The following is a 72,089-nucleotide window of genomic DNA, read 5'->3' as shown; positions in this document are numbered from 1 at the left end:
AGCACACTTTTCCTTATCCGTGGTATTGTTCCAATTTTATTCACACCTTTTTTGTACCCGTCTCTTTGGATCACAATGGAATTAGCCACTTTATTACCTACTTTAAATTTAAAAGATCAAGTTAACTAACCCAGTTTGCATTCTAAATTTGTCAGCATTGTTCTAGTTTTCTTTTCAAAAATTGTTGCATTTTCCAAAAAAAAAAAAAAAAAAAAAAAAAAAAAAAACTTTATACATAATTTTTAAAACCATTACAATAAATGTGGCTGTAGACTGAGTTCTCCATTAACTGCTTGTGTTGGTTTATGATGGGAGGGAGGGCCTTGTCTACTCATTTGAAGCTCACTTCCTGTATATGAGCAAGGGGTGTGCCAGGTCTGGGAATGAATCAGCTCACAACCCACAGACAGGGTACATAAAGACAGAAGGAGACAGAGGTGCAGTGCATACCCTTTATTCTTATTTAATTTGCTCTCCTCAGTTTGGCTGCTAAGACCCTGACAGTTCTTTAGCATATTTATATGTGCTACAACAGTTGTATAAAGCCTCTAAGACTAAAGCTCTCTCTCACAATAATGCAACAGTATCATATAGAATTGGTTCTGTATTATGTAATGTGTTTTTTGCTTCCATTTCTTCACTTTAACATAATATGGTGGTTAAGTAATCTTTCACAGCTTAGAACATGTAACGCCTAGTCACCTTATAGTGGAACCCAAACAAGGGTTAAAACAAGTAAGCACTGTATTGTCATTACACTACTGACCTTCTTAACAGATGCGTTTGACTTCTGTACCACTGGGTATTTTTCTGAAGCATCTGAGTTAAGAACCATTCTCAAGGATAATAGCAAGGGACCATCTGGCCACTTCCCTGACCACTGTGGTATGCTACCCATCATACAATTGGCGATGATGCCTGTACTTGACTCATGTTATCACGTTCTTGGTCATTTTCTACTATTGTGTGCAATGTAATATATGTGTCTTCATCCCTTCCCAAGCTGTTACTGTTCCCAGATTTTTTTCCTTGGTTAAACCTCAGGAGAAGTACTGCTGTCTACTAAGTGTTATTGTTGCCATAAAAGCCTGGTGCTCAATGGATAAACCACATCAATTTGCACAATAGAAAAAGTAAGACATTTCTCTATTTTCCTATCATAAGAGCATTATTGAATAAATCAAAGGACAGTCCTCAAGGCCAATGGTACATTTACTTTATTATTTTTTTAATCACACAGCTAAGGAAAAAGATGAAATGATTCAGAATGAAGAACCAAGACGTGTGTCTCCTCTGGTGTATCAGATATTGTGGGGGTGGAATGAATTGATTAGTGCTGAATGTAATTACTGAGGACCGGGCAAATGGCTTTGTGATGGAGCTGCTGCTGCAGTGGTCAGTAAATGTACTCATCATCTCGACCCCTGTGCTAGCTGCTGGTTTTAAAACCATTTCCACTGCAATCATCTGATGCTACGGGCCAGTGCGTGGGAAAATGGGGAATAGTACACAAATACAGTTGTAGCTGCCAGAACCTAAGCCTTTCAGACATTAGGAAAAAGGTTTATAGTTCACAAACATTTAGGACATATTTGTAACATATAATTCATCAAGATATGCTAAATAAAAATATATTGTTTGATACTACTGCCCTATATGATGTTACATGCATTCGCATGTTTCAAGTGCAACTTTGAGTATTTAATATTTATGCAATATAACATTTATCAGTTTATGGAATGACGTTGAAAACAAAAGGAATGAAAATTAAGGTGAGTAAAACTTTTGTCTGTTTCTCAAATGTCTTGTCTTGAAGAATGAATGCTGGATGTATGAAAACAGATGCTATCAGAGCTCACCCTGCAACAAACCTGCAAAGTCTGCTTCCTTCCTGAAGATTTAACAGAGAGGTGTAAACAACTGAGTTTGTGGAGAACATATTGATGGCTTTCTGATACTAAAGCTACAGCTGGAATGAATTATTTGTCAGAGGGACCATTATTCCTCTTCATTGCTGGGAACCAATGTGAGATGCAGAGAAGCACTTTGGCAGCTCCTAAAGGCCCTGCGAGTCACCTTCTTCTTAAACACTGCACTGTAAAATAATTGTTCCTGCCAGCCTGGGAGACTCCACACTACTCTGAATAAGTGCAGTACTGCAAATCCTAGGTTTGTCTCAGCACGCTCCTGGGAGAATTGTCTTCATTTTCCACACAGGTTTTGGACACAAGGAGTAAAAGGAATGCATGATCATGTAAGCAATCAAGAACCTAAAATACAGTATTTCCCCCAAGTGGAGCAGCACCCAGGTCGGTCTCTTTTCATCAGGTCAATGCAAGACAGAGAGAGTTTTAATGCTAGACAAATAAGAGTCATTCAATCCAGGGGCATTGTGTTTTGAAATGCTTTTCTACATTATCGCAGAATGCTCACTTTTCAGTCTGTGAAAGCGCTTCCCACCAGGAGCAGGAAGTTGAGTCGAGATCTTAGATTGGGTTTCCAAGTGTTTATCATCCTCTAAACCAAAGCTGGCTTTATTTCCCGGGACATACATTGAATTATTCCGAGAAAGGCAAAAAGCATTAAAACTGCATTGCTGGTGGTTATATATCTTTAGGGAATGGATTTAGTTGTTAGGTGGATGCTACATATCTTTGCAAACATCTTTGCATCAAGAGTTAAATAAGGTCGAGAGAGAGAGAGAGAGAGAGCGAGAGTGAGGGGGAGAGAGAGAAAAAAATATTTAAGTCAGAAGAAAATAAAATATGCCTGCATTAAACCATGACTGGATTATCTTGGGTAATAAAGGGTGGACAGAGGAAGGTCTTGCAATCATTTATAGACATTCAGCACTGCAGTCAGTGTTTAAACCAAGTCAACACCCTTACCAAGTGAGAAAACTTTAAAGCTGGTTTCTTCTTTGTCTTCGGCTAGGTAACAGCTGAATGTGCTTCCCTTCAAAATAAACAAACAAAAGTGGCCAGCAAAGAGGCATATCCCTACATCCGATACCCTTGGCCATCCCCACAGCTCCAGAGAGGGTAGTGTGCCGGGAATTATGATTTGCTGAGGTAGATTGTGAAACATGGCACCCTACGCTTTGATAGACTATACACAACGTTACTTATTGCAAGAGCAGTTTTATAATGTAAGGCACAATTGTGGAGAGGCAAATTAGGATGTTTTTTTTTTTACATAAATGCCACTGGCACTCTTTAATAAACATTGATATGAGTAACAAATGTATTAAGGGCCTGATTTATGAATTTGTATTATTTGTCATGTGGTAAATAGAGTTTGCACTTCCTGTGCCAAGGGAACTAAAATACATTTGCAATACAACTGCAATTAACATACAAATAGGGACAATGCATGGTACACAATGACATAAATTGAATATATTTGTTTTCTGAGGAAATGGAAAAAGACAAACATGTGCAAGCGACCGTGTGTGTCAATCAATAACCACATACAAGTTATAATTGTTATCTTTTCTTGATGAAATAATTTCCACTATGTGCTTAAGAAGGCCAATTTCCCTGTTCTAATTGTATTAGTTTTCTTCCCCTTCTTAAATTCTTATTCAGCCACTTAAATATTTCACTGAGGCAAAACCACAGCTATGGTTGTAACCTACAGATGTCATTCACCAAATGCATACTTTATAGTTTTTAAGGCCTGCCTGACTTCCAGATGTTTTCCTACTGCATACCCACAAACAGATTTGAAAGAGAATTCAAGAATTAGAATTCACATTGCTGTAAGGATTAAAATATCCAAATAGCTTTACTGGGTGAAATTTATACAGATCAACAGAGAACTACAACTATTTTTGAACCATTTCTCTCAAAGGACCTTAAGGTGCATTTTCATGCAGAAACAGACACCAAAACTGTTCAAGCTGTAAAAATGAAAATATGAAGTCAGTGTTTATGTTGCTAGGGTTACATTCTCAGATTGTTGTTGGTGTGTGTGTGTGTGTGTGCGTGCATGTGTTTTTAGCACAGATGTCTAAAGTGAGGCTTCCCACTGCGAGATTCCACCAATATTCATGTTGCTAGCTGTTTCAGTACAATGTACAGTGTAATATTTCACACAGAATGCACATCATTCTACATTTTTCATGTTTCACTTCTACGAGCGGGTGAAAAAAAAAATCGATGAAAATCTCTTTAACACCATTTTATTTTCAGCAGTTAATTGAGAGAAAGTTAGGAAATTAGCATTGATTTCAGAGAATCTGCAGACCCACAGAGGCAGCACTCTGGGGCTGTTGCCCTTGACCGGGAATGTGTCTGACAAACAAATTAGCGTCTCCTGGGAGACATTAGACTGCAATCTTATCCCTTTTGACCTGGTGAACGCAGGTAAAGAGATACATATCAAAACCATCGATTTTGCAAACAGTATGTGGAATATGGAAGAATTCAGTAAGCTCTGCAGCACTTTAAAAATAACCTGCAGTACACATTATAAAAGAAAGTATAACTTTCTTCATTTCATTATATAGCAGTATGAGCAGGGATAATGAACATTAAACAATTAAAGGCTGAAAAATGACCTAATAGTTGATTTATGTTATATTGATTCTGTTAGCTAAAATAAATCAGACAAGAACTCAGACTTCTAACTTATCAAAAATGTAGTATCAAAAATGATGTATAAAAAATATAGAACCATAAAGGGATAAAAATAAACACACCAACAATACTGGCTCATGTTTATATTTGCTACCCATTTGCATGGAGCAGCATTTTATAGCAGTCCCAAGTAAAAAATAAATACAATTTTAAACAATAATTTTTTTTTTTTTCAAATGTGGTATCTAGGACAGGTTCTCTTTTTCCACATTTAGATCTGGTACCCAAGTGAGTAATAAAAACAAGCAATGGAGTTACAAAAAAAGAGATATTCACTTGGATAGATTACTTAAAATTGAGGACGAACTGCATTGTGCTTTGAGTGAATCTGGGCCTAGGAAAAGCTATTCTTAAGCTGTGAGCACAACAATCACATCTGTGGTTTCTTTCTCATTTGAGATGGTTACCGTGGATGTGTTTGTCGTAACAATTCACTGTACAAACTACTCTGTCATCATGCCTAATCAGTCAGTAAATTACATAGAAGACATAAGCCCTTCAGACTGTTAAATACAAATTGCGCACATAATATTCAGCCCAAAAAAAAAAAAAAGTGTTGAGATGAACACTTTATTTTCATTTAAGATGTGAGCCACTCACAAAGCAATGAGTCTCTTTTGTATTCTGAGAACTGATGCATTACAATGAGTGTTCCTCTCAGCTGCTGAACACTCCTGTGATTGGTCAGGGACTCAGTGATTCAACTCGATACAGGACCGTAATGGGTCTGAGACCTCTGTGTAGACTCCATAAGGCAACCACACCTCTCCCTAGTCATTTCCACGTTAACAAATCCAATAATGAAAAATGTATATGTATATATTAAACCCACATTAATTTTGTGTCTGCTTTATATTCTGTGGACTTGAGGAAGACCAGCTCTTGAGAGAATAAATCACATAAACACTGCCTAGGTTGAATAAAAAACTATCATTTGTATTATGGATGGACTGAAGCTCAGGAGACATGTCAGAGTCTGTAGCTCGGTTGTAGAGTGTATATGATTACAAATCAAGAATTAACTCTTAGGCTCAAGAGAAACCTTTCAGAGATACGGCACTGATTTGCTGAGCTGAAATATTGATCATTTTCCCTTTGGCTCTGTAATACTCTATCAGAGACCTGTTACAGTATATGTATGTCGACAGGCTGACGGTGCATAATGCTCTTTCTGCCTTCGTTATTGAACATCGGCGGCAAATGCATTATGACGGCAAATTCGATGAGTGAGCAGCAGTAGGTGAGCTACTCAGCTTTGATAATGTAAGCCTAGTAATAGTGTATGTGGCTATACTGCAGAAATTTTTAAGTTTATATCTCAGAGTTTGTCATTGGTTGTGGGCTTGTATTTTATAAGTTACCGTTTGGGGCTGTGGAAGGGCAGCAAAGTGAAATCTGAAATCTTAGAGACAATTAAACATCATTCAACCATTTTTATTCAGTGACTGCACCATTTAGAAGACAGCCATATACAGGTGATTTGCATTACACATAGCTAAGTGATTCTGTATAAACTGTTCAGGTAGTGCCCTTCTCTCAAGTGCACCGCATAAGCCTCCCAACTGGGATTCAAACCATCTGCAGTATTTAGAGACGCATATTGCTTGCTATCAGCTGGAACTGGGTTCTTACAATAAATATGGTCAACCTAGGACCCTGGTAACTTTTTGGCTGTCATCGTACACATCAGGTAATGGACTTCAATTGATATATCCTCATCACACGGCTCACCTGCCAGCCGCTGAAATGCAGTGTGCGGCCAGTGAGAATTTATGTCGGCAATTTTCACATTTGAGGTCCTTGGCCAAGTGTCTAGGTTATAAGGACACAGATTTATGTTTTTTTGTATTATCCTCTGGAGATACAGGTTGTGCCTCAACCACCTTTTGCTGACAATGATTAAAGTAAACCACTTAAACTGTAATAATTTCCCATCTGTGGAAATTTGGCACAAATGAGGAAAATCAGCAGATTGTATGGAACATGGAACAGAGACACTGTAGCATAGATCCAGTTTAATCACACAGTAGTTTGTCCTTAACTGGTTTGTCTTACTACTGCATTTTTGCCAGAATGATGCAAAAAAAAAGAAAGCTCATATTTGACAAGGTCAAAAAAACGCAATGTCAAAAATTGCTTACTTGGTTTAACTATATTAATCATCTTTTAGTGCTCTGACAGCTTGTCAATATTGAATATGGAAAGATGTGACAGTGTAAGGCTGTATGCAGTCTACTTACACTCTCTGTAAAGAGAGCTATAATGTAGTAGCTAATCAAGTTAAGAGACATTAACCCTGAGGGGAAACAGAAAATAAATGGGACTAAAGTTGGAAAAAACACATTGAATATTTAATGACACAAAACTGTTGTTAGAAACTCAGGTTTCCTTCATTGCTATAGATTGAATAGACCAAGCTGAGAACAGGCTCAAACACATATTTGGCTTAGGTAAATGCTATGAATTCTCGTTTGTTTGTTGTTGTTTTGGTTGAGCAACTGTACCTGTCCCGAAGTGAGAAAGTGAAGATACTGCCAAGAGAACTCAAGCTTGGTTTCTTGTCTGATAAGGTATTCAGATCTGCCTGACCTTAAAGAGAACCCAGGAGTTAGTCTGAATTACAACTGTCATTGAATGTCTGTATCTGACAAGAGCATGATGTTGGCTTTAGGTTTTCCTGAATGTATTAAATTGTCAAACTTATATAAATGAGGTTTTTACATAGTAGCTTTTATAATGCTTGGTACATCCAATCAAACACTTAACCTTGGATTTCATTTTCGTATTAGACACTATTATTAGACACTATTAGACACAATGAGACAATTTTATTATAAGTATGTAAACATTATAGATTTATACATTTTTCCCATGTATATTATCATGTACATCTCTTTAGATAGTTTGTGGTTATTGTCATTCATTTAACTCAATTACAGGAGCAACGATAAATCATAGACATTGATTTTGAACATCCTGGGCTTTTAAACAAGTTTGCATCTCTCTCAGTAAAGAAGCTGGAGATTCAGGTAATGGTTTCTTTGGCATTTGATGAGGTATGAAATAGGATGCTGGCGGAATAAATTTGAACGTCTTACTGTCGCTAGAAAAGAAACCAAGGGCATAGATGTCAGCCCCACAAAGGGAAAAGTACAAATAGTGTTCTCTAAGGACTCCGGCGTGCTGCTACTATGCCCTCTATTAACCTGCTCAGTAACACACTGACACCTAAAATATTATATCTTGTTTTGGACATGACAGTAAGCGGTGCCATAATGTATGGGACAGCAGATACCGGCACACAAATGATGCGGAGGCACGAATGAACAATTTACAGCGGCATGTCACGATGACATTGAAAGATTCCCGCAGACCACGAGGACTCCCTTCATTCAGTGCGCTGCCGAAAGAGCGGAGCCAGCAGCTGAATAAAAACAATCCTCACAAATACACTTTCAATGAAGGTGTGTGATTGTTTGCTTCGCGGGACTCCTGACACTTTGTAAAGAGCATTATTGTTTCGCTGTTTATTCCTGTTCTTCCAGCTGATACAGTGAACAGCAGCACAGGGGAAAGGTCTGGGTGCCAGAGACCTTAGCACTTTACCTTACACAGACCTTAGCATGCCATGGTCCATTTAAAATATGTACTATTAATGTTAGACACGACAATGATATATCATTAACCTGGCAATATTGGCTTACTCCTTCAAAACACATCTACTAACATTTATTAATTTGTTTCACTAAACATTTTATCAACATGTTTTATGATGTGTAATGAAGTTATTACTGCTTTATTAAGCATTTACAAATGGGCTGCATGACAAAGTGTGACCACTACAAAACAGGTAAACATTTTGCTCACCCCAGCTGAGGACACTGGCTAAGCGCAGAAATGTAACCTGGCTTAATGGTCTGACTCCAAGCCCCGGAAGTAAATATTAGAGTATTTACATTCAAATTCTACCACGGCACAGGTTATTCAGAGCGCACGTTCTGAAACGAAAGCAAATTAAGGTGTGCGCCTCCCAGGCGGGCCACCTCGTGATCATTTACTCCGCTCTTTAACAAACGACTCCTCGGCTCCCTCTTCATCCACCCCCCCCCCCCCCCCCCCCCTTTAACAAACTCCGGTGAAAACAACAAAAGCACCATTAATATAATTCATGCAGGGCCATGAATGCAATGCGGATCCACCATTGTTTGTTTTGAAAATTAATTTAGCAAAAGACCGGCATTGCCTGGGCTAATTATCACCCCACATATTTATCAGAGCAGAACTGATGTGGTGGCAGCCTAATAAATGAGTGTGTTTAACCTCTGGATCTGATGGTATTAGGTCTATACTTTTGCTTCTCCAATGACATTGATGGCAGGGACTAGTAGTCATGCAGAAAATCATGCCATTATTTCAGAATATATTACCTGCAAACACATCCATATTAAATAGACCTCCCCCCCCCCACTCCCCACCCCCACCTCCTCAAAGGGACAGTCATGCTGCACTCCCCCAAGCCCATGTGAAATAACACTTTTCTTATCACTGATGTTGTGACAGTGACAGATCTATACATGGATCATATCATACACGAGTGCCAATCATCGGAACATTTATTCCGCACCGGTTTGTCAAAACAAACATTCAGCAACCACTGCAAGGCAAGACAATTAACCATTGCTTTGAAACAGTTAATGTGAATGCAGGTGTGTAAAAAATGATCTGTTTTATGTCTGTTTATGTATATTTGTCCCTGCCCCTTAAAACAAGGCATAGCATTATGGTAAAAATGATGTTTTGACTGGAATGGGACTTTTAATACAAACTCTGAAATCAAACATTCAGCCCACTGGCCTGTCAAAATGTGTGCTTGTCCCATGATAGACTGAGTCACTGTCTATGAAATGCCCTTACAGGTATGCATTCAAAATGAGATCCCCAAGTTACTCATAAGAAAGTAAATTAAAAAACTTACTTTATAATATCACTTAACATTCAGCATCAACCATGAATTCTGAAATGAATATTATTCATCTCACACCGTTCCATTTAGCGTTGTGCCTCCGGAAACTGCCTGTTTGTCATCTGATGTGTAATTTATATCAAATTCAGCTATGATGATTGTACATTTTTAGCTGGATCTTATGAATCCACTGTAGAATATGGTGCGTACTGACCACATTGTTTCACAATTAATCATGAGGAAAAAAAAAAAAAACCTCAAGGCTAGCTTGAATTTTAATGCCCAGCTGAAGTGTGCTAGTCTAAACACCTCTGAATTCAATCGCACCTCTGCTTGCTTGTCAGCAAAGCCTTCAACTTCCATCAGCTTTATTAGTTTTCAAAGTAGGGAGCCATTAAAATGCCCCTAAGCCTGGGCACATCATAACGTATTCAGCGTGCTAAATAACTCACACGCTTCCAGTAACAGCGCACTAGGACACCTTTTTTTTTCCTTGCCACCAATCCTCAAAAGTATCCAGTCATTTATGTATGGTGAAATGTGCTATGCAGAGATAATATACATTGCCCTTCATATCTGTAGTCACTGGTGATCATATTAATATGCACATACTGTAGAAATTAAATTGATTTGTCTTCCAAAGACGTCCAGGGCAAAGGACAAGACAGTCAAAGCAAGGTTTAATCTCCACAGCTGTGTCCGTAGCTGTGTCCATAGCTCAAGCATTCCTTATGAAAATGGCCAACCATATACAAGACAGTATGTTGTTCATGTTAAATACAACACTGCACAATACTTGACAGAAAGATTTCTCAGATCAGACTAGGCATATGTTTTTGACAACAGTAAAATTTTTCTCCATAAGAACAAGAAAAAAAACTTCAGTGATTATTTTTGCCTGAGGTCTGCTTTGTCCTTAATGTTGAGTTACAAGTAAAAAACTTATTTCTTCTTGTCTTTCACAGTTCAGTCTAGAACTGAGTTTGGCACTTACTGAAATTGATGAAAAAAATGTGAGAAACAAAAAGTAACACTTGCTTAAATTAATTATGAAATGAAAAATGACATTTACGGACAATGTAGCCTACTCTCACTCACACACTCTCTCTCTCTCTTTCTGTCTGTCTCTCTGTCTCTCTCTCTCACACACACACACACACACACAATGGCATAATAAATCAATCTAATCCAAGGGTTCCCATGTACCAAGATTGTATCAGAACATCTGAACAGATGTTTGGTAATCTTTTAATAATAAGCAAACAGATGTTCTGTACAGGGCATCTCGGTATCCATTATTCTTCAAATCTTTTAGTCGGATTGCAGCTTAAAAGGTACAGTATATGACCATATAACCATCATTTCAATTTTTGTAATGCAATGGAGTAAAAAGCTAAATGTGACAAGCAATATGAAAGGAACACATTCAGTTGAGACATTTTAATACACAAGTGTTGCACAGCATGTGATAGAAAAGTGGAAACTTCTTTTTCAAATGTTCACAAGAACTAAAATATCAGTAAAGAATACAAATTAAAATGTATATTTTGAATCATGGATTATAATAATGAGGAAAGAAACTTGTTCTGTCAGAAGGTCATTCTCCACTAAAATGATATTCTTAGTTTTAAGATAGAAATTGAGTGAAAAGCCAACTAATTAATTCAATTGTTGCTAGGTAGAAACCACACACTGATATGGTCACAAGTTGTTCTATATCATATTCCAATTTTTTCATAATTTTTTCCTCTTTTAGGAGACTGTAAGTGATCCAGCAAATGACATATTTTTGCAATAAGGCTTTACCTCTCTCTGTTCAATCTAATAAAAAGCTCTGCCCTAAATGAAAGGCTCTGGCTATTACTGAAGCTGGCTTATGTCGTCTGCTGCAGAAGGGTGTGTTCTGCGACTACAGAAAGGCTCAATCATGCATATGGACATATTGAACTGTACATATTGTCCAGTGTCCATTAATCGGAGATTAAAATATGGAAAGTTCTAGCAAACTAGGAGAAAAGTAGATGCTTTTCAGGATACCAAAATGAGCCATATTAAATATTATGCAGATTAACTTCCCTCTCTCTTTTGCACTGTATGGCTTGGCAGAGCATATGGTTGGAATCATATATAGATATAGATATTCTGACGCTTTTTTAAGAACGTGGGTAAGATGACTGAACAATAAACAAGGCTATTGTCCTACTCAAAACAGTCACTTACAGCCTTTTTTTTATATTGACAACAACATAAATCTATCTTTGTGTCCAAAAAAACCTATAATTGAACTCTTCTAAATTTTTCAGGTTTCAGTTTTTTTGAAAATTATTTGGATCTTGTGTTTTTTTCCCCTGTAACTTACTGTGGATCTAGAATATACAGGAGGCAAATGTGTAACAGAACAGTTGTACTGAGACAGACATGTGTTTACACTGCGAGTCCTTAATATTAGTATACTTGAAAATACAAGCAGTGAACCACATGGTGCAGCATGCGCATGCACTCATTCATACATATTCATCGAGAATAATTGTTGCTGGGCAAGCATTGTTATTAGTAATTGCTAATTAAACATCAAACAGCAATCAGCATAATTGTGGTGAAATAACCTCAGCGCCCATCAAAGTTGTAATTTAATGTGCATTCGTGTGAAAACATATATTCAACTGTGATCTCTTTGGAGATTGTTTTTGCCATTTGCATCATAATGAACAAACCAGCCACGTAAATGGAAAAGCATTACGAGAACCTCCCCTGTGCTCGCAGCTTTTTTTTTTTGTTTGTCAGCACCTAGTTGAAAAAACCATTTAAGAAAAATGAAAGCGAAAAGGGAAACATCTACATAAATACGAGCGTGCGCGACTTCACGCTCCCGCACCTCATTCTTGGACACTGGGGAAGAGGGGGGGGCAGGGGGGGGGGGGGGCAGAGAAGAACTCCCTGCCCGCTGCATCCTTCATAGAGGTTTAGTGAAGGTCCCGGTGGTGCCAGGAGGGGCAGCATGGGGGCAGAGGGGGCCGTTCCCCTGTGTGGGACACACCACAGTCTGTCCGCTCAGTATTCCAGGTGGCCCAGCAGAGCAGGAGTCCTGCAGGACCAATGTGTAGTGCCGGCCCCACTCACAGACACTGCAGCAGCTGCAGCTTGTCACTAATCACAGCAGTTGCCGTTTATTCCCTCATCAGCGGGCTATATAAAGGCCTGTCTGACAGGAGGCTCTCTACCCAGCTTGCACATGCTTTGAGCGGTGCCAAACCTACCTTTTTTCGCTGTCGAACTGCCATTTTTTTTTTTTTTTGCAGACCTTTCTCCCTCCTCAGGAGAGGGTTGATGTTGAGGTAGTTTTCCCTTCTTTGACAAGTTGTGTTTATGTTGCCTTTTTTTCCTTTATACCCCAGAGAAGGTGATATAAATGACCGTTGGCCTAATCTATCTTCTATTATCATGTGTATTTATCCCGTCACCACGCAGCACAGCGACCGGCCTTGGCACAGCGCCACAGTCCTTCAGCCCAGAATCTTTATATGTGATACATTAAAATTGAAGTTCTGCAAGACTCAGTGTGTGGGAGTTGAGCATGTACTGAAATACAAAATGCTATACCTGACATAAATACCATCTGGCCATTACAGTGCTGGGATCAGACTGACACAAGCAAGTTGTGTTGCTTGTTCCCTCTAACCTTATGCTTGTAGAAACAGGTTTAATCCATATTTATCCTCTTATCTTAAATCCAAATATGCTCACAGATACACTTTGAAGTAATATTATGCAGTTTCCCCATGTTTGTAGAGATGTTTGAATGATTGATTCTGATATTGGTTTGATTTTTTTCCACTGAGCACAAACTTAGGAATTAATCTAATAGTTTCACCTATGTACAGCTTTATGTGGAAAGTTTGAAGGTTTAAAAGATTCACATTCTCAACATCAACAAGGATTATGAGACTGATCACTCAGCATCCCCTGGAGATTACTGTCCTATAAGCTATAGCTTTAGAGTGTCAGAGTGCAGCCAACATATATGTACATTTATTACAACACTAAAACAATGTACTTCTACAGAGGTACTAAGTCCGTCTTTTAATGTTAAGTAGATTGTAGATCATGCTCCCTATAACTATACAGGGTATAGACAACAAAGAACTACTTTGTACAGTTTGATTCAGGGGGTTAACTGTCATTTACAGCTATTTGTTAACAGCTTGCTACAGTGAAGACTACCAGTGAAGACTGAACAAAATCAAAACACACTTAACACACTTCTAACAATAACAGTAGGTATTAAATAAATGTTAAACTGAGTAAATCTACTACAGGATCTGACTGTGCTGTCATATAGTAGGTGTTTTTTTTAATGTACATGTACTATGCATATGTAGAGAGGCTACATAACTTTATGTCAGCAGTGAATTTTGGTAATTTAAGTAGTAATTTAAGGCTAAATGCATGGCAGTGGGTTTGACAATCCAAGCGTCCCTGTCCTTGTCTTTGGCCCCAGTGCTGACTCAGCAGAAAACAGTCCTTCATGAAATTTAACTAAGCCAGTATCCCTTCCTTCTTTTTTTTTTTACTATTGCACTTTTTCTTCTTCAATACCTTGAATGCATTTTTGCAATACTTCACAGTCAGCTCTCCCTCCCTCTTTTGGGGTGGGCTGATCATAAAGAACTCTTTCCAATCCCGGGAACTTCAGTAGCAAAAACAGGCAGGTTGAAATCGGGACAATTTGCATATCAAACGGCACCTTCCCCTTTCATTTGCACCCGATCAGGTGTAACAAGTCCCTTCACAAGAAAGAAAAACCTAATGCAAGTGTACCCGGTCAATTTAATTTCGCCCCCAACAGGAGTTACACGCGTGGAGAGCTTCATGTGTACAATTTACATGTAAATCGCTTGATTGTTGGTTTTTAAGCGGCAGCGCAGACAGCCTAGGAGATGACCTGCGTATTGCATTAGGAAACGGCAGATTCTGTAACCAGGCAACCAGCTCCTCTAAATCTTCTGAAATCCTTTGAATCCATTGTCTCACACTGTAGCAGTTCTGTTTTACAGTAAGGAGCTAACTGTGAAATCTCAGCCAAGTCTTATGAAAGTGCGGTCGAAAAAAGTAAATAAGTCCACTTTACATTTTTGTCTGCATTTCTGTTAAAGTCGGCGCTCTGAACTCCCTACCTCCGATTCATGTCATGTGGCTTATTTAGGTCCAGAACAAGCCGAGAGAGCTCCTCATTAGTGGATGACAGAGGTGAGAGAAGAGATTGTCATGGTCTTGCCCTACAGTGATTTATTCCCTATTCAGCTGAAGCTAAAAATCAATAATTTTCCTATCTCAGCTGTTGCCCTGAGATGACAGATTAATAACATGGCCCAATATGAGCCAGCACCTCTTCCAAGGCTTGAAAGAAACCAATGCTTCTCTGCAATTTATTTGTGGCCAGATATGAAAGCTTGATCAATATTTTAATAACAATGTTTGTGCAGGACATGCCTATCCACAGCTTTAACAAATGGATAGATTTTTAGAGACATGTAACACCAATCTGCCATTACCTTTCTCATTTCTGTTTAGCTGAAAAGCAATATGTTTATTATAGTGTAACAGGCTGCATAGTCCCTTGCATCTGGTCAAGAGCCTGTTCTGGTTAATTATCCAGTCCATCTCTTCTCCATTTTTCATTAAAAATGTTAAATCATCTTGCCTCCTCCTCGGGGTGCATTTCTATCATATTACTTTCTTTGGAGCAGTTCCATTTGTGAACATCAGAAAGACAAATGCACATTACCAAAATGGCATTCCAGATAAACATTATACATAAATCACATGTGCTATAAACTCTCACTGATGAGCTGTAAATACAATGTACTCAAAACCTATTTCACAGTAATTATTGAAGAAGACACATATAGTTTGTGTTGTCTTACTCAATATAGTCACCACATTTTGTTATCCCTAATACAAATATGAAAGGGTAAGAATTGCAGACCCCAAATCATGAAACAATTATGTTTTTTATGTCCGGATTAACACAAATGAAAACCACATTGCATGACAAAAAGAATGCAATCAGTACTGTTAAAATTGTGGGCTATATTAAGCACTTCATAATTTTATTCTCAGAGTAGGTCAAAACATTCCTCTTATGAATATGCTACAGACAATAAAATAGCTATGGATAACACACTAAAATTGATGGCATGGTATAACTGGCGGTGATTCAATTTAATGTCAGCTGTCTTTAAGACACAAGCCCCCTTGACTTTGATGAAGTCAAACAAATTAATAAATACTAAATAAGCAAGTGGGCAAATTTGTTAAAAACTGCTTCACTTCCCTCTAAGCTCAGTGTGATAGATGTTGATCCAGTTTGTTACATGTTGACTACATATGAAACACATACATCAGCAAGTCAGTGTAAACTGCATAACGTGGGGCTTTTTTCTGGACACACCTGTTTTTAAGACCTTTCTGCCTCTCAAAATATATCATAATTCCATGGATTGCAGTTAAAAATCTGGAGTCATCCATCATGTGCTAAAATATGGTTTTGAGGCAGGTGTGAGTCCTGGCTTCCAATATTACACAATTACTGTCCATTAGAGGCACCAGGATGGCTGACATAAAAAAGGAGTTTTTAAATGCAAATTCGCATACAAAAAATTATATAATTGGAATACTTCCAACAGTTTCCCACAATATGCTACAATTATTTAATATTACAGTACTTCATAATATATGATTTAAGGGGATACATAGTGATTTGTATGAATGAACAGGAATACTTGTGACTTGGTTTTGAGATTAGCCAAGATGTGATCACATGACTGATGTATTGATTTTGCTGCAGGCAGAGCTTTGACCCATTGCTTTGTAACCTTTCTGCTTTGGACGATTCAATGAGAGACACTCCAGCACTAGTGCAAAGTATGTTGTGCACCAGCAAATGCATGATGTGCATCAGCCCATTTTTAAGTTTGCAGTGATATCTGAATATTTTTATCAATTTATATTTATAGGGTAGGCCTTGAGCTTCCCATAGGTATATCTTCTTGTCTCTGGTGATTGCTGCATGTAAGCAAAAGCCTTGACGTTTGGCAATCTCTGGAAACTGCCACATACAATCATTTGTTAAGGTATTCTACTGATATTCAATGGACAGATATTCTACTTCACGTTTAATGGTCTCATAACAATGTAGCTTCAGTGAACTGATATGCAAACACATCATCTTCACACTATTCTTTTTGCATTTGTTGCACAGGTATAGAATTGACTTGGAGATAAACATATGTTTAGAATGTATTATTTTAACCTGCAGAGCTAGCATTATACTAGCTCTAAATTTACAAGCATAAAATTCCATATTTTCTCTTTAAATTTCAACTGTTCTTTTGCCTCCAAAGTTGTTGTTTTCATATTAATAATATTACCCGAGAACCCAGTCTATATGAACCCCATTGTCAGAAACCTAGCTGTATTAACCTAAATATCACCTGCACCACTCATTACATTTACCTATATGATACAATATAGCTGAAATTAGAATGTTCATCACGTTTTTTGTTATATTTCCAAAATTATCTGTGATGTCCCCTCATTTAATGGCGATTCGTGATAAAGTACAATTTACATGAACACGCATGAACGCGTGCACAAGCATACATATGTAAACATTACATATACACACACTGATAGCTTAAGACTAATTTGGAGCTTCACTTTGGTATACGTCTTAAATGATCATTGTAATCCATCTGAATCATTATTCAGAGACAGTACCCTTTCAGAACAGACTAAAAGCAAGAATCCCTAAAGCACCTTTTTTTATTTGTTTGTTTATGGCCACAGAGGCTTCGTCCTTTAACACACACCAATAAATGTCAAAAGACTGAAGATTGCATTTGAAGATTGAAAACTAAATGAAGCAATTGAGGAGTACCTTATATACTCAAAATGAATCTTAAAATCGGAAAACACGGCTGTAAAATACTTGCCCCCCCCCCCCCCCCCCCTTTCTGCTTTAATCCATTCCCTCCGTTATGGTCTCATCAGCCTGTTCCTTTTACATCCCAGCAATCGAGCCCTGAGACAAATATGACTTCCTCTCTCTTAGAGCAAGATTCCATGAAAGCGACCCCAGGGCATTGTGGCCCATGACCCAGCTATTGATTTCATTTATTCTCTTTTTACCAGTGTACTGAACTCCCTCCAGCTCTACTGCCTGCAGGGTGGAGATGGAATCCATTTTTTTTGCAATATAAAAGCCATTCAGTTTTACTTTGTATATTAAAGATCTGCAGGGGAGTTTAATGCAAGATCCTGGTGCTGCGAATGTTCTTTACTGATGTACTTATGCCAATCCTGTGATTAGCATAACCCTTGATTAAAGGCAACCTGGTGTAAATCAATTAAAATATTATTGATGAAGAGGACAACCATGATTGAAGGGTTTACATCAGCAGTGTCCCCACCAGAAGATCAAATGGTTTCTGGTCTTTGTTATGAATCTTAATTGCTAAATTGGAGGCGCTGATTGGATAGGAAATTGAATCACCTGTTATTCCACATATTAATCAGCTGCTGTTTGAAATACCCTCAGAAACCTCAAGGACTACCACCACCAGAAAATTAGATTAAAGCACATTTTCTTGCATTAACAATGCATATGTAGCTTGTTTGTGTATCCACAATAGTCTGTAGGTATCAGTAGAACTGGCAATTTTGACCAAATTAAAGAAATTAGGAGCACAGATGTGATCTTTTTTTTTCTTAATCAAACTTTGTTTTTGTTATGTTTGTATTTGTGTTTAGACCCTGATCTCCTCGTTACTACCATTTATGTCTGATTAATTAAACTTTTCACAACTTCAATTATTATTGCAATCTTTGTGTTCCAGGCTGGGCATACAGTATATCATAATGTATTGCATATAAAATAATTCTAAGAATAGAAACACCCAGAGCAAGGAAATGAACTCTTCATATCAAACCAGACCCAGAATGTCTGTGTAATGTTTATCACATTAAATTGTTAATATACAGGCTGGCTTTTTTGAATGAGTTCCTGTATTGAAATTAGACTGGAAGACAACAATGAAAGATCATTGCGAAGCCATGGCAACCTCACTGAGAATAGCTGATGATGGGCTGTTTCGTCTGGAGATTAAACATGGCATCTGAAACAGCTTCCTTTTCCATGCCCGGTTTGATCCACGCTTCAAAGCTTCAGCCCTGGTAGATGCTTGGCTCAAGGATAAAGAGCAGCCATTGAAAGCAACAAAAACTGGAATCTGGGAATACTGGAGAGTATGAGAACTGGGAGATATCTGAATGCATTAAATTAAGCAGTTTTGTTAATCTGTATTCAAGTGGAAACATTTTGAATTGGTGTGGTTTCTTTGTAATATAGGGCAATGTGGTAAAATATGTGGTACAAAAATAACTTGTTTTAGTTATTAGAGCATGAGAATGTTTTATTGGTTGAATTAAATGACTACCATGATCTTGTAAAAGTAAAAAATAGACAAATGTATTGTAAAACCGAACTTATTGGTTAAACATAAGGTTAAACTAAACGTACTGTACAGTCTTAGTTAAGTGTAACATCTCATTCATTGCAGTGTCTACATGAGTATCATGGATCAGGTAGTTAAAATCATAGAACAGTGGATGTCACATCTTTCAGCCTTGAGTGCCAGAGCTGAGGAGCTTCTCTATTTGACTGGAAGGCTGTACTGCGCTAAAAGACAGAAGGGCAGCTGTTCTGTGACTGTGCAGACCTACAGAGGGCCTTCAGTCTGTCGCTCTGGGATCTCACTCCACCCACTGACGATGCACTCATTACAACTCCTGCACTGTGGACCACACCTCATGAAAATGCATGACCTCTGAGACAAACGTAACAGAATATTACTGCAAAAACCATGTATGATAAGGGAGGGAGAGAGAGAGAGAGAGAGAGAGAGAGAGAGAGAGAGAGAGAGAGAGAGAGAGAGAGAGAGCAAGAGAGCGAGAGAGAGAGAATGATAGAGAGAGAGAGAGAATGATAAGGAGAGAAAGAGACAGAAAGAATTAATCCATTAAGGTATTCCTTAAGAGCTTAAGAGCTAATTAGGAGTCAATCCCAAATTAATTTGTCATATTAGAAACTAGCTATAGATGAGTAAAGCATGGATAGAAATATAACTAACATATGCCTAACATCCACTTATTGGGTGCCTGTACATGATTGGATTACAAGTTAGTAAACAATAAGCACTTAAATAGCGTTGGACACATGGTTGATTCAAATCATTATCTTTAACACTTTGAATCTTGTTGCTTTGTCCAAAGACACATTCATTGCTCAGGAGCCCCTTGTTATGGTTAGCATTGATATTGCCGCTTAAGTTGCAGCTTTGAGGTTAATGCTACAATTACACGGTCTTGTGATGATAAATTCTTGATAACACAAACCAACGGTACCCCATTGGTGATGGCGCTAGAACAGAAAAGAACACACGGGCTATTTTCACAGCTGTCAAATGATGAGAAAATACAGTAAACAGATTGGTTTTAAGAGTTACTGTAGCGGCATCCACTGGAATCCAATTTTGCCTGCTGTAAGATCAGGATCACTGAAACAACGATCAGGGCTAATTGCATTATTATTTGCTTGTTAAGCAAAAACCTTTTTAGCAGAAGTCCTCAATAAGTTTTTTTTCCCCTGTTTGTTTCAGGAAGGTCCAAGACCATAAATGTTTCATGCTTTCAGGAAACAGTGAAATATTGGTGCTTATTACTGCTTAATGCTTTGCAGTAAATAATTGATGCACCTATTCATAATTCACAATTATGTACTGTAGCCGATCACAATAGTTTATATCAGGGGTTTCTCAATGTATGGTCTGTGGGCCATATGTTGCCCCCGAGAATGTTGCATGCAGCCCCCCCAAAGCCCGTTCTCTAAAGCCTATATTAAGTTAAACTCACTCAGGGTCCCTTTCAAAGACTGCCCCTTTGAGGTCTCACAGAGCATGTTAACTGCTACACTGGCTTCAGCACTAGCTTGCTAGCTATCAGTATGTAGGGAAGGCACTTTTTTTCATCTGTTCCATCAGAGGCACAAACACTCTATTGGTAGAGAGGGTATCTGACATATTTTAAGCCCTTTAGGAAAGTTAAGTGCTAGCCTGCTTTTTGTTACCAGTGTAGCTAGTTCACATGTTAATTATTCAAGAAGGATTCTGTCACAACTTCAGAATATCAGGCTTAAGAGCGTCCTTTTTGAGATTGTGTTAATAAGTATATACACATTATGATTATGTCATTAATAAAAAAGTGTGGTGTTTTTTTTTTTAAAGTACAATTCACAAAATGAAATGTTCAAAGGACCTGTACAAGACCAAATTCAAAATAGATCCCCCCCCCTCCCCCGTTGAAATCCACTTTCTTAACCACTGAACCACATTGCTGACACGTGTTGCATATTGATATAGTGAAAAGGGTGTATTTTATAAAATAGGTACATGCATTGATGAATTTTATAGCAATGCGGAGACCCCCTCTCCTTTTACATGCCCAAAATAGTCCCCCTCCACTCTTCAAACACCATTTCACTCTAGGTCAAGTGCATTTTAACTTGTGAATTGGTACATAAATTATTTACTGCAAAGCATTAATATTTCAGTAATAAGCAGCAATATTTCAGTGTTTCCTGTAAGCGTAAAACATTTATGGTCTTGGACCTTAGTTTTAAAAAAAAATACAGGAGGGGAACACAGTGTTAATTCTAATCTTAATATAGACATAGTCCATTTTAATAATAATAATATTAATAAGATATTGCATTCTGAGTTTTCTTTATAAACTCAAAATATGATCATTTTTATTGCCCATGTCTGAGCCTATTTAATTGCCCCTTAGAATGAATGTGTGATAAATAAATCCAGGGAAAGTGTTTGGTTGGAGTGTTTATAAATCTGACTGTTAGGGCCATTGATTTTTTTTTTTTTTACTTGCAAATTAATTTATTTCAGGCTCTATTAAGATATAAGGATGCTTGAACCATTGATTTACTGAAAGAAACAAAGATGCTTGAATTGCTGACTGTTTCTTTCATGGAAGAAAGCTACAGCAAAGGATATTTTGAATTGGCAGTTTCAATTTCAGTTTTTGACCATTTCATTTTTTTTGTCCCAGTCCTTCCATATCCTCCTCTATCTTTCCAGTGTTCACTTTCACACATCAAGACTCCACTGTGGTATTTGGCTGCTCGCACTACGGGTTCGTTTCAACTCCCTCTGAAAATACTGTGTATATATATATATACATATATGTGTTTTTTCATATTGTTTTTTTTTCTGTTTCCAAGTGTTGTTTTCCAACTGTTACTGTTATGATGTGGTTTTGCAGTGACTGACAGGGCCACCTATGGACTATGTAAAGCTCAATAAACTTCATGAAGCAAGAACAAGCAGGAAATCTGAAAGCCATCAGATTTCTTCACATGGAATTCCTACCATATGGAAGAGCATAACATCATTTTCATCACACATGTATTGTCAGATGGCAGATGGATCCTTGAAATGCAGGTTGTATTTATAGTCCCAGGTATATGTAGTTACCGGGAAGGTTGACTGTTCTTTTTTTTTCCTGTACTCAAAAATACCACCTCCAAAGTTGCTGTGGTTATTGCAGCAAAAGAACTGATTTTTAATAATAGTGCGGTTGCTCTCTGGCTTTCCTGTCGCCATCCATTCAGATAGCTGCCCTTTAACACACTGGTCTGTAGAAGGACAGAAAATACCAAAGCACATCATTTCTCCCAAATGCATTCATGTTTCTACCATTGATAGCATTGCCTGCATACTGTATAACTGTATAATGGCAAATGAAGACTCTGACTGGGCACATTTGAAAAAAGGCAAATGTGATTTGGAAGGAAACTGCCCTCAACTGAGGGGGTAATTTTATTCTGTTTCTTGGTGTATCACTGGAGATTAGCATCCTTCCAAGCCAGGTGAGAAGATGTTAAATCATACTGCATATATAATAATAACAGAAACACACCTACTCAGTTCTCACCTTCATTCCTAGAACCAGTGTCCTACACTTGGCCTGGCAACCAGTATCTCAAACCTATAATGTACTGATAGTCCCTATGAGTATTTTGGCATGATGAATTGATTAGCAGTTGAGTTTTAGGATACATGCAAGGCACATTTTTGCATTTTCTTATTTTTATTTTCTTTTTCAGCTTGATGCTTATTGACTGTGTCATTAGCCGTTCTGTTTGTGTAATCATGTTTCACCTGTGCACACATTATGAGAATATACCGACATGTATGTCATGCATATTGCCAAGTTAACTCTGTCACCCTTTTTAATCACCCTAGATAAAAGTACCTGCTAAACAAAAAAAAAAACAGTAGTAATAATAATATAATATTACATTACTTTGTGTATACATGTAAGGCATAACTTGACTCATGGAGAGTGTCAAGTAGTTTGACATACTCGGAAAGTACCACCTGAACTACATTCTGGTGCTCCAGGCTAGACAAACACAAGACTTATGCATCAAGAATGAATGGATTCAAATGGGCTACCAGAATCACTTATCTGACCCGAATGTGTGCACATCAATAAGGTATCGGCCAAGAATGAAGTGACGGATTGCTTTTCCAGAAACCAGGAAACCGCTGGAATTCAGTCACCCCCGGGCTGCTGAGCAACAGACACGGGGGTCAGCCATTGATTCACGATATTGGAGTTGTTGGAAATATCACTTCCAGCAGTTACGGATGCCCCCTGTGCCCTTGGTCAGAGTGTTTCCATTACCAAAGTATTGCATGTTGGTCCATAGGCAGGTTGAGTGACGATAAATAATTCATCCTGTCAGAGGAGATCAGACGAACGCTGAATTCGCTACCAGTTTTCCCATGCTGAGGAGTTTGTTCCATCCTGCAGTGTCCTGCCTCTTTTCGTTTATCGGTCCCTTTTTTTTTATATAATTGCTATTTCTCCAGCTTGGAAGGACAGCTCAATTTGGTGCCTTTGAACTCTGTAAAAGGCGCTCTTTTTTATTTACTGAGTCATGCCATTGGTGCTTATGCCAACCCCCATGGTTTTGGCTCTCCAACAGAAAAAAAGAGGCCTTTAGATCCAGAATCCCCCCTCAACCACCCAGCGCAACCCCCCCCCCCCGCCCCCACACACACACACACACACACACTCCACCCCCTTCCCCCACACCACCGCCCTCCCCTAGCAGAGCTGTGACACACCCCCTTACATTATCATTTCCATGTTTATAACACCCAACCTTTGTCATGAGGTGCCAGTAAGCTGCCAAAAGGCACACTTCCCTATATACTGAATAGCACTTCAGTCTGTTAAATTGATTCTGAAAGCACTGTAATTAGAGGGAGAGCTGTTAATTAAGTGCAATCTTTAAAGTTATTAGGAATGTCATTTATCATAGAACAAAGGGACAAAGATAAGGACTATGAATGATGTGCTTGTAAAAGTTGAAGTGTTATTTGATGATTTCCTGATTCTAACTTTTCAGGCAGTACCATTTCCTCTTTCTTTGCAGGATCCCTTTTGAGAAAGATTATATCCACATTGTCAGGTGTCACTCAAAAATCTACCCGATAAACTTTAATCTCAGTAGGATGACAGAGCAAATTTGTGGATTACTGGGACAACTAGGAATAACATGACAGCATGAGGTTTACATTGATTTTCACATTTAAGTAAAATAAGACATCATATTTGTAAATATGTATGGATATACAGAATTTGGAAGCTACCAAAACTACACAAAGGTATCTGAAGGCTTCCTGTTCCCCTGGGTATAAACAGAGGTAACACAGATAAGATTCATCAGCACCATGCATTACCATGGTTAAGGTCAAAGGGCTCTCCAAAGACTGCAGGCAAATTTACAGAATTTCAGTGTCCATTATTATGCAATGTAAGCCTAGTGGTGCAGTGGTGAGCTTTAGCAGAAGAGGGTGCAGGTGTTTCTTGCCACCACAGGCTGTGAGGTGGGCAGCACAGGAGACAAATGTAAATCCTAAGGCAGCATTAACAAAGTAAGTGTGTGTGTGTGTGTGTGTGTGTGTGTGTGTGTGTGTGTGTGTGTATATATATATATATCATTTTGTAAAATTTGTCCCATTTAGAGTCACTTTTTAAAGGCCCATTCACCAGGAAGTGACTGAACTATACAAATATTGATTTCAGAACTGGACGTGTTAAAAAACAATAAATCTAGGGGAAAAAAATCCCCTTTTGGGGTATGCAATTCATTTTTAAGTTTATTATCCATTTACTCACTGCTATTAAAAACAAACCACAGTCAACATACAGGTCGTAATATGTTTTCTAGTGACGCTGTATAAAAAGCCTCATAAAAACCTGACCTTGTTTGATAATGATGACTGATAATGAGTCCAGATGTAATGGTCATCGTGGGCTCCATTTGAACTTAAAGCCAAAATTCCTCTGACACGTCCACATCAACCGTGGACTGACTTCCAATTAGAGTTGCTCCTGCTGGTTCTCAATGTGACCTGGAGCTCAGGTTTAACAAAAAAAAAGAAACGCACAGACGCCAGCTTCTCGTGTCATTGGCACGACGCCGCATGTTGTTTTGAAAACTGGCAGGTGGCGTCTGTCACCATTAACGGAGCTCTTTACAGTGGTGGTGTTTAAGAAAGTGAATGGAGCCCCTTACAGTCCTGTACAGTCGGGCAATCCATCGAACGGGCCTAATGGAAATATTTTCATGGCCAGGGTGAGGGAATCAATGAGAAGCTCTTTAAGGGAACCATTTTGTTGAGACTAAAGTCGGGAGAGATTTTATGTCTCTTCTGGGAGGAAAAAAAAGGTCCATTAAACAGATGACATTTGCAACTTTTACAGACCTATAATTATGCAATAAGCCCATCGGCAACATACTAAAAACGTTTAGCTATCCTTTTATAAAGGGTCTTAGTATTCTGTGAAACACCTGGTTGTCAGACACTCACTGCAGGTGTTTCTCATACACACACAGATACACACCCATACACACACTCATTTTGAGAAATACTTAAGTGAATCATAAATGCCTAAGATTTTTTTTCCCGTCACGCTTTCAGTGTTGTTTCAAAACCCCTTTTTTTTATAATAAAGTCAACTCTTAGTTGCATTCTGTGTAATTGTGCCGAGTTTTATTGCATAGTCTGCGGCTGCTACTGTTTTAATAACGCTAACTTTATTTACTCCCGTTATGTGCATAGTCCAGTTATTTGCATAATGTAACAAAAGTCCCAAGCATAGGCAATTATTGGGAGGCCACTGCACTGCAAGCAGCAGTTTTGAAAGGCAGGAGGTAAATATGGGGAGGAATTAACTCGATGATGAAATGCCCAGTCCTTTAATGTGCATGTGTTTGTGGTGACCAATGGTTTCATTGTTGTTCATTATCTAGAATGTATTGTTAAATTGGAACCCCGTCTTCTGAGGGAAAATTGCCCTGACCATTAAGAGGGCAATAAATTATGGAGGAAAGAGAATGAGTATCGGAGTCATTGTCATTTAAGGAGAGACTGGGAAAATCACTTGCATGAATTTAAAGTGAATGCCAGAATGTTCTCCCCTTTTTCCCATAATGCATCCTGAGGCTGGCAGCTTTTTGAATTGATACAGGGTGCAAACATGTCAGATGAAATGAATGAACACAGTTTTGATGATGTGTATGTCGAAGACACTTGCGTCAAATGTTAGGAGTCTTGTTTTTGAAGGGTCTGAATGTATAGAATATTCATCATTGAAATATAAAATAGGGAATAAGTATATATAAGTATATATATACACACACATATATATATAATGACACACACACACACCCTTTACTGTTTGACCCAGATTATATGATACAAATGAGAGGGAGAGTGACAGTGTTTCATCCAGAAAGACAGATGGAGAGAAATCTGCTGTCTTCTGCCCTCCTTTATGATAAATTAATGTGAAACTAAATTAAATGAAATTCCAAACATGAGGAATGTAGTTTAACTAAATAACAAAATCACCAAACAGTACAGCATATCAATTCTCTATCAATGCAATTTTAAAATTCAGTCAACAGTATATACATGGCAGAGCACTGACAGTATTTAGTAATAATTTATATCATTTCATATATATGTGATATACCTTGACATACTGAAAATAAATATCCAGCCATTCAATACATAATAAGGAAAATACTTCTCAGAAGCACATCTCTCTCAAAGATATCTACAGCCAGACAAGCAAATTAAAGATAATGAACCATTAACCATTGACCATTAACGTCCAGTGTGGACTGTTAACTTAGTGGGTTCGGGTGGATACGTGGGAGTATGTAATGACAATAAGTGAAGTAGTATTGAAGGAGTGCTGAACATTTCCATATTGGTAATATCAGCTGTATTTAACATGCTCATTATATGCACTCTCTGTTAACAGCTGTTTATATTATAATATATTAACCATGCACAGTACACATTACAAACATTTCTGAAAGCCAGTATTGCAAAAACATGGCTGCCAGAACATAGTTTTAAAGGGACATGCAAGGAGCATGTTTTATAATGGTGATATGCGACTGTCTTCAGTCTAATAAGAATTTTAAAAGGACGTGCAACCTGAGACAAATTGAAATGCATTTTTTATAGCAGGTCTTAAATGATGTACCAGGAAAGGTTGGAAGAGGAACATTCATCAAATGCAAGCAAATCTGGAATCTAGGGTTTTAGTGGTGACAGTGATTGAACAGCAGGTTTAAACTGACTTCATGGGTGAGTAATGTTTCCCCAGGATATAGAATGACAATAATTGCAAAGAAAAGTAAGTTGATGGTAACGGGCACAGAGAATTGATGTGAATCTCACAACGGAAATAAAGTGGCCGGGGAGGGTAACCACTTCAAATTCACGAGAAGGCTAATATTTCACATGGTCATCTTGCACGCTGAGGGAATTACAATTTTCAGCATGAGGGTGGCACTCATAAGAGGCAGCCACATTTAACGTCATGAGTGAAGGCAGATATACGGTTTCATTAAGCCTGAATTAATGTTGTTTCTAGGGAGATGGAACATGGTAAGCATGTGTCACTCTAACATTAACCAGCAAGCACTGACAGCTTTTCCACTCAAAAAGTAGTGGATATGAATGAGGATATGATGACAGCATCTAGAGTCAATGTGATTATTATTCAGTAATGAGGGACTGTTTGGACATGCTACAGACGGACTACAGAACAAGCTGAGAGTAGAAAAAAAGCTGACACTGGAAAGACAGAATTGATAAGATCAAAGCATTTACAGAGAAAAGCAGCGGATAACGAAAGCACGGTGTAATTTAAAGAAAATTTCCCAGATAGCATCTGCTGTGGCGGCCCTGAAACTTCATGGCCACAACTGTCAATAGACGGCCAGATAAAACTTAATAGAGGGTCTGATTGCTTCCTTTCTCATAAACTTTAAGTTGTCACAGATAAAGGGGACTAAAAGACTGTGTTTAGTATTCTGGATCATCCTCAGGGCTACTCCCAGACCTTCACAGAGTCACAGTCAAAATGGCACTACCAGACAAGGCTGTCCAATAAGAGCAGGCCGTCAGTACTGTAAACCCCACCAACCAGCAGAAATGTAGTGTCACTTTCAGAGGCAAGCACTGAAGAGTAACACAGCAAGTGATACGACATCCCCTTGGCCGGTCACCCGAAAAGTAGAGGAAACATTCAATAGCATCGATCTCACCCTCATCATCCTGTTAATGGTAAGACTAAGATGTGACTGCCCAGATAAATCATTCAGTTCCGAGAACAATTAATCACACCGCCCGATCAATCGGGGAGCGGCTTTTCATTAAACAATACAGACTTGTTATTTACTAAACCCTCCGCAGTGCTTCAAACTTCAACTAGCCATTCAATGGCCACATTAGGTTAATGTGGCACGGGTTCAAATAGGTAAAATTTCGGTGCGGCGACACAAAGTCAGGAGATCATAGTGCAATTTCTGGAAAATTGTTGTGTACAAAGCTGCCTTTAGGAAGGTCGGAATGTATGTACCGTTCATCACTGAAACCACTGATAAAGGATGTGTCTGTGGAATACCAATGTCAAAGAGAAAATCCAGCCAATAGACCATGAAGAATTGAGCTAAATATACTATGCCGGCTCTCTCAATACTAATAAACATAAGCATCCAATGATCATTAAGGACAAGCAAACTATTTTATCATTGTTTCTGCAGAAAATATACTTACATCTCCCTTAGGTGTAGAATAACAGTGTATTAGTTGATTAGATAATTTTTGTAATGCCACTAATAGAGTATAAAGTGAGGGAACAGATATGCAGTGACCATTAATGCCTATGTTTGCCAAAACAGTCAAACAGAAAAGTATCAAACATGTGTGTAACACCATGCATCTTAGTCAATAACTGTAAGTAATACCCTGCCCCCCAAAATGAAAATTCTTAATATATCAATCCATAAGCAAAATCCCAAATATACACACATATAGAGCTAATCCTACAAACAAGAAAGGTAATCCAAAAAGCAAATCCCAATGCAGCAAAAACATAAGAAGGATTGGTCTTACCTAACTCCAGAAAGTTCAGATACATGTCCACACAGCCCAACAAATGCCATCCACCAAAAAAGGTTTGTTTCAAAAAGAATATTCTTAATTGAAATATCACCAGGCCTTGGTAGTCCAGTCCAAGCAGCAGAGCAAATCAAACTACCAGCAGCACACTGAGTGTCAGTACAAGATTAAAAATAAACTATTACTTAGCTGACAATAGACCTAGGTTTTAAAAATCAACATTTTCCTAGTTTATAGCTATTCAGCCCATAGTTGTAACAAACATTTCTTTTTTTCCCTCCGTTTTCTGCCAGACCCTACTTCCTGTTCATTCATTACCTACATTGTCGTGTCTGTGGGTGTGGCCAAGAATTAGCTGCACCTGTGTATAACTGATGGCATAGCTGATCTGCACATAATCATCATCAAGTTTTCGGAGCTATCAAAAGTAGCAGTAGATACACTTAATTGTTTGATTAATGAATTTAGTAATTAGCAACAGTTAACCACTTGATGTTAGAATGTGTTGGGGGTAGGCACAGAATGAGACAGTGAAATACAAACCCAGCATTATGGAGGATGCAGGTGTGGCATGGCACGGGTCAGGTTGAGTGAGACTGATGGAAACACCAGGGCCACTTCATTTTCTTCAAAAAGGTCACAAGCAATTGAACGTATGATTTGTGCCTTTCTGTCCCACAGATGGAAAACCTCCCCCTAGAGGACGGACACATTACTGCAGAGATATCATCTTGATTTCCTGCCATCATCAAAAAGTCCCCTGCTGAATCTGAAAGATTTGTTAGACTCTAGAAACCCTCTTAAACCCAGCAAGAGATACTCCTCTAATTATTTTGACATAAATATTCATGTGAGCAAAAGACTGCCATTTCATTTATTATGATAATCACATCTGGAACTAAACAGAGAATTGTGTTTGCAATTACGGTAGTCCCTCTCACAGCGTGCATAAATTGATGCTGTCTTTCATATTGATGAAGGCCTTCAAAAAATGTGTGCATGCGTTAATATGAAATTGGTTACTGCGAGTAAAGAAAGGACATCCATTAGCATTCAGAACTCCACTGCATACCGTGACGGAAAACTATCCCGTTGTTATGAAGAATAAGGAATAATGGGAATATTAAAAAGGAAAATATACAATACGTGCTCTGTTAATAAAATGCGATTTTGGATCTTTTTTGCCAGTAAAAGTGGGTGTTTTTCTTCACTTTTCCTCTCATTCAGATCAGCTCATACAGTTCATTCAGGTGATGCAGAGTGGCATAGCAGTGAGGAGAAAGGCTAGTAACCCAAAGGTCACAGGCTCAATTCCCAGGTGCACCATTGTACTGGTCTTGTACCCTTGGTCAGGGCAATTAACCTAAAATAACAAATGACCATCTATAAATGTCTGAAACGATAACATGTAAAAATTGTACATAATGTAAGTTGTTCTGGATAAGAGTGTCTGCTAAGTTGATAATATGTAAAAAATGCTGTTGGCTCTGTACCTCTGTTTTACACATATTGTTATGTCTTTTTATTGTTTTATTCATATAATATAATATAATATAATATAATATAATGCTGTTATTTCAAACAACATTACAGTAACAACAGTTTCATAATATGATGGCTGCTAATTCAGCTGTGACATGACACCATTCAGCCATGCAACATTGTACTTTAAATGTATTAAAGAACAGATGGTTGTAGGTTTGTACCACTGATTCTGCTGTACTCCACTTAAATTGCTTGAGTAAATACCCAGATCACATAAATGAACAACGTAATTTACATACTGAGAAGGACATGCTTTAGTTTTAGCACAATGATAAATATGTAGGCACAGAGAAAATTGTGAGTGTGGTGCATCTTTTAAAGCCATATAACTCAAACTTCAGATAATTCAATAAAACAGAAAAAGATTAATATTGAATATATTCCTTCAAGTGTACTCAAACACTGTTAGACAAGTCTTTGCTGAAAATCCCTTAGTAGACAGCTTTTACTCACAGCCATCACAAAAAAATTGGCCAATTTGATATTTTTGATATATAAGGGACACATAAATCAATGGTTTATCATGTGACATTGGGGTTGATTACTTTGAGATAACAAGTAGAATACTGCCTGAAAACACAGATCAAATATTTACTTCTGTGTATATACACTGTTGTAATGAACATACATTTCCATGAGGGAGAAGGTTGCACAGCCCTTTGTCATATTGACAAGTTCAGGCTTGTTGTCCCCATGATCCACAATATCTCTTCTAAGTCATAGCTTAGGGACATTTCGAAAAATGTGTTTTCTGTGAAATGAGACACTTAACGATGGGCCACCCTCGTCCAGATGGAGATTGAATAAGCACTCAGAGTCTGGCATTCTGATTGGTCGAAGCCAATGTGTTTGAGACAAATATATCTCATGGCACTGCAGCAACGTGGTTTCTCTGGTCTCCTTCCTGTTTGTTTCCATGGTGACTCAGTGCACGCTCTGTCCCCTCTTCCCCAAGTACACATTGTTTAATAGACATGTTCTGGATAGTTGTGATAAATACTAGATAGGTTTCCCTGTCCAATGTCACTTAAAATCATAACAATGGCTACTCATGTAATATACAGTTGTATGTGTTCTTACAGATAACCTTGGTTTCTACCAAGGCCACCATTTTTGAAGTATCTTAGCACATAAAACAACACATCCTCAGTATCCCAAATAAATGGCTGTCCTCAGATGACCGTCAACTTGTCATAGAAATGCTTAAAATGTTATTAGTTCGTCAAATTATGCCTTCTTCACCATAAACGTAAAACACTAACTGAGGCACACAGATAAATTAGTGGGAAAGACTGTTGAATTCTGTGCCTGCAGCAAAAGAAAAAAACCTACATCTCATTATATACCAGATGATTATGCAAGAACTTATTGGTTTGCTGTAGACATGTGTGATGTCTTTTCTGGTGTTCATGTGGTGTGTCACATTCCATCTTAGATTTGGTTGAGTCACCGTTCTGCTCTAAACAATCGCTACAACAGAGCATTGTTTGTTTTCCAACATTGCTGAGAGGCAATTCTCATCACACTAGCCAGTTTAACTTTGACAGCAGTTCACAGGGACAATTGGCCCTCAGTGGGCTTTCTAGACTTGAAACAGTTCTTTTGATGCTTTCAATAACAGCGTTCTTCTGCGGTACCCCAGGGATTTACTAATGTCATACTTTATCAACAGGACAGGTGTGTGTCATCTTGTGATTAATATCTGATCCTAGAAGAATTGGTCGCCACGGTGACTAACTGAATTTGAAACCACTTTGCATTTAGGTTCACTTGCCTTTTTTTCTCCACAGCACTTTGGGACCTGGACACATCCAATTCATTTTTTTATAAAAATGGAATCAGAATCAATTTCTACAGTCAAATTAAGTGGAAACTCTAAAGTTACTACATTTGCTCTATTAATGCGAACGTATTCAATGTATCCAATGTAAATTGCAGGATTGCACCTGCAATCTGTTTAAATGCTACCACATGATTTTGATCAGAACGATTGAGTGTCTGTGTGATTTCCTTCTTCTCTGGCATTTGCTAAATGTCCCAATCTGTCAGTCATAATGAAAATGATCATACGACAATGAGTATGCTCATAGCAATAGCATAATAGAATTAGTTCAACCTAAAGTAGCACTTTAATGAATTGCAGCGCCTGTTACCAATAGCTAGATTCTCCTGGGATACAGAAATTTCAGGCAACATCACCCAGAGTCAAAGAAGATCATTTCTTCCATAGAGAAAGAGGGGAAACATATAGCCCATCCCAAGAAACCCCTCAAGTGTCCAGCATTTGTGTTACACAGCTATAATAACACACAGTAATAAGACATGTACCCCCAATATTACATCCAAGTGATAAGAATGAAATTGTGAATACCTCATGTTAAAAGAATTTGGCAAACAATCTATAACACAAATTGTAATATTATAATAAAATGTGTTCTGTAAACCCTTGTTTCAGGGATGAGCTCCGGTGCCAGGTGAATGGCTATCTCCACCCCAACCCCAAACCAGGTGAATGGCTATCTCGTCCCCATCCTCAAACCAACATCAGTCCATAGCCCTTCTCCTATAATGCCTGCTTTTAAACGAGGACCATGGGCATCAATGTCTGCCTTGTATAGCAGACCTGTATGTTTTTTAACAACAGAAATACGCGTTGATATTCCCTGAAACTCCAAAATACAATACTGCCATCTGGTGGTAGTAAGGCTGATGTACATGCTTTTGAAACACGCATTCATTTACTGGAATCTGTACCTCTTTGATATCTAAGATAATGACTATAAGTCAACCTTACAGAGCATTTTGTGGTTATATCATTGAATTAATAATTACACAAATCGTTAAATTCATGGCCATGGCAAAAATGCAATGTATTAAGAGGTTGAGTGATTGTGTCAGAAAAACATTTAAATTTAATGTTTATTTATTTTCACAGCTAACAATATTGATGCATTGTAATCTCCTTTCCAGTCAGCAGAAGATTAAAGATTACTTTTTTCTCGGATTTTCTATTTAACAATAGTTTTAGTAGTATAATTAGATGCACCCATTTCCCTGCTTATTTCCCTGCTTCTTGGAATTGGCATTGAAGAATGTTGCATAGAGTAAGCAAATAGCAGTGCTGGATGGTAATCTACAAAATGACTCAAAGAAAACTTTGATTTTTTTTTTTTTTTTTTTTACAACCATGCCAATTTAAATTAGGATCATTAGCAAAGCCGTAGGTCTGTGTTTGTGAACTTAACAAGGAATAATTTTATTTACAGTTATAATGAAAAACAACTTATTCTTAGCTAAAAACCCATTTCTGTTCTCTATGCTGTAATATAAATGAACAGATGTGGCCTGCTCGTTTCATAACAGGATTTTCAGTTTGAACACCACCAGAAGATGCCCTGACCGTTAATAGTATGCAGCGCCTTCAAATCATTGTGTTATTGTTTTCATAAAGGTCAGATATCAAAGGGCTGATTCTAAGCAACAGTACACTGTTACAACATTGTTACACTCATTAACAAGGGAGAAAGTGTGCTTGTACTACACACATAGTGACTATGCAGAGTATAACAGTTCATCCTTAGCAACTGGTGGGCCTGGTACATTGATATATATGTCCCCGAAATTAAATTATGAATTTGCATTAACACACAGTGAATCACACAAAATTAATCACTGTAGTGCAGGGCCGGAGCTCCAGGTTTATCTCTGAGTATGTGTTAAATGTATTATTAGCCGATGGCTGAGACATCCCTACAATGCAGGAATGTGTCACCGAGATGCGTCATGTTATCTGCCTGCTTTCATTATGTCTTTGCAAATGCTTAGACAATACATCAGTCTTGGGCAGGCCCTCATTTTACATTATCAAATCAATTAGCATTACAAAGCAAACAACTAACACTGACTCAGGGGGCTGTTCCAGTAACGGGGTTTTGTTTGAAAAAGAAATTGCTCTTCCCCCTCCCTAGAGCAAACTGTTTTCTGTCTGTAATTACAGTGTCATGAAATAATAAATTCATTCCAGAGCTACGCGTGAGTTCAGGCATAGACAGTTTGATTGAGCAGACACTTTAGACAGTTCCCAAATAAAGAGCCGTGCATCTTGTACAGCTGCAGAGTCTCTGTCTCTATTTGTTATACTTACATTCCGATTAATGCTGTATGGAAAATTTAAGCTGCAAGTCAACCCGCATAAGGGCAGACTTCAAAGCAAATAAATGATGTCTATTATTTGCTTAAGATATTCGCCGCACCCTCTATTAATCAAGAAAATGTATATGAACTGTCATTGTGATGATATGCATAAAATGAGGCAAAAGATGTTCTACCATAACAAGATATTGGACTCATATTCACACAAAGTCAAAACAATGAAAAGTCCCTGCAACCAGATGCTCCATCACAGGAAGGGACCCTCTGATGCTGAAACATTTTAACTCCCTGAAGAATGTAACTGAATGAGCACATCACCTTAATTAAAGGTGTCTGTTGAGATAATGCTTATGGGTTCAGTGAATGTTGTTTTACAATTAAATATTTGCTCTGCTCCAATAATGCCACATTGTGCCAAAAACGTACTTTTAAGTGTCCCTGTTTTTTCTTGCTCTATGCCATTATAGTTGTCTCTTCATATTACCGAATAGTTGTCTCTTCATTCTACCAATGGATGTCTTATACCTTCTCTTCTTTCAAAAATAAAAACTTCTCCCTTTAGCAAGGCAATGCATTTGTTTGACCTCAGGTGAATGACCACCGCTAGCCAGTACAAGTAGGAGGGGACTGATTCAGAGATCGAGAAAGAAGGAGAGGTAGCTCCTATATCAGAGGCAGAGGTAGTTCCTAATCACAGGCAGATATTACGTCCTCTAAGAGACCTCTGTTGCATGGAGGAGTGGTACTCCTGACCAGCGAAATGAGAAAGGATCCGAGCGACACATGTGCCCTTCTGAATGGCCATTCTGAGTGTGAGGATGACTGTGAGGGAGACACACTCCTGGCAGCAGAGCGGACTCATGGGTACGTACAGGCAATTCACATATGCCTACTATTAGCACTAGCGGTAATTATATGGGCTAATAGTAGTGTTAGCAATAACATTAATGATAATAATATGAGTATTTCTATTATGCTGCATGCAAGAAAAACAACTGACACATTAAAGCAATACTCAGCAGTATGCATCGTAAGTTGTAAGTGAACTCTTTTCATATGACACTGCCTCAAGTTCTAAATTAACTGCACTAATGTGACACTGACTGAGAGTTACCATTTTACCAACTTGTCATTTTTCTCTAGATATTGAAATATGTGGTGCCAATTGATTTGTTTGTCTCTGTCATTTTACAGGCCATTTTATTATTTCTGGTACTTACACCTTGGAAATAAAACAGGAAAAATGCACTTTCTGTTTTTTTTTTTTTTTTTTTTAAGAAAAATATGCTATTTTTATTCAGTGTTAAAGACAGAGCTGAACCATGTCTCTGTTTGTGCTAAACTGCACATTCTTTCCTGTCTGTTTTAAGAAGGTCTGTTGACAGGAGCTGGAAAAGAAAGCCTTGCCCCCCGTGTGGCTGGCTGTGCCTGTACTCCCTGGTTGTGCTGCTGAGCATTCTGCAGGTGCTGTCTCTCGTCTTTTACGTCGGGACGAACTGGAGGGTGGAGGAGCTGCAGCTGCAGCTGACTGCCCTGCACGAGAGAGGTATGCTGTGTTCGGCGAGAGCGCACGCCCGGCGATCCCCAGTCACGCCACTCCGCACGCAACGGCCACCGCGGACACGATAAACAAACACAGAACGTGCCAAAAGGATGTTGTCAATCTCATTTGGGTGCACAAAAAAACTGAATTTGTCAGGGAAATTACACAAGTGCAGTTCATGTGTAGTCTATAATAGCCATTATGCTCCTTTCCAGCTCAAAAAATCCCCAAGAAAGACACCATTGTTCGCTCACAGCTTAGCAACTCAGCTGAACTCAGCGCCGCAAAAATATTTTAGAGAATCTTCCCCCCACATGTACAGCCAGCTCTGAAGATATTAGCACTACATTAGATTTTAAATGTGAGTTTTATAGCATTACACTGTGTTTACGTCTCAATAAAATCACAAGCCATTTTGTTTTTGGTAAGCACTGCAAAGCTTTGAGGTTGAAAAAGAGACTTCGGAGCACCAATGAGGAAATTTAATACGGGCAGGAGAACAAAGATAGATTTGTTCTTTGGTGGTCATTTCAAAGAAGCTTTGTGCACTTTCTGTACAGAACCACTCTGGCAGGCAAAGACAGTCCACTCTGTAACATTTTAATGCAAGCCAGGTGGCTCATGAGACTAAACTCTATTTAAATGGATTCTTTGTAAAGTAAGAACAGATAATTATTTCAACAGGATTTCTTACAAGCCGCTTTATCAGGACATCTCACAATCTTTTAGTTTCTGTGATACTAAATTTCCTATAGATGTGTTAAAATGTAATAAAAAGTATACATTTAAATGCAATGCATATCTAAATACCTTGAAAGAATTTTTTTTCAGCAGTTTTAAATATGTGACTTCACAAACCCGCTTCCAGTTTAGCTCATCTAGAAAAACAGCCTTAAGGAAGCTTGAGCCATTCCCCTCTCTCAAATGAAGATGGCGTTCCCAGATTGCTCAATAGAGGGAGACAAAGTGCAAGCACGTTGAAACAGAATTAATCACTGAAAAACTTGCTTGACTGTTTGCTTTGTAATTTTCAAATCAAATGTAGAGACAGAAATTAGGCATACATTACAGTATGCTGAAAGAACTTTTTCTCTCTACATCTGCTGTTAGAGTGATTACGTTTTTAGACAGGATCGACTTATTACAGTACTCCTGGGTTAACTATCGGTATGGCTTTTTACTTGTTTTGTACTTTGCCTCACTGTAAATGTAATTATCATATTGAACATGAATTGTTTTTCCATGCCAGTTGTTAACATTAATGCATTGTATTTTAATGGTTGTCTTAAATGACTGCTTATGAATACTTAACCAACATCAATTCATTCTAAACGGCATCAGCTGATTGCAATGACTGCCATGAAAGTAATTTGTAAAGGGTAAGCAGTGGCTGTCTTTGGACAGGCATCCAATAGCTATTGATGATGTTTGAATAATCTATCAATTGATGGCATCTTGATGGTTATCAAAATAGACTCTTTTTATATCTGAGCTAGTAATATATTGTTTCTGTTAATGAAAAACACAAGCAATACCTTTTTCTGGCACATTACCTTTCATTCTAGTGGCAGCTAATTGGCATTTTGCTTCCAGAGCATAAGGTCCTACAACACCACAATTCAAACACAGGCCTTCTGATACATAATGTGCATTTCTTTTATGTCAGCAGAAGTACAATTTCAGTTGGGCACTCATCCCTCCCAAAATATCCGCATCGCTGTGCATCTTAAATTCACGATTTTATGCTTTCATCACCCCAGAAGGCATTCCATTTCTGCTTCCTCAGAGTGGCTCCCTGTTCGCATTAGTTTCTCTTTTCCACACAACCAGAAATGGGCACACAGCCCTCTGCATGTCCAGCTGCCTCTGAGGACGGAGCACCTCCCCCTCAGTGTTAAATCACACAGGTCACCTTATCCCCTGGACCACTTAAGCACAGTGCCGCAGGTTATTTTCACTCCACAAAACAGTTTTGGTTTCATATATGCCAGATGGCATGTGTTAAGGTGTCACTTGCTCACTTGTGCAAATTAAGTGGGAATGCCACCAAAAAATAAACAAATAAGTTTAAAAGGATATGTTGATTCTCACGTTAAGAACAGCTCGTGTAGTTTCTATCATGTGACATGTCCAAGGCTTTAATCCAGAGAAACATTCCTATTTAATTCAGCTGCCTATATAACTCAGGGCATCTCCTTCATATGGTTTTTGCTGGAGATTATGGACCATTAAAAATTCTGAGGGTCTCTGAAAGGGGAATATCATCATGACAGAAATGCATACTTTTGACTGAAAAATTTGCAATACATAAATATACAGACCTTTGAGTTATCAGAGGCTCTTACAAATTTTACTGGACCTTAATCTCCAAGAAAGTGTAAAATCTTCATTTGCCACAGTAATGGGCCAGAGAGGGAGTGTCTCTGAATGATACCAGCAGCTAAATTTATGTGCTTCAGTTCTGGACTAAAGCATTGGATTTGTCACATTTAAGATATCACGGCAACTGTTCTTATGCTAAATAAAGCCTATCCTTTTTTAATTTCTCGGCGGATTTCCCAATCAGAAAGCAGTGACAGCATGTGACAGCACCCTGAACACAGGGGCTTTAGGTTGTAACCAACAGCTAGAAGAGTGCTGTGTTACTGTATACATTGATCTAAATATCGTATTTTAATTTACAGCAGAGTCCAATGAATTTGAACCAAAGGGAGCAGAGAACATAGCTAAGGATAAACATGTCTATGTGGCCAAGACTGAAAATGAGCAGGTGAGAGAAATTATTTGTTAAAGAGCAAAAATGACTGCTGTTTGGCTTGATACAATCTACTGTACGTCTCTGCTGAGTGTGGTTAGAAACAAATAAAAATAATATGCAGTAACAGGCAAAAGAATACTTTAACCAAGCTCTGGTACACTGACTATCACGCATACTATCAAGTAGAAATGTTAAGATGAAAATACAGGCCAAGTGATGGTTGAAATTATCTGAAAATTAAGTGAGTAATTAAGAATTAATTAAAATTAACTGACCAGCAAGCTTAAGTGAATAACTCAGAATTACAGGTCAGTACAGTTATGTTTGAGTACAGACCTTGAAGATTTAGTTGTTCTTCAGCTTTGGCATAAATAAGGCCTGTGTCTGAATGGTTCCTTCAGGTTTTTTTCCTACACTGTGTATTTGTGTGCTGTTTAATTTTCCAGAAACTACTGACCATGGAATCCAACCTTGCACGTGTTAACCAGTATGTGGTATCCTTGAAGAGCAGTTATGAAAAGCTGAAATCAGCAGTTGAACAGGGAGAAACTCAGGCTCAGGTATAGCAAAACTCAAAATAGGCTGCTGTCAGTTATATGTTGTATCATTTTGCACTGAATGACACATTACTGACCCTTTGGAGTAAATGTTTACACAATTGGATAAAATAAGGTACATTAATGTGCTCTTTGCAAAAGAGTGTGCATGCAGTCTATTCATTTAAGTGTAAAGTGTAAGTTAAAGTATAAACATTTGACTTAAGTGTAAATGTGCGTGTTCATCTGAAATTATATTCTACAGTACAAGTGGGTAGAATTGCTGTAGTTATGACACTGGAAAGCATGTGATTGATATGTCTAATTTGCATTCATTACAGCTGTCATCTCTGTCGAACATTGTACTGCATATCAACGAAACAACATCCAATGATTTCCTGTCTGTGAGAGCAGAAACAAGCCATTTAAAATGTGCCATTGCCAATTTGACCAGAACAACATCTGTCATGGAGGAAAACATATCTTCAAACATGGAGGTAATTATAAGCATGCACCATTTGAGGAATCCACTTTGCAATAACAAAATAAATTAAAACTGCAAGTACGATACTTGATCATGAAAACTACAAAAATAAATTTTAAAATATACTGTATATATGCGTGTGTGTGTGTGTGTAAATAATGTGATGGTTTATAATAAGCTAAGCACTCATCTTGGTTACTGTGCCAAATACACATTGGACACATCATACATGTTTAAAACTGATGGTACATTTTTCTGCTCTTATGTGAAAGTAATAAAGAAAATCAAACACATAAAACTGCCCTCAGTTTTACTTCCTTGGTGCCCTCCCCTTTTTCCACTCTAAAACAGTAAAAGAGCATCACCAGCGGGCACCAAAGCAGTGGCGAGCTGCTCCTTCAATAATTAAGCAATGAGGCAGAGATGGGAAGTAGCTCGGTGTTCTGTTACAGCTGCTCACTCACCACGCATACAAGGACCAGAACATTATCTCACGGGAACAGTCGATATATGTGACACTGTTCCAGGTACTTCTGTGGACTCCAATATCCGATACCTAAAACCGCCGTGACTTGCATTACAACCACGCTCAAGCACAACGGCGAAACAATATACTGCGATTTAAAAACAAAAACAAAATGAAAAAAAGGGAAAAGAAATTCAAATACCATTGGCTAAATCTCCCGGAACCTGCAGTTTTGCCCTGACTCACAGGAAGTGAGTGTAGGGAGAGCTGAGGAGTTGGTATGACTGACCTTCATTGACTGTCAAAATCCGCTTGCCAGATTCCATGAATTGACTGCAAGCAAGCACAACTGCCTTTCTGTTTGCCGTTGTGTCATTTCCCGTTGTACCATACAGTGCGCAACAGAGGCCGTTATGACTCGAGAGCACATGTCGAAAATGTCATTTTGTGGCAAGTAGTTGCTCCGAGAAGCGTCCTTGTATCCTGTTACTTAGCCTCCCCTATCAGTGTGGTATTCATTACGGAGTCAGTGAGGTAATGGTTTTGTGTTCTGCAGAGGCTAGACAGAGCCTTCGCGCACATTCAGAAGCTCAATGCTGAGATGGGCCTCGTTCACGGTTACCCAAACACTGCGGACCTCAAAACCACACATGTCCCTCTGGCAAGACCCCGTCCTCAAGGTAGCTGGTTATTTCTAAACATTACTTGAACGTTTCTTAATCCAACTACATTTTTTAAAAAAAATAATTGTTTGTGTGAATGTATGGGAAACAACATGATATTTGTATCTTGCAAGTGTAATGATAAAGCACTACATTTTAGAAATGAAATGGTAAAAAAAATAACAATGGTCAAAACATTTGCTTCTTTCAAATACATAAACTTGATCTGATGAAATAATGCAGCAAATGTGCTGTCCTTCTCCCAGAGAATAACTCTTCGACAAACATTTTACTGATGAAAATGAATTCACCACCACCCACTATGGACAAACACAGTAATAACTCCATGGAAGCGACTGTGAGCAGAAATTCTTCAGGTGGGTTATTAGTATTGCAGCATTTTGACATTAAATCTAACTCTAAACTAATACCAACTCAGAAAACAAGTGATTTATTCATATAATACGTGTTTGCATTTCACCTCCTTACAGTAGAGCGGCAAGCAACTATTCCTGGACAAGACGCAGTCAGAGAACCCGACCGAAATGATGAAAACCTACAGCCTACAGCTGGCAGCACAGAGACCGCTGGGTTCACTGGTAAGGTGACCCGTCACGTTTCATGTGCCTCTCCTCTCATGGCTCTGACGGCATCATTTACCCTCCGTTCCAACTAGATCACACGTTTGTGTTGTGAAACGACTGCTCCCAGCATGAATCCCGGGTTTGTTTTAGCTGCTTCAGACACTCCCACGTTTTGCATTGCTTAAAATGGGTGGTGGTGGGGCAGCCATTTCTTTGTGCTTTGGGTGATTCTAATCGAACCATTTGTTTCACAGAAGCAGGCAGGAACTGAGGAAATGAGAAGCTGCAAGACAGGGAGGTGCCTGTCACTCACAGTGTTTGGAAACAGCTCTTTGGGACCAGTAGTCACTCTTCAGTTCCACCGCCATGGGATTTCACAGACACCTGCACAGTGCATTTACTTTTATTTACATTGTGGCTAACAAGGATTTTAATTGTTCTTGAGACTAATTTTAATTTCTGCTATTCTGTTTGATCATGTTACTCTGCCAGTCTTAAACACAACAGCACCATTTGTTAGAAATGTAAACTGCAAACATGTAACATTACTAGTGTATAGCAGCTTCAGTGAAAAAGAAAAATGTGTGAAATAAAGGCATCCAGTACAAAACTCTTCTATTCAGTGTAAAATGATGCCGGTTTTCTATTTCTTCCAATTAGCAAAGTTGGAAAGAATGACAGGAGCAGTTAACAAAACATCTTTAGAATTAACATATTAGAAGAGTTGCTTTCTGTATAATTAACTCCAGAACCTCTTTCCTGTAAGAGAAATAGCAACAACAACCAACACTTCATACTCAGCCCACTATCGTCTCAATAGTAACATAGCCATGGAACATTGGGGGAAGTCAGCTTCCAACAAATGCAAATAAAAGATGTAGTTTATTCAGCATTAGTATTGTTTTTTGTTTACATATTATATTTACAATATGGACACACATCACAGACAATTTTAAAAGTTTAAAACAATTAAAAAAAAAATCTCCCTTGCCAGCACCCATTAAAATCCTTCCAGATTACTGATGCCTGGTTTAACGGAATATCAGTGTATCAAAATGGAGATTTACAAGACAAGCATGAGGCAAAGGTCCAGGGAATGGTTCTTCTCGGAGAAAAAGCAGGAGCACTTAGCATATATAGAAGAAATAACTCAAAAGGAGCATTACAGTGAAATTAAGTCTCCTTCATGGTCCTTTGTTAACAGTTGTGCCGGGGGTGATGCATATCCTTAGCCTAACAGTTCCGTTGCCTTCATTGTTTCTTTCCTTTCAAACAGGCCATTAGCTTATTGGACACTAACCATCAAACCCAACTGCGATACAAGTCTGGAGGAACCATGCACACCCTTAAGACAGAGCACAGCTTTTCCTTGATTTTAAATTTGCAGGAACCTTCAACAGCTGTCCCTCAAGTTTTAATACTGAAATTATTAAAAAAAAAAAAGAAAAGATAAGAACACATTCATTCACAATTTGTCCCCATTCACTTCTCTAGTCATAGCCTTGATACATCTGTAAGCAAAATGCTATACACAACAGCTACTAAAAACTCTTAGAAGCCCTTACGTTTTGCTTGTATTCAAGTATTGACATAGTCTCTAGCATTTATCCGCTGTACAAATGCAGGCTCATAGAGAACTGATGTTTTTAAAAAGTTAAGGCCACAATGGATTTTCATTTTTCCTGTTTTTATGGTTACCAGCTTCATTTTTCTCTGTTCACAAAAGAGCTTTAGTTTATCAGTCATGATCTATAACACCAAATAAGTAAAAATTCCAAAGATTTTAGTGCAACAACTACGTAAACAGTCTTAAACACTTTCAACACTTGTGTAAAAGTCATCAGCTGCATTAAAACTGTTTAAATAAATGTGTGTCCCAGAATAAAAAAAAAAAATAATAATCTTGTGCTTGTGAAGGGCAGATTCCAGCAGCAAAGGGAGAATGCATCACCTAAGGAAACTGTTTTGCTGCTAAGGGACAGCCACTCAGGCGAAGTCATCAACTGTGTCCCTTCTTACTGCATTCCCCCATAAAGAATTATTTTCCACAGAAAAAAAGGGGTTCAAATGAAACGCTTCTCTGCAGTCTCTTTAGGCAAGTTATTCTATAACAAGCACAGGAAAAAGACACAAACACTGTGCTGTGTGACTTACTGTCAAAACCTGTGTCTGTCAGTTCCCTGTGTGCTAAGAAAAAAATAAAAATAAATAAACACTGAAAACTTTTTTTTTTGCAATAACTTGAATAGAGAGACATTTTTTTCATTTGAGTCCAATCCTTTTCTTTCTGTTACTGGAATCTGATAAAGAGTTACTGTATTAAGATTCTCAGGTACAAGTGAGAAAAGAGGCATTTCCAGTTGAAGCATGTCAATGTGGAGCAAGCCGTCCTCTTCTGCTAGTTGAGTTCTCATTGGACTATGCTTTTTTCCTTTTTGGGGTGTGTGTGTGTGTGTGTGTGGGGGGGGGGGGGGGGGGGGGGGGGTACATCAGGGAGACATATGAGAAGTTCTCTTACTGAGAGGCTTAGTCTACTTGTTTGTATGCCGTTATGACCAACCATTTCTTTCAGAGCTAACATACATTGCACCATCTACAAATTACAAATTACTTTTCTTCTACATTTCTGTTAAAGTTTGTGTTAACAACCTGCAGTTATGGATTCTATGCATGGGAACTAATTGAGCAAATGGCCTTTATGCAGGAAAAAAGAAAACATGAATAAACAATGTTCTGGAAACATTTGGAGACAGTTCTGCACACTGTAGATTCTTGTGAACACATCTCCTCCAGCAAAGAAATATGACTATTGGAAAGTCAGTCCATCTCTGAACAGACTATAGACTATATAATAACAATACTACTACTACTAATACTACTGCTACTACTACTAATAATATTAATAATGATAACATCTTGGGGTTTTCTGTAAGTTACTCAAAAATTAAACATCCATTGACATTAAGTAGGTGATATTGATGCATATTTCATTGCTATAGTTATACTATGTGCCACGTCCCCTCTGTGCAAGTATGTGGCAAGTCATTACCTCAAATCTCATCTATCCCTATCCCACACTCTAAGGAATAGTGTGCACTAATATTCAGTTACATTATGTTATAAGTAAAATATGAAAAGTGATACTAAAGGGATATTTTAACAAGATCAATTTTTACATGGAAAACTAAATTATAATTAATATAATTTCACATAGGAATATAATTTCACATAATTTCACAAGGAATACATAATTATCTTAGTCTATTAATTTAAATGAGGACCCTTACACTTAAACATTCAGTAAACGTTTTGACTGCAGTGGGGGCCCACCATTTTGTGACTCATAGTTTTCCATTCTAATGGTATTCTAATGGTGCACTTGTTGCATAAAAATACAATACATATTAATTCGAATTTATAATACCTATGGAACATTGAATTGCTTTTTTTCCACATGGAAGTGGAAATATAGACAGTGATCAGTTCACAATGGAACTGTTAGAAATGCTGTGAAAACAAGTATAAAGGCCATATACTCAATCTGCTATTCCAAAGCAGTACTTACAATGGAAAAAGTACATACACTTTATACAACTACATACATGGGTGTATTCACCTAAGCAACCCAGTAGACCGGCTTTTCTTTAGCATCATGTGCATAAATTATCTGGGACACACATAATGAAACAAACATACTGCATACACCAATGAAGTACTGTATACACACATATACACACATTTTCATTTATAAAACTATCACTCTAGATAGACTCAAACACGATTACGAAGCACTGTACACTGACAAAGTCTGCTGATGTTCTGTTGGGAGCAGTTGACAGTTTACTCATTTGCAGTTGGTCTAAAAGATAAAGAATTAAGTTTAATCTAAATAAACATACCCATGTTTCCCAGACAGTGATGGTCATTTAAATGACCAAAAACACAAAAAGCTTTTCATTCAGTTATTCTAATGAAATATAGCGTATATATGTATATAAAATATTCATTATGTTGTACCAGGACATGACTGGCTGTAATTTGTGGTGGGAAAACTGATCATGCAGTTGAAGTTGGTCCATGCCTTAATAATAAAAAACACAGGTAAAGTAGTTAAAAAAGGAAGAAAAAAAAACATTTTAAATTTTTCATTTCTTTCTTCAAGTTAAATTGTTTGCCAGTATGTGCTGTAAAGCTACTCTAACAAGACATCAGTGGCAATTATTTCATAGCAGCATTGACAGGTTTGATGTCATGATGCTATTTACAGTCACAATTTAGCGCGAGCTAACGTTCAAATATCAAACCGGCAGCATTCTCAATGGATTTAAAACAGCGTACCTAGACGGCAGCTAGAAACGGAGTTGCAAGAACATCTTCAAACGTGGAGAGCAGCCATGAACGAGAGGATTCATGAACCTATTCGCACGTGTGTGGGAGTGCCTGTTTGCAAACACTTTAGTTCTGAAATTAAAAATAATATATAAAAAGATGTCTGTGGTATGCTTATGAAAAACAACAACATATGCATGTATTAAATGAAAATAAAATTAGTACAGTACTACAGTAATAAATAGATTTTGTTTTTCGGTTTAAATATCCACCTGATATTCAGCAGTAGTCTCACGTTAAAAATGTTAATTTCTCAAATTAAATCATTAAACTAAATTCTCAAGGACAGAGGCGACATTCAGAACAGCACATCAACATTCATTCCCCTACAAAGAATGTTTGCCACAGGAAAGGAGAGAGAAATTTGAAAGAAAGTGAGAGTCCTCTTTTCTTGTTTTTGTTTTGTTTTCTTTTTTTTTTTTGTTTTTACACACATGGACTTTGGCCTCCCAAATCATTTCTTTGATTATTTCTTATTTTTGTGTTGTGTAGTTCTGTTAACCTTCACTTCACGTCATCGGGAAATACCCACTGTGCTTCGAGTGTGTGACACGTGCCATTTCTGTCGCTTGCTCTGCACCCTACAGTACCAGCTGGCGTAACTGTTGGAAAAAAAAAAAAACACTCTACTTTACTTTTTTGTCATGCTTGATGTGGCCGTTCCTTTTGTGCTTGCCGTTAGGAATGCCGTTGTGACAGTGTCCGTTGGCCTTGCCCATCATTGAGGCTGACTGTGCCCTCGTCGTGATGAGTTTAGCTATTCGATACACAGCGTAGACGATGACCAGGATGGTGGTTAGGAGCACCACAGTTATATCTAGCAGGAAGTACTGGTAAGTGGGGATGTCGTAGACAGAGGAGCGGAGGTGGTCGGCGCCGTGGTGGCGGAGGATGTAGCTGATCCAGTAAACGGCTCGGCTGACCGGGTGACCGGGCTGGTCTTTGTGAATGTGAGAGAGGAGCTGTGCCCGCTCTCGGTACCTGCGATTTAGGGAACAAGACAGCGCAAATGAACACGCTGACCACCAGGAGAGACTGGCCAGGAAGTTACCTTTATGAGCTTTGAAACATTCATTTCCAAATGATACACATGTGAGCATCACAGCCTCAGTCTATCCTGACATGTCAGTGTACCCTCATGAAAGAAGCATTATGAGACACAATTATAGTACGGAATTTTATGCCTCTCTATCTATATGCTTTTATGTTATAGGATCCTCAAGTAAATTGGCCTGTCCTACAGAGTACTGCTTTAACAATAACCAATTCCATTCCATACGCATGGGCCGGGCTTCTTTTTAACATGAGTACACAATGAACAAGCAGGAAAATGTCATGTTAGGGTCAGGTGTCATAACCGTTCACGAACACTGAAATAATAGATTTTAACCTGAAAAAAAAACAATGTTGTCACCAGATGGCACTAGAGTTCCTAAACAGAGACAAGAACCAGCTTGTGCGCTTTCACTTCAATACCTGGAGGCTTATGCTAATACATTCCCTCTGACAGCCAGAACATAAGTTCAGACAGAAGATATATAATGAGAGGAGAAGACTTGGACTTGGATTAAACTACGCACATCAAATGATCATCAGCATGGATCATAGGTGTGATCATCGGAAGAAAGCCCTTTCCACATGTATCCATTTTTATCTGACATTTAATACCATCATGTCTAGCAGATGCTCTATTTCAGAATGACTTACAGACATGTAAGTCACAGTCCATTTATACATCTGGATGTTTACTGAGGCAACTGTGAGTTAAGTACCTTGCCCAAGGGTATAACAGCAGTACCCCAGTGGGGAATAAAACCAGCAACCTTTCGGTTACGAGCCCTGTTTCTTACCACTGTGCCACACTGCTGCCCAGTGATAGTATACTACAAAAATATATAAATGAAGAAATACTTTTCTGGTCCTACAACCCTGAGGAGTGAAGTGCATGTGAGGACCCTCTTAACTAAATAACCCGAAGGACTCTGTTTAGTGAGAAAAATTACCTGTTATCTTTAATGACCTTCACCATAGCCTGGTAGAGGTCATCCTCTGTCATCCTCTTCCATTCCAACATAATCCCCATTCCTTTGGCCTGCACTCTGGTCATTGTGTCGTAGTGGTCACCAAATAGCGGCACGCCAACCACAGGGACGCCGTGATACATGGCTTCGTAAATGCTGTTGAGGCCACCGTGACTGAGAAATGCTCGGATGTTTGGATGACCTAGAAAATACAAAAGGAATAAGCACAACAGGAAAAATAAAATTAAACGATCAATTCAAAGTGATACGTAACATTCAATCAAATCTTTCATTGAACGTTAGTTATTTATTAAATACTTATCGAAATTCAATGCTGTTCATTAAACCTCTTCAGTGTAAAACTAAAATCCCATTTTGCAATTTATGCCACAAGCCAATTATGTGTGTATCCTCATGTAACTGAAAAAAATTAAACGCTTAATTAGGACTTCTCAGAAATATATCTGAATGTACACTATTGGGAAACAATCATGTCTTTTGAGTGTAAGTTGCAAAATGTGTCTTACATACAGTATCAACAAGGAAGATGTTTATTATACACTATGAAATGTATCCAGCCAACTTCAGTGGTTGCCAAGCTTGTCACAGCTGCAGTTGGCAACCACTTGAACCCAATCTTCCAACAACACACATACACCCCGCAACGTTTTCACACTACAGGTCCCACAGCGCACCAGGACGCAAACACTGTTGTGGGAAAGGTGCATCCCCATCACACTGTGAGAATAACTCATAGGAACCTACTCGAGTCCCAGGAGACTAGCGAGACGAGAGGACACTGGCGGACCTACCCACCCCTATCCACGGCAGAACAATGCCAATCTGCTCCACTGATGTGGGCTCTTAGTCATTGTCGGCAAATAACATACCTGGTGTTGAACACAGGGCATAAAAAGAGCCTTTACTGTCTGAGCCGCTTTGGAAGGTATGCAACTTGTAATCAATTAGACTGAGGCTACTAAATGACCTTAGACAGAGAAATGCCTAACTGTTTTTACAAGCAGGGAGTGTGGCCAAACCCCTTCTACAACATATGGACTAATGGCTTTTTAATCCGACTATGATCAAAGATATTTGGCTGCCAAGATAGGAATACAGCACATAGACACATTATTATCCAAAATCTGCACCAATACAACATTGCCTTTTGGCGTGGGTTCGTAGCAGAACCCTCCATTTTGAAATTCGTCTGCTGGCCAGCAATAAGGTACGGTGCATTCCCTGCAGGACTGTTACTCAGGAGTTACTCATTCACTGATAATGATTTAATGAGTGATGTATTCCCCTCACTCGCCAATAATGATAGAATAAGTGACATATTGTTCTGAGGTGGATCAGCACAGCCTGCTGCTTGCATTTCATTTCTGTGAGGCTGCTGCATTTTCAATAACCACAGTGCATCCGTCCTCATAATTTCTGCATTTCTGCGTACAGAATGATCCACTGACGGATCCGTCAATCGTTAAAGGCTGAGTTTTGGATGAAGCGTCACTTTGCCTTACGTCTCCAGGCAGTAGTGCGTTTTGTATTCTTTATCAGCTAAGGAAGGCAATTGTGCTACAACATTGCCACAGTCCCTGGTAATACTTCTCTACCTCTCTGACACAGCACACAGCCACTCTTGTAGTCACACTACTGTCACCCTAACAACAGGGAGCTCTCATGTCCTCAAGGGGCCAAGTTAGTGTTATTTCAAAATGTAGACACCAGTACAGTAAAACTGGGTTGGGAATGTGGTAGGGAATTCTGCTCTATTTGACTCATTTAATCATCATTACAGAGAATAAGAATACCTGAAAATACATCAGTATGAGAGCATATTGGTTCAATGGCTCTGTAGTTCAATAAAAAATAAATAATTAAAGTCTGAGTCTCTGCCCACAGCTGTGATCCATACTCTTATCAGCTCATAAACCTGTTCCCTGGGTAATGACTTTCATAAGAATTACAATGTACAAACACCAACCCCAAAATATCTATGGCCTGGACCTATTAATACTGCCTACCATCTTCTTAAGCAAAATATACTGTTTTGCATTTGTTAGACAGTGTTATGAGGTTGAAATAAACTGCAACAACTATCTTACACTAATGAAACAAACCCTGTTTTAAAACAAAATATGAAAATAATAAAAGTATTTTATACTCAGTATTTTAAACCTATGACAGACCCTGATAAACTGTGAACACCACCATCACATGTTGAGTCTGGTGGCATCTCTCTACCACCCTCTGACATTTTCACATGTTCAGAGGTGTTACCACGGTCACATGGACTCAATATGGATTGAGTTTGAGCACAGGGTGGGGGAGGGACCTCATCATCTGATTGGTTTAATAGATTAACAGACCTCTTAACTGTGACAAAACAGACTTGAGAACCCTAACCCTAGCTAAATTTGTAAAGACCACCCACAGAACAAATTAACACATTGTGTCCATGGACCAGTTTTATCTATACTTTACATATTCTATACATATATCCCGTTTAGAAACACCAGCCTGTGGGCTCTGCAGCCAGGTCCCATCGTCGCCGATGGCACTCAATGACCTCAAACACCCCCCACGGTCTTAGATCAGTGACACAGGTCTGTTGTCAAATCCCACAAGCAAACGATTGTACTCAGCCACCCAATGGAAATCGCTTAAGTCAGAGGGAAGAAGCAAATGAGTTTCCAGGAGAGCGAGAGGTTCGTGGGGTCAACTGCCTCATTTGCAACGAACAATGGGGCAATAAAATAAAAGCCCCGGGCAAAATGGCTGCAAAAAAAAAACAGAATATTCAACTTACCGAGGAGGTCATTTTGTGGCATCCAATCCACAAGTTTGGTATTGTTTCCTAAATTACTGGGTACGATTCCTGAAAACCTAGAGGCAAGGCAATTTGATTTAGGAAACAAACATATATGGCAAAAAAAACAATACGTGTTTGCATTAATACATGTTTTTGAATATTCAGAAATGCATATTTGCAAGCATGTCATCATATTTAAGTCATACCGATGACTGAAACCTCCATGTCACATGAATGTCAACTTCAGAAAAAACTGAAATCATGCAAAACTCTTAGAATCAAATGATATAACATAACTGGCATTGCTTTAAGTACCACTCTTGTAAATTTGTCCAAAAAAGCCTAGCATTGCTTTAAACACAACCCCACTGATCTTTCGGCACTTCAATTTGCCTTCTGTCACAAAGGAACACACACATTTTCCATGCATATATTATCCCCCCAACAATGACAAAGGCAACATTTAGCACTCACTCAAACAAAGAAACAATTCACAGTTTCCCGTTTTTGTAATCAGCTGCATAGGGCAGAGATGACTGCTGTCCCTGAAACACTTGCATGCTCAAACATCACAGGCATGAATGTAAAAACCTCAAGGAACACAAAAAGGGAATTCTCATTCAGTCTCTTCTTCATCTTTCTGACAGTGCTTGCTTTCAGAATGCATAACATAATTTTCTTCCCGGGTTCCTCTACTTATCTGCATGTACATTTTACATGTTATATATTCATACAGCTAGACATTTTAATAAAACAAATCCCAAAGCTAAAACACCCTGCGCCAGGACATGAGCTCACTTCTTTAATCACTACATACACCACTTTCTTAACAGTCTGTTAGTGGTCATGTTGTGACAGCTGATTATAATAAAGTTTGACAGTGCAGTTTAAAACTTGCTATATTTTGAGAACAGACAATTGTCTGCAGTGGTATACAAACTATTTAAGGTCCCCTTTTTTTCCAGACAAAAAGGAAAAAGGACACTCACCCTACACTTGTTATTTATACATCGACAGAAGCTAAATAAATCACATTTAAAGTTACCAGCATCAATATTACAAGAATTATAAAACAAAACTCAAAGAAATGTGTACTTGGACTTACCAAGCACAAACCAGGTATATGGACTAACTATACCAAGCTGATCTTTACCTTTTGTCTTTCAATTAAACTTCACTACAGAGAAAATAATTCATCTGCTGATTTACTTCTGTTTCAAAAAGCAGTTATATATCAGCAATTGTGGTGGGTATGCACGTAGATGCTGACCCTAAAGTTCCTCCCTGTCCTGTTTTGTGCTGTGAGACACAATTGGAGGCACACAGCTCACAGAGCACGTTCTACCGCGCAGACTGGTGGGCAACAGAGAAATTGTTTAAATTGAGCCAATCAGATTAGACAAATACTCTGCTGTTTTTGTAATTGACCAGGTGTTACATTCCCACTTTCCCATTGTCAGAATAAAACAGCTTAGTATCAAACGATGGAAAAGGAAAAAAAAGGATGCACTGCCAATTTTGACCAGTTATACATAGATACGTAATTTTCCTTGTTTCCAGTCATTTTACAACATTCTAAATATCATTTAAAACTCATGTGTGTCATCACATGCAACGCAACCATTTAAATCTCCTGAATTCCTGTGTGGGCCCAGATCTACATTACCTCATTACCTTACAAACACAGTAGTTACTAAGCTACAATACAGTGCAGGAGCACCAGGGAGACTGATTACTGCTTCTCAGCACACCTGCTTTTAGCACCTGACACAGGCCCTTTATTTCCACTGGGACTTTTCCAGTAATCACCAAAATGGCACAGCAGCAATTCTCAAATGCCTCATCAAAAAGAGTTGACTTTTTCCAACACAAACACCTGATGGTAATGTACACTGGTGACTATTTAAACCATAAAACCTCTATATCATTAAAAGGATTTCATTTCTGTACACTGAGTAACACTGACGACATTATTAACTCATGAAGCCTTCTTGTCATGAGACCAAAGAACATATATTTCTCTCCCAAGACAGTTTTTGATAAATAAAACATTAAAACACAAAACCATTTGTCCTTAAATTTGAATACTGCATTCAGTAAGTGTTCTTTTTTCTCTTTAGCTCTATAACATCATAGCTTTAGTGATATCGACATTACAGAGATCTGGGAAAAAAATAACACTGGCTTCAAGTCATAGATAACAATCACAGGCAAAAAACATTGTACTCCAAATTAATGTGGGCAAGAGTAATTGGAGTAACCACTCACAGATATTTAAACATCAAGAGAAGGAATCGAATGACAGTCAGATGTGTTATTTGCTGCACTGGGCTCTGTGGTCTCTTTAAAGTAAGCAAGTGAATTCCTACTAAGATATGGCATACAGTCTTGAATAAACTGAACCCATTAATTTCGCAAATCTGCTATTATAAGTCACAATGTCATGGCTTGGGTGTTTTTATTTTATTCAAGTGTGACAATCACCATGGCAATAAGTAAACTGCTCCTGCAGCTGGTGGTTAATAAATACCATGGAACAGTCCTTCACAATATTTCAAAACATCTCTTTCAAATCTTCACATTCTTCTCGTCTGCCTCTGCATCATAGCATTTAATAAGTAATCAGACATCCTCATACAAGGTTTCTTATTAACTCTCCATGCTTATAATTTTACTTTTTAAAAAGATGTGTAATTTACTCAATGCTGTGCAATGAAGTTTGGTGAAGTATGACGCTGTAAACAACAGTGGTTCGTCTGGGTTTATGACCTACAGCCCACTGTCCAGAGTCTAATGCTGTAACTGCTGCTCTGCAACCCCCGCCCCTCCAATGACGCAAGTAGAAGGCCTTCATAAGAACATACCCATTCCACAAACACCTCTTCAAACAGGGACAATTAGGCAAGTGGACATTTGAGAGCACACTACGTATTTCTCTGAATCAGAATTATTGTTAATTATTAAATATTATTGTTAGTTTACATTCAAGTATCTACAGGAGTGTGACATTATTTTACAAGTTCTTTGGAACAATTTGGTCAAGTATTAGAATCTGAAACCTCAACTGAAAATGCCAAATAGATGGCCTTTTCCATGTTCACTTATAAATTCCTTCCTGCACTGTACTTTCCCTTAAATATTTCCACAAAAGAGCATTTGGAAGGTGTCTTTGAAAAGACTCATGCTAGCCACAGCAGAGACGGTTGGATCTCTTCAGAATGAGGGGGGGTACATGGAACACTGTACGAGAGGGGGAAAATAGGTCACTCAGCTCTCCCTCCTATTCCCTCCGAGTGCTTCAGTAATGACAGTGGTGGACGAACTCCCTTATCTGTGAAACACTTACATATTAGATCTAGATAGAGAGCGCAAAAGATAACAAGCTGGTCACTGCCCATGACTTTTTTTTAAATTTGTTGAACCCTGACCACATATTTGGCACGCCCCACAGGGGCACTATTCTTTCCTTTCAGGGGAAATGCACTTCACTTCCATCAGCCATACCTCCATATGACTCTCTGTGGCAAGCGACCCAAAGCTCCAGCCAGCTTCTTTGCGATGTCATCAGAGAGGTATTTGACACCAGCACCAAAGGAGACCAGCACAAACCCATTTTCCTCTGCGCTGTTGGCCCATTGTAGAAATTCCTAAAAAAAAGAAATAAATGAACAAATGATTTAATGAGAACATGCACACTAGTTCAGTCTCAGCTCAGCAAATTACAATACAATTTCATATGCAATGCTTCCCAGGGCTTTCAGAAGTATGCAAAGAGTAATTACTTTTATCACTGCTGTGGGTGCCAGTACTTGGCTTACTGGTCATATAAAGCATTATTTACACTTTCATTATAATTATACAACAAGCATAACTACCTGCAAACAGATGAATATATATGTACACCAACGAGTAAACAATATTAAGACTTGATATTAATAAAAATACAAACATTTTAAAACAAAGGGTGACAAGGTAATGGGTTGCAAAGCAAAACAATTAAGCAGCTTCAAATGTTTTACAAGAAACAGCATGTAGACCATGTTAGAATTGCTTACAGCTAACATCAACAATTTTTGAAACAAAGTGCATAAATTATGGCACTATGTTGCAGATAGGTGTAAACAAAAATATAGAAAAAGATAAAGCACAGCTTAGATATTCTAAGAATGCCATATTCGTTGAAATTGTGCATGTTATACTGTGTATCATAAATACATCTAAACTAAATTGAAACCTTGTAATCAACTACTTCAACAATGGGACTGAGAGACACATTACAAAGAACACGAAAAATGAATATGGCATGAACAGCATCAAGGGTACCATTCTGAAAGCAAAAAAAAAAAAACAATCACAAGCAAATTACTGCAGACTGCAAGCTACACAGCTGTATTGAATACATAGTGTTGCACATCCTACCTGAAAATAAAAATAATAAAAAGAACACATTGATATGCTTTCAACACACAGCACTAGACTACTATGAAACCAAGAGAAGACCGTATCAGATAAAGAGTTCTTATGAAACCCATTATTGCCTTATAGTGGTATGTATGAGACCCAGTTTCCACCCAGTCTCCATTATGAGTTTGTATGTGACCCTGACTACCTTCTGTGTCAGGTGAGCGGATCTGCGTCTTTGAGCTTGGTGTGACAATGAAAACCTTTATCTCGTACCAAGAACAGCCTAATGAAAGAGACTTCAACCTCAAGCAATTTCTATGAACTCATTACCACCCACCCTCTCTAAGAGTAAAGGACAGGAGAATACAAAGATCAATGAAAAAAAAATGATGAAAGAATATCTAGACACAGGATACTATTCAGTCTGATGGAAATGCAGCTTTTCATAAACTTTCATTAACCTCTTAGTTTCTTTCATAAACTTTGCCTGGTTAATAGAACCAAAGCAAAGTGCATCTGGGAAAAATGACTACAGCACAGAGTTTGCAATTTTCCCCCTGTGACCACTTTGCCTAGAGCAGGAGAGTGATGATAATAGATAATGTAAATGTAATTGTAAATGTAAATGATGAGTGATGTTCAAACAATTTGGGCTATGAATATACAGGGAATAATGGTATTTAGGGCACAACAGGGTATGCACACCTGCCCTTGCATCTACACTACTCATGTACAGGAAGAAATACCGGCAGTGTCTACACCACACATTTAACTTTTTAAAATGTGTCAATAAAAGAAATGAAACAATGAATGCATGAGTTATTTTATTATAAAAGAATCAAATTACTTCAGATTGGATTTTTTTTTTATTGTGACAGTGAAAAATGAACTGCCACGTTCTTAACCATCATGTAACCAAATATAAACTAGCGTTGCTAAGATACAAAATTTGGATATTAAATCGGTCAAGGAACGTTTGTATCAGCCATGTTTCTGAGGAAATACAATTATTTGAAGTTGTAATGTAAAACTCAGATATTTCCTTTCTAATTGCAATGTTTCCTATTAACTGCAAAGGCAGCCTGATACTACTTTAAACAATTTAAAATGGTTGTACTTAATTTATTTGTCAATCAATAAAAAAGTCTCTGAAACAAAGCATCAAAGAAAGGAATGTGGGTCTGTGCCATGCACATTGGGAAGTACTTCCATGCTGACATTTTTCTCAGATATTACAATCACTGTCATGTTAAAATGTTGCAGTTCAATTGTAGGCATAAGCAACAACAAAGGTAATGTATTTCCGAGACGCCATTGTGTTTTCCTTTCACTTTTTAAGTAGAAAGCTGGTTGAAAACCACAACGCCAATCTCAGTCAATTTTTATTTGGGAAACTTATGCATGAACGCATGAACGCATGAGTATGAGGATAATGTTTGCATAACACAGCTAACTCGATTTAAAAGCAACAGTTACATGAGCCCCTTTTATTTACAGGTTCCCCACATTTTGCCCCCGGTACACCAGGAGAACATCTCATCATGTGTTCTCTCTGAAACTACTGTAGAAAAGAATGGTTTGCCTTCTCCAGATCCCAGTACCAGAGCCGCCCCCAGCATGCACAGAATGGTGACATATGATAGCTGGTGGTACAAAACTCACATGATTGTAAGTACATTTTAACCATAATAGGAACTTATGCTCTGATACCTTCTTCAGTTAAATTAATACAGAGCTACCCCAAACTAAACTGAAGTTAACACAAAGATCAACCAATTCTACAAAAGCAAGTAGAGGAAAAAAGGTAAAAAACAACTACATAGAAATGAAATATGGATTCTGAAATAGCAAAAGACTGCACTATTCATTATGTACAATTTCCCTCACCCGCCTCAAAGCAATCATCTCATGCTTCTGTCACAATAAGAGAACCCATTAGCTTTTCAGTGGGGATGATCACAAAGGGGACAGCAGAAAGTGTCTATGCTGCAGAGTGACTTCCTATTGATATCAGAGAGGGAACATCAGATGCAGCTGGCCTGTCTCGGAATGCGGTGGCTAACACTTCTATATGCTTCTAGTGGATGTCCAAACCTCTTCGCGTCAATCCCCACCCCTGTAAAGCTGTAAAGCTGACAGCCGTCTCTGCCTTCAACAGAAAACCTAAACTATTCTAGCACACTAAGTTCTTGATAGCCTGCATTTCCCAATCGGCTAACAGTTCTCTACGTGGGGTCACACGGACCACATTCATATGTATGCGCATGTACCTTTGGTCAACAGAATCATTTATGCAAATCATCCAGGGGATCCAATCAGTGCATAGCTAGGTAGTTTGCAATGCCAAGTGAAACATCACGTGAGTGTATGTCATCTAGCTTAGATAAGCTCATAACTGCTTCATCCTTGCCAGTACACAACCACAGCAGCCTTGCGGTAGTCTCTTGTCAGACTCATGTAATTAAGCAAATATTTGGAATGCTGAAAATGTATTACCTTAAACTCTAAGAAAGTCAATAGGAGGACAGAGTCCAACTCCCATGAAATGTATATTTGCCGCAACCTGACTGTGTGTGAAAATCTCCCTCACAACTGTTGATGCAGAATGCTGAGAAAGTCAGAGGGTCTCTCTAGAGATCTCTGTTTTCAGTATATGAATGGATGCAGTATGTTTTCTCAGGAATAGCTGGACCCAAAGGTGAAATATGATCTATTGTGCACTGATGATGAAGAATCTGGTTCATGCTTGTAAATTTAGCACTGTCCATCATTCATCTCATCTTGGCTGTGCAGTCCAATTAGCCATGATTTCCACAAATTAGTCACAATTTCATCACACCTCTGTACACAATATAACCAGTCCACAATATGATGGGTCAACAAATGAACTTCCACTATATGAACTTCAATCCGTATGTACCACTCAGATCACTACACTCTGCAACCATGGGGCAACTGACTCTCCCACCCCTATGGGGTGGCTCCTCTCAGACATGATTCCTGTCTGTACTGGTCCCTCAGTGGTGGAATGAACTCCATATGGGGGTCAGGTCAGCGGAATCACTGGCCATCTTCTGATGCAAACCGAAGACCCACCTCTTCAGACTGCACCTTGATTCCACTTCATTCCCCACCCCCTTACATCTGCCACTTAGATATTATTTGCTGTTTGTGTAGTTTCGGGATGTGTTTTGGATTCTGTGATCTAGTGACTGATGTGTGGTAGTATTCTTGGCTTCCCTTGTCTAGTCAGGTTGTACAAGTTCACTTGTGGTAGGGCTTGAATAGTGTTATACTCACACCAACTGGTTTGGCAGTGTTGTTAGCCTGGTCTGACACTGTTATTCATTCAACTTGAATGGATATTCTTTTGTTCTTTTGTGCTGAAAGTCACTCTGGACCAGGGCGTCTGTTAAATGTAATATAATGTAGTTTAATGTAATGGTACACACTAAAATAATCTGAGGGTTCCACCCATGTGTGCAAACTTTAACAGAACTACACTAGTTTCTGCCTGTGTTGCCTGTGCTTGCAAAGGCATAGTCAATGACAGTTGTATCAATTTATATTGCTCTGTAGATGACACATGGCTTTATTCCTCTATGAAACCAGAATAAACCTGCCCAGTGAAGAGACTACCAAACAGCACGCCTTCTGCTGAATTTTCACTAACAACACGGCTACAACTATACATCTTTGTACAACCGCCTAACCATTTTTAAAGATTAAGTTAGGGCATTTGATCCAAATGCAAGGCTGAGGTCTACAGCCTAACCCTGTGCTCACTCCGGCAGCGACTTTATCGCTGTATGTCGCCAAGTCGCTGTGTGTCCATCGCTTGCAGCCAGCTTGTGGGCGTTGCTAATGTAGTGCTGAGGAAGTGGGCTACAAATGTTTCACAGCGAAAGAATATAAGAGGAACACATCTGCCCTCTGATTGGCCATCACTTGACTCTGTCGCTGCTCATTTGCATAAAGTTGAACTTTGCTGAACTTTTTTTTTGTCGCCAAGTCATGTTGCTCAGTGTAGCCCAGCGACCATTGGAAATGAATGACTCCCGGCCGCTTTGTCGCTTGTTGTCGCTGCCAGTGTGAGCGAAGGGTAAGTGTGAAACTAGCCACGCAATCTGCCGACAATAACTGGGAATGAACTCTGATGAAACCAAGGTGGTTAGGACGGCCAGAGTCTCCTATGACGCATTGGTTTCTGTCCCTTGTGACTCATTTGGGTGCAATTTGAGTTCCTCAGGCAGTATCAGGGAGCTGCAGCTATTCTCCATTCGGCATCTGCCTCTTGTTTCCTTGTGGGACTTGCAGCGGGGCAAATAGTCACATTACACATGTATTCTATCAGAGGATTGCATTTGCCTTGCCCTTGCTCCTGCAGGAGCCTAATGGGCAATTGGGGACTACATAAAGGTGAATAAAAAAGGGAAGATGACAAAAAATGCACACTCCCCAAGGGGGTCAGGACAGCAGAATCACTGGCCATCTTCTGACACATACTAAAGACCCACCTGTTCAGACTGTACCTAGGTATTACCTCAATCCCTGCCCCCAAACACAGACTAGACTACTTCTAGTACCTGTTTGGACATTGTATCTTAGGATCAGGACATCTGGTATTAGAGAGAGTAACAGGGGGTGTTTATTGACAAATAAATTGTAACAACTGCCTGTTCCTGATGCTGCTTAGGTGTGAAGTGTTAGAGGCGTTACCAGGCGATCACCCTATAAGCACTTCCTACACCCAACAGGAAATTAGGACAAATGGCAAGCAGATAAAAATAAACAACGTTTGCAAACAGTCCCTACACAGAAACTCGTATGGCAAGCTGTCACTGAGGCATGACTGTCTGCGTGAGCCGCATCATACCACGGCCTCATAACCGGAGCTGGGGAGAAATTGCCGCCTATCAAGTCAACAATAGTACGTGTCAACAGTCAATCAGCTTCCATTTACAGCCGATACAAAATACGGTGCAGTATTTAACTAAACAATTTTGCATTCGTGATCCTTTAGCAGCCCATGGAGTGTGTTCAAAAGAAGTTGGTAAAAAGTATGGAAAAAAATGTCTACCAAAGACAGTCAAATTACACATAGTGCCAAAGGGCTATAAAGCCTCCAAAATGTTTAATTACATTAAACTACATTCCTTTTCCTTACTGAAGCTTCAAAAGCTACAAAAGATGGCAGGGGTTTCAGCTACAGGCACTCAAAATGATGGTCTTGATGATGATGTCTTGCCTCTGTGTGAGCAGGAATTTGAGATTATTTCAACCATGTGCTCACATTGATAGCAAAGCTACACAGAGCAAACAAAGAACTCTTGACACCTCAGTCCAATACTTGAGAGGTGCTTGTCAGCACCAGGTAAAAACAAGCATGGCTCTCCACTGTATGTGTGCAACAGCAAATATATCACTTTAAAAAAAATCTGATGACAACACCATGCATAGCTTCCTCAACTGACACATGACAGAGATCTGCAGTGTAATCAGTTCCACTGAATTTCATATGTGGGGATGTGGAACAGTGATTAATGACATTGTGTTGTGGGCAGTGACACCAGCTCTTTTAGTATAATATCCAGCATTAGATTCATTTGTTCAGAATATAACATTGTCCTTTTTTCATTTTCAAATCAATGGAGTGAAAGATGCAAGTATTCAAGAGTGCACTGCATTGTAACTTTGTGTTTGCCAGGATCAATTTGCTAATCAGCATCAAACAGAAGAAGATATTGTGTTAACGTTCTGGGACACGTAGCCATGTCTGTCATGGCAGAATTAATAAAACCATGCCGGACATGTATCATAAGAACTAGTAGCAGCAACAGTTTCATTCAAACCATTGGCACTTTAGAGATGCCAGACAAGCAAAAAGGAAATACTGTCTTGCTGACCAAGTGTATTCAGTCGTTGAATCATTTGCGAATAAAGAAAACTGGAAAATGGTGTGCGGTGGAAAAATTCTGGAATCACATAAATGTCTCCTCAGCATATTGTAAAACAGGAAACTGTACGTTAACATGTACAACATTCCACTTATAGACATTTGAGACGTTCAACAGGTTTAGCCCAGAAAAACTGAGAACTTTCAAACAGACCATATTTTGTCATCAACTGTACAACAACCAATGATATTAAATTACCAAAAGTTCCATGCAAACCTTCCACAACTGCTGGGAGCTTAAGTTAACTTTCCTTCTTTAAACTGGATGACCAGGAAACATAGTAACAAATTAAATAAAATAAATAAATAAATGAATCCATAACTTCTAGGCATCATGGCTGCACCGAACATATAACATTCCATTAGAACACACAAACACGACGTAGACACATATAAGGTATATTTCTGGATACCTTCAGTACTGTTAATTTTTAAACTGAATACTGCTGAATTAAATATGAAATGAAAGGTAACTCGTGGCTCCAGGTCTCTATTACACAGTGTAATAAAACCCCACAGCATTTCTCAGTAGCATTCTGCGCTGTTTGCCCATGCTGTGACTGGGCTCTTCTACTGGCAGTATAATTTCGACATGAAGAAAAAAAAGCTTCATTTCGGCAAACAGAGGCCACGCAGCTGCGTCGATAAAGCCGAGGGAGGCCTGGCAGTGACAAGCGGCGAAAGACACTGGGGGTCTGTGTCCAGTGCACCAATTAAACAATGACCACATTTAAGAGGGAACCACATAATGTCTAAACGTTTTACAATACCGCATTGGGGCTTTGGAATTTGGCATTCCAAAACTGCACAGCGGAGAGAGTGCAGTGTGTCTCTTCTTAACCCACAGGCGCTGACCGTAACCCCGCACGCGATCACCTAAATTGATAACGACTGGCTCACTGGTAATGCAAAATAAACCTCAAAACAAGCATAGGATCCTAGTTCACAAGTTAAAATATTTCTGGTTTGTACACTTTTTTTTTTTTTCAAAGAATTTCCATGTACACACATCCTTTACTCTGCACTTCAGATGAAAAGATACAGCACGGTATTTCATCTTACCCTTCAATCATGACACAGATGAGCTTGACTAATGGAACATAATGTATTGAAACTCTGACTAGTCGTCAACTACCAGTGTAGAGGATCTTTGAATTGTAAGATACTCTATTTGTGTTAACACGGATTTTTCAACATTTTGGAATGCTCCACGCTTGAGCGTACATGAAGAAATCATTTTCATAGATCATGCAATAGAAAAGACTAAACTGCAAATATAAAGTATGGAATACTCACTTGTGGAAGGGGGCTTGGCGGTTTGGTGAGGATGCCCCCAACATACACCACATGAGGTAGGGTAGGCCGGGGAAACTCAAGGGCCATATCCGTGCAAAGCATCCATAGCCGGCTCCCTTGGACCAGCTCATACATCGAGACCTCAGGCTGAATGTTATACTTCTTCATTATCCTGTCATACTTGGGCAGCACCAGAAACTGGACCCCAAAGCGGGACACCAAATAAACTGCAGTGTTTGTAATCCTCTGTAGGAGGGTCATCTTGTCAGTGAGGAGGGAGTTGAACTCTGGGACATAGGCCAGTGGGGCAGGTGCCCCGACTTCTGCCGGGTACCAAAGACCTGTGCTGAAGACCGCGTACCTCACCCCGAGAAGGTGGGCGATGACAAACCCGCACATCTCGTTGGGGTCGACGAGGAGCAGGTCAAATTTCTCCTCCTTTAGACGGGACATGACCGCGTTGCTTCCGACCATGACATCACAGTTCTGGGAGTAGTGCTCCAGGATGTCAAAGAGCTCCAGCGCCGTCAGGCGACCGGAGAAGATGTTCTTCACCTTGGACTGGAGGAAGTCGTCCGCGGAGGTGCTGTTGAAGATTCCCGGGTAGCGCTGCAGGCGGTAGTGTTCGGACGGGGGCACGTCCCGCCCCTCGGACACCAGGAACACGGTGTCATGTCCCTCCTGGTGCAAGGCGGATGCCAGAGTCTTGAAGATGTACAGGTGGCTCTCAAACATGATAGGAGGCACGATCACAATTTTGGCAGCCCATGTAAAGCTAGCAGCGACACACCACAGAAAAACACTAATGGCGGGATACAGCTTCATGGCTGTGGGACAAACAAAGAAATAAGAACAAGAAAATGGTAAATTGCACTAAAATGCTGCAACCAACCGTGTGTACATAACCTTTCGCAAGAAATTCTCTGAGTCCTCCCATACCAGTGGATTTAGTTTTTGATAAAATACCTAATAATTCATATACCTGTGCGGCATGTATGTGTTATTTTTTCTGTTGATATAATACAATGAGTAGTGGAATAATACAAAATACTATCCAAGGCCATCTTAGTAAGACAGTCATATTACGAGGAATTATTTCAAAATTCAGAAAATGAACACATTAATCATCCCCAACCCGCGTGTCACTCTTTAATGCCAGTCATGGAAACTATCCCTTATGATCAGCGTAACTGAGGTGTTCGATTAAAAATAGCTTTTGTTCAGGGTTACCTACAGTCAGAGGCCATAAGTGATTAATTTATATTTTAATTATATTTGCTTGTTGTTATATCCTGCTCAGATTATCAAGAAATCACTCCTAAGGGGATATGTGCTGAGTCACACATACACATGGAAAATCATACAATGAACTATGCCACCATTATTTATCTGTTTGACTGAATACAGAGATAGTTACGTAACATGCCATTCAACAATACTGGGTGTTAAAAAAGGAGTTTCATTCCATTATAGTCAAGCGTCTTCTACACGACCATACTCTCATCCTGAAACTTTTACACGCGAACACCTAGATTTGCCCATTTTCTAACCTGTCACATAGCAAGTTGTGCCCCACCAGGGAAGAAATCCAACTACAGAACTACACAGTACAAACCAGACAGGCAATGAGAGTACAGTGTAAACAAAATGCACGCTGAGTTGAAAGCTGAATACTTCTTGCAGTAGGTAATCTCAAAAGAATCATATCATAGCAGTCACTTATTTTAATGGTGTGCCAAGAGTACTGGCCTAGCTTTCTTGCCAAGGCCCCCATGAAGACTGGCCTGCAAAAGACTGGTCCAGCAGAAGAGAGTCTGTTATGGAAGCCACTTTTTATTAATACGTTGTCCATTCTCTGAACTTTGTGTTGATAAAATGTAACAAGAGGAAAATGTTATTTGTACGCTGTCAAAATTATTAGTCCATAAATTCACAAATCCATTAGTTCAACTATTTGCTATTTTTTACTCAGTTTAAAATGTGAAAACTCATCAAATAAGAATTACATTTAGTTATTTTGTCATTTGTTAGAGAACCTGATTACAGTTATCTGGATTTGTGAATATATTGATATATAATGTTTTATGTAACAGTTCCTTAAGGGCACCTTTCTTTCCATCAAACCCTGCCCTGATTATAAGAACATGTAGGCTGCAGTGTTCAATGTGCAGTTTTTCTGTTTGGTTTCAGTAGTTAAGATGGTATAATTAAAACTTGTCTAGAAGCCAACTAGCCAAGAAAAGACAGGAGTTTGTTAGCCATCATCAATGGAAAGTTAGTTTGTAATTGGACTGAACCAGTCCAACCAGTGGCATTATGGGGGTGCTTGGGGTGCACTGCACCCCCAGAAGGACCTCAGTGCACCCCCTGTTGTCTCTTTATATCCCAATGTCTACATACTATTTATGACTTTTTGTGCACCCCCATGGATTGTAATTGTACCCCTCTGTATTTTCTCCCAGCGCCGAGCCTGGAATGAACATGACAATTACTGAGACACTGAGGACGGCATACACGTTGTAGGTAGTTGACAGTTGCTATAGAAACAGTTTAGCCCACAGCGCCGGTTAGTCTCTGAAGAATGCTCACATTTCGGTATCTGACCAAGTGTCAAAACTTATATTTAAGACGCTGGAGTCAGAACAGAACTGAGGGAAAATGCAAAACCGATGCTGGCGACACACATTCCGTAAGGTTGTCATGGGAACCATGCAGGTCAGTGTGAGCACATGACATTACACAGCAGCACATGTTGCTCTTTTAAACATGGTCTCCTACCAAGACAAAAAAAAAGCTTTTAAGCTACCCAGCACACGAAAGCTAGCTAAGAGGCAATATCTGGCAGTGATCTTTGATCCTGAAAGCTAACAACTGATGATCCGTCTAGAAACCAAATTGTAAGCAAGCTAATTTGGCATATACTCTGATTTTGGTTGTAAAAAACAACCATTAACAATGACATTCCTAGCAATGACATTCCTACCATTGATCCAGCCTTCCTTGTTCTGCCAGCCTTACCCACTGCTGGTGATCACCTTATGCTTTACTCAGTAAGTATGCAGCAGTTCCGCCTGTCAACCACTGCACACTTATAAACTAAGAAGTGTGGTGTGTGCCAATTAGGTGGGTGAAACACCAGCTTTTGTTGATCATCAGCTGATCCACATTTGGGCATACTTTATCTCAGTTTAGTACACGGTTGTAACCACATGGCTGGCAAGTGATGCCATGACATTCCAAGCCACTGTATGCTCATTTTGTTTATTTTTATTTATTCCCCCCCCCCCCCCCCCTTTCTTTCTTCTGGCTGACACCTCCCACATTGCTGCAAAGAGGATGAAGTAAAGTCACGCCTCTGAAACGCGAACCGAGACGGAGTGATAGCAACTCTGTGTGTGTGTGTGTGTGTGAACATTCATAGAACCTGACAGAGCAACCTCCCTAACTGGCCAAACTGGATTTAATGTCCTGTGGGTATAAACAGCATGTAATGTATAGTTCACTGCCTGGCTGGAGGTTGATGTGGAATCCCTGATATGACCTTCTTTTCCTTCAGAATTCGATGCATAGCCACTTTCATGAGTATAACAAAAGTATTTCAAATGAATAAGAGAATGCAGTTCTTTTTGTAGCGAGCAAGAATATGCAAAGTAAGCCATGGCACTGTGATTGGCAAGGTCAAAAGGAGCAATGAAATAAATTCGTGTAATTTGTGCATAAAATCAAAGCATGTTAGACTATTCTATATTTTAACAAATAGCGAGTAAGTTTTACATTGTCATACGATAATTGTACACAGCAACATTGCTCATTCTCATCGTCATACAATGAACGGAGAGCAATGTTGCTGTGTACAATTATCGTATGACAATATAAAATGTTATGCACAAATTACACGAATTTATTTCATTGCTCCTTTTGACCTTGCCACTGACTTTGACTATCAGATTAACTAAATGTGAAACAAGAATACTATCATTCTAAATGATTACTATCAAAATCTGTTGTTAATTTGTGATGGCAGTGCAAAAACAATATACAAACTTTTAACAGTCAAAACATATATACTGCACATTATTCATTATTCCCATTAATATCAATGACAAAACTAATCTGCTGTTTAAAACTAAATTAAGTTCGTTTACCAAAAATCTACCTAGCATCTAGGTAGATAACCAACTTTTAGCATCGATCTGTTTGCATTAAAGCCACTATTCCAATATATGCAAGGAATATCCGTCTTTCAAAAGTACAAATACAACTTAAAAAAATAATAATAATTACAGCTATCAAACGAATCGTGTGTTTGTGTGTCATTAATTTGTCATTTATGTGTCAATCACCCAGAGAACCATCTGTGGATTCAGGATACAAACTGCATGGATGAAACTAGAGTTGACATTGTGTAATGTAATGAAATACAACCGTGGGCCGTGTGTGCACCACGGACTGACTTAAACTCAGTACCTTGTTAAAAGAAGCCTTCGGCCAGCTTTTATAAATTACACAAATATATGTTATGTGGTTTGTAATTAATTCATACTGAAGGGCAATTCCTTGTCACCGTATAAAACAGGAGAATAAAACGGCCTGAGGCATTCAAAATAAAGCAATATGAACACTGCTGATCTTGCAAGTATTACAATTATTAAATTGTGAATATTTTACAGTAATCGCTCTCTATTAATCAGTGTACCGACGTCGAATGTTCGGAGTCATTCGTGAAATGTAACTCCGAGGACTTTTTTTACAGACTGTCCTTTATTCTTTTTGCCTACCTTTCTCTGCTTTCAACCCCACATAAATGAATCCCAACGACATCAGGTGACTGAACACCTAGAGTTCTTTCAACATCAGATAACAAGGCGCTGATCACAGCTTCCGGTGGAAATTCACCGATAGTGAGCTTACCCAGTGAAATGGCTTTGGCATTGATATTAAAGACCACTATGAATTCATGAGCACAAAGATTCCTAAAATAAATGTGCATGCCCCCCACCATCTTCTAAGGGCACAACATGAAAGCGATGGGTCTAATGCGTACGACAACACCGCGCATCCAGGTGAGGCTAGAGTAAGACTCCCCCTCCCCCCCCCACACATCAGTTCTTTCAATGCAGCCTTAAGGATACATACCTTGTTAGTTGGCCTGGACAGAGAAGTGTTTTATCCTTGCTGAAACCACAAGTCAATGAAATGAGTCATGTAATATATCCAAAGTAGTATGATTTGTGGGCTGCAACAAACCACTTGTCTCCAGTTTGAGTTCACGAGCTCCGGGCCACCCCAGTATCAGCTAGATCCGGCACTTTGGTATCAGACAGTGCCTGCGTCTCAGGGAGGCGGGGCGCGAAGTTCTAAACCAAGGGATTCGAAGGGAGTGGCACTAAAGGTTTTGTAGGTAGACAATGACGATAAACCTGCCCTCATCTGCTTGGATGCGACAACAGAAACCAGTTGCTACGTTTACAGTGTCGTTAATATACGTAGACTATGCTATCTTTTTTTTTTTTTTCTTTTCATCGCGATGGGGGATTCTCAGGAAATTATACGAGCTGACATGAAGGCAGACTGCAAGCGTGGAATCTATTTTTCCACGCCCAACGAAACATGATATGATGTATTGATTTATTGGTGTTAATGCGCTTTATAACATGTTGGCTTGTGTTACGCGTGGTGACTGACCGTTAGGTTTACTACAGCGCAATTTCAGAGTTCATGCATGAAATGTCCAGCGTTGTCGCCTTGTTGCTATTTACCTTTATCACATTAGAAGATTAGTGGTGTATTTACCATTAACTGATAAATCATATTGTCTGCTAAAGACGTAAAACCGGGAAAACACCAACCACCGTCTTCAAGGTAATAATAAAGACAATCATTAATATTAAAGAATTAACGTAGACGTTTATCCAGGCCCAGTTTTTTATAAAGGAGTTGAACATATACCTGCTAATGCAAGTTTTTTCCTACATTACAAAGGTAAGAACTGACTATTGAATTTTAATGTGCGGTTCACACTTTCCTTTTTTCTTAATTCTTATAATAGACATTAGGAACCAAAATTAACTGACCAATTACTGTAATGAAATTTGGTGGATTTAAAATAGGATTGGCTCACCTGTGTACCTCACTCATTTAGAAAGAGAACATGAGGACATTGCCCCTGAATCATTAATGCCATGCTTTACTGAGGTATCATTTCAGTTCACTGTCTGAGGGTTTTTGTTCAGTAGTTCTCACAGAGAGCTCTGTAGGACTGACTGGTGCTACAGTAACCTTAAAATGAAAATGAAGAGGACCAAACAAGAGAAAAAAAGGGCTTGAACAGGCTTTGAAGAATACAATTTACACATACACTTGTAAACATATCATTTGCACAAAAAGCTGATGACTTTGATTGTCACTTACAGAAGAACCTCTCATCTAAATAACCTTGCATGGTGTCAAGGAAACACATAAAGTCAGTAAAAACAGGTACACAATTTGCATGAGACACACCTGTTTACCCTGCTTGTCACAGGATGTTATCTTCAGCACATCACAAGTGCCATGTGGCTTTTTTTCCCCTCACTCCAATGTATTTCCATATGTAAAGTGCACCTAATGGCACATATGTAAGAGCACTGCCCAGTGCTATGTGGAAGCCAGGTCTTAAATGGAAAACTATGAAAAAAAGTTTTTTTTTTTTTTTTTAAAGAATGTGTTCATTATTTTCAAGTATAAATTCCTATAAACAGTGACAATTATCTAATTACTACCATGAAAGAGAATGTTACTCTGTTGCACTTTATTTTTTGAACTTTCCAATAATGCAGCAGGAGCTATGGGGCAGTGCACCGCCAAAAGGGAATAAGTGCACGTGCTTACGGTTTGACCCGAAGGCGACTTGATGCAGTGTTCTGTAAAAGAGGCCACAGGAGTGGAAGCACTGTGGAAATTTACAGTTCAGACTCGGGGGTTTGAGGTCTGCCGGCCTGCTGCACTGTGTGCAACAGCTTGAGGGCACGCTGGAGGCATTGTGTGTGAAGCCTGGCCTCTCTCAGGTTCTCACCTTTCTTTTTCCCAAAACTGAAAGATAACCATCTTGGAGCAAACAAACACATAGCAAATGAGCATAATCTGATACGTGCGTCCCCATAGGCCAAGATCCCGGATGGCAGCTGACTCTATTTACACTATAGACATCATTCAAATGTGGCATTCACAAGTGATTCACAAAAGGTTTACAGTTCTAAAAACAGGGAAAAACAAAACCACAGCCATGTACAGATAACACTAGAGCCTAGTTTGTTATTCTTAGTAAAATAGTTTTATAGTTATAGCTTATACAGTTTGAAAAGTGTGATACTATGATACAATATACATGGAAGTTTTAATACCAGATTTGAACATATTACTTCAGCTTTTTTATTGACAACATTTGTAAACTGAAACCTTTGTAAGGTACTTAGAATCACTTTCATCAAATAAATTCTAATGCAATTGAAAAGATATAAGGCCTTTCCTCTGTTAAGAGTTTGCATTTTGTCTTTGCTACCATACAAGTCCTTCCACAACGCCTCTGCATACATGCCTTCGGGAACAAAGGCACGCTATTCAGGTGTCTGCGTGAACAATGACCTATTGACGGACTGTAAGTTACAATTCGTACAAATGGACGTTTCTTCGAAACACAGACCGTTTTGTTTGGCCACCTCTCGTCGGGGGACAGAAATGCCTTGAATCATCACATTGCTACAGCGCTCATTGGTCGATCTCCCGCTTGTTCAAAGAAACAGTCAAACAGAACTCGGCCTATTTAGCATTTTTGTCATTTTTCACTTTCAAACGCCCGTTGAATTACAGATACAGGCCACAGAAACAAGAACGCTTTTTCTTTCGGGGAATCTGATAATGCCGTTTCATCCCTAATAAACTCAACTGATAGAATCCTAAAGAGATCCTAGAAGTTTTCTATTAAAGCATCCATACTTTCCTGAACTACGGTGATCCAACACGTTAACACGGGTAATCTAGCACAGCTCGGATCAATGGGTAACATTGTAATTTAATTGGAATTATAAGTGAAAAATGGAATTGACGCCTGTTATCAAATTGTAAAACCTCGAACACAATAGGTAAGAGCAGTTTTGCTTTGGCGTGAAGGCTAGCCAGCTAGCTAATTACAATCATATAAAATGAAAAATATTATTATAACAGCAATGTAACCTGAGCAGGCTGTAAAAAAAAAAAAAAAAAAAAAAAACATTTCTAAAATGCGCTCATTTCTGATGTAACAACAACATCGCCTTCTATGTTAACATTTTAGACCTTTACATTCTTAAACTGGTTACTCACAGCCACCTGCGACCACCTCTCCAGACTGAAAACCATGGCAAGCCAGCTAGCTCACACAACTGATTTTAATTTCAGCCACTTAGCTTTAGTTTTAGCTAGGATATTAGCTAACATACTAACTAAACAACACACAGGCTACCTTGATTGGTAGCCTGCTAGTTTTATTTTCAACTGATTGCTAGCTACTATAGTTAACACATTGGCTAGACGGCTAGCCTGCTAGATTACTGTTCTGTAAAAGGTCACTCACACTTCGAAAATGGTGAATTACTAGACTATGCATGTGGCCCTGCTTTGTTACTGCTTTGTGATCAAACATACGGAATTGGGGTTTTAATGTTATATATTTATTTTACAACTGTTAGGGATTATTTAGAGTTCTGAGGGACAGGACCGTTTGAAAAAGCAATTTGCACCAAGGAGGATGATCACTAAATCCAACCTTATTACAAAAATAGTCCAATTTTTTTTTTTTAATGTTTGGTATGCAGCTGATTTTATTTGTCAGCTAATAATTAAACTGCTAGCAAGTTTGACAACATATAATGTGTATGCTGCAGCCCTGTTCCGAAATGGAAAGATGCACTGTTTAGACTACGAAGTGTGATTAAACGGTGTCATAGACAAGCAATATTGCCACCATTCTCATCACACCATATGCACAGTATCATTCTAAACAATAGCATATAGTGCCAAATTAAATTATATCAAAACAAAAACGCCAAGTAACTCTCTTGTACTTACGTCTGTGAATCAGTAGAAACAGTTAGAAATATAGCACTGCCATTAAAATTATATAAATAATTTGGGCCATGTTAACTCAAACAAACTGAACAAGCACTATTCCATTGTAAACATGCCCAATATTTTCTCCAATCTTTTGTGTAACGCGGTCCTGTGG

General features: G+C 38.8%; 2 protein-coding genes across 2 annotated transcripts; one reads left to right on the top strand and one right to left on the bottom strand.

Moving 5' to 3' along the window:
• The first annotated feature begins 35,590 nt into the window (after positions 1-35,590).
• LOC118769487 lies at positions 35,591-42,564 on the top strand. Its single transcript, XM_036516612.1, has 9 exons — positions 35,591-35,798; positions 36,305-36,480; positions 39,162-39,247; positions 39,682-39,795; positions 40,113-40,268; positions 41,278-41,401; positions 41,650-41,760; positions 41,875-41,982; positions 42,222-42,564. The coding sequence occupies exons 1-9, from the start codon at positions 35,695-35,697 to the stop codon at positions 42,236-42,238; spliced, it is 996 nt and encodes a 331-aa protein (XP_036372505.1). The 5' UTR covers positions 35,591-35,694; the 3' UTR covers positions 42,239-42,564.
• A 4,178-nt stretch (positions 42,565-46,742) lies between these two features.
• On the bottom strand, positions 46,743-68,166 carry ugt8 (UDP glycosyltransferase 8). Its single transcript, XM_036516406.1, has 6 exons — positions 67,985-68,166; positions 62,849-63,675; positions 54,697-54,839; positions 51,190-51,266; positions 48,360-48,579; positions 46,743-47,337 (listed from the first exon to the last, which is right to left on the bottom strand). Exons 2-6 carry the CDS (start codon positions 63,671-63,673, stop codon positions 46,983-46,985), a joined length of 1,620 nt encoding a protein of 539 aa, XP_036372299.1. The 5' UTR covers positions 63,674-63,675; positions 67,985-68,166; the 3' UTR covers positions 46,743-46,982.
• Between the last annotated feature and the right edge of the window lie 3,923 nt (positions 68,167-72,089).

The sequence above is a fragment of the Megalops cyprinoides genome, chromosome 22 (assembly GCF_013368585.1).
Source record: "Megalops cyprinoides isolate fMegCyp1 chromosome 22, fMegCyp1.pri, whole genome shotgun sequence".
Classification (NCBI taxonomy): Eukaryota; Metazoa; Chordata; class Actinopteri; order Elopiformes; family Megalopidae; genus Megalops; species Megalops cyprinoides.
The sequence above is the reverse complement of the archived record's forward strand: the minus strand, read 5'-3'. Positions and strand labels throughout refer to the sequence as shown.

Bases quoted from the DNA above. Each gene is read 5' to 3' on its own strand.
- ugt8 (XM_036516406.1), bottom strand. From the start codon at position 63,673: ATGAAGCTGTATCCCGCCATTAGTGTTTTTCTGTGGTGTGTCGCTGCT. The intron at 54,840-62,848 runs GTGAGTATTCCA...TCTTTTTTTTAG, and splicing joins CGCCAAGCCCCCTTCCACAA to GAATTTCTACAATGGGCCAA. The intron at 48,580-51,189 runs GTAAGTTGAATA...TGTATTTTCTAG, and splicing joins GCCACAAAATGACCTCCTCG to GTCATCCAAACATCCGAGCA.
- LOC118769487 (XM_036516612.1), top strand. From the start codon at position 35,695: ATGAGAAAGGATCCGAGCGACACATGTGCCCTTCTGAATGGCCATTCT. The intron at 36,481-39,161 runs GTATGCTGTGTT...TTTAATTTACAG, and splicing joins GACTGCCCTGCACGAGAGAG to CAGAGTCCAATGAATTTGAA. The intron at 41,402-41,649 runs GTAGCTGGTTAT...TCCTTCTCCCAG, and splicing joins GGCAAGACCCCGTCCTCAAG to AGAATAACTCTTCGACAAAC.